At 43.9% G+C, this 72,089-nt stretch overlaps 3 protein-coding genes across 8 annotated transcripts in view; 1 reads left to right on the forward strand and 2 right to left on the reverse strand.

Moving 5' to 3' along the window:
- The window catches only part of katnb1 (katanin p80 (WD repeat containing) subunit B 1), a 70,784-nt gene extending 58,246 nt beyond the window's left edge, over positions 1-12,538 (reverse strand). For all 5 annotated transcript variants that reach the window (XR_011889232.1, XM_072279360.1, XM_072279362.1 and 2 more), the window contains exons 1-5: positions 12,356-12,538; positions 5,452-5,582; positions 3,361-3,478; positions 1,200-1,300; positions 69-110 (exon numbers count right to left, since the gene is read on the reverse strand). Coding sequence is in view for 4 of the 5 variants with exons in the window: in XM_072279360.1 (XP_072135461.1) it covers positions 69-110; positions 1,200-1,300; positions 3,361-3,478; positions 5,452-5,582; positions 12,356-12,530 (567 nt within the window). In the remaining variant the exon portion in view is untranslated. The remainder of the gene's footprint in view (positions 1-68; positions 111-1,199; positions 1,301-3,360; positions 3,479-5,451; positions 5,583-12,355) is intronic.
- Positions 12,539-18,060: 5,522 nt separating this feature from the next.
- On the reverse strand, positions 18,061-44,876 carry LOC140210235 (olfactomedin-4-like). Of its 2 annotated transcripts, none has more exons than XM_072279112.1 (5): positions 44,757-44,876; positions 43,567-43,731; positions 28,038-28,247; positions 22,808-22,940; positions 18,061-20,003 (listed from the first exon to the last, which is right to left on the reverse strand). In XM_072279112.1, the coding sequence occupies exons 1-5, from the start codon at positions 44,817-44,819 to the stop codon at positions 19,189-19,191; spliced, it is 1,386 nt and encodes a 461-aa protein (XP_072135213.1). In that variant the 5' UTR covers positions 44,820-44,876; the 3' UTR covers positions 18,061-19,188. The 2 variants fall into 2 exon arrangements, with proteins under 2 accessions (XP_072135213.1, XP_072135212.1); XM_072279111.1 differs by having other exon boundaries at positions 43,567-43,734.
- Positions 44,877-67,744: 22,868 nt separating this feature from the next.
- The window catches only part of LOC140210236 (olfactomedin-4-like), a 15,091-nt gene continuing 10,746 nt past the window's right edge, over positions 67,745-72,089 (forward strand). The window contains exons 1-2 of the mRNA XM_072279113.1: positions 67,745-67,824; positions 67,908-68,054. Of these exons, the coding sequence (XP_072135214.1) occupies positions 67,765-67,824; positions 67,908-68,054 (207 nt within the window). The 5' untranslated portion in view covers positions 67,745-67,764. The remainder of the gene's footprint in view (positions 67,825-67,907; positions 68,055-72,089) is intronic.

A 72,089-nucleotide genomic window follows, 5' to 3' on the forward strand; every position in this document is an offset into this window, starting at 1 on the left:
GGCAATTAGCTTTCCCAACAGCTGAAAGAAAATTTCCTTGCCATTCATATATTTGTTATTGCACTCACCTTGTATGTCATTACACATCCTTTCCTCCGAATGTCCCACAACTAGAAAAAGAAACAGAGCAAAATTAACAGTTGTCATGTATTTCAAATTTTTCTTTATAAATGATAAAACAAGGCATAAATGCCATGAAAATTTTCCTATTTTCTGAAGCACCACGATACATTACAAAAATGACAAATGTAAGTTAGCATAAGAAAAATTTAACACAAATTAAACAATTTACACAACAAAATATAATGATAGAGTGCAACTTGAGAGAGAGAAAAAGAAATATAGTCCAAGGTAGTGTTAGAGATTTTCCAGATTGGTTCAAAAACCCAACATCAATGGGCAAGCTGAAACTCGATGAATAGGTTTTCAAGCTCCTGTACCTCCTATATAACCATTTAACAATTACAGCACAGAAACAGGCCATCTCGGCCCTTCTAGTCCGTGCTGAACGCTTACTCTCACCTAGGCCCACCGACCTGCACTCAAACCATAACCCTCCATTCCTTTCCTGTCCATATAGCTATCCAATTTAACTTTAAATGACAACATCGTACCTGCCTCAACCACTTCTGCCGGAAGCTCGTTCCACACAGCTACCACTCTCTGAGTAAAGAAGCTCCCCCTCATGTTACCCCTAAACTTTTACCCTTTAACTCTCAACTCATGTCCTCTTGTTTGAATCTCCCCTACTCTCAATGGAGTAATGGCAATATTGAGAAGATAAAAAGCTTAAACAGCCCCAATGGTGGGCGTCCGTGATGATGGGGATGCCACCTTCCTGAGATATTGCATTTTGCAGATGTCCTCAAGGATGAGGAGCATTGTACCCATGGTGGAAACGGACAGGTGTCTACTTATCAGCATGGACATGAAAGATGCTTTATAATTACCATTATGACATATTGTGCTTTTACAGAAGAATGAATGAGTCTTGAAAACATTTTATCAGGCAACACCATCAAACAACAGAAATAAGTCAGGAGACAGTTGCATGTGTTTCTGGAGAAAGGTGATGACCTATATTTGAAATTGTTGTGGGCGGTATCCAGAGGCAGTCTTAAGTAGTCACTCTTTTTTAATTCCAAAAATCTTCTTTTAAAATTACAATTAACTTTTACTTGTTCTGTTTCATACAGCACCTTTACATTGGTATCCAGAGAACCAGAGGCCACAAACTCTCCAAAAGGATGAAAGTCTAAACTGCAAATATTGGCCTTGTGACCAGACAGTGTCCGAAGGACTTGGAAAGAAAACAAAATTAACAATGTTAATACATTATCACACCCATTGCCAAGTAATGAATTATCCATAAAGTTAATCATTTAAACATGATATCCTGATTAAAATAGTGACTTAGTTTCAAGAGTTGAATTGCAAACTTCTCAATTTGAATGTACAACTACAATTCCATACAACTTTGTACAGCTAACTTTTCAGTTGTGTTCTATTAATCGTTTTTAAAACTGCTGCAATTTTCCCTTGTCTCAATCTGGTCTTTTCACATTTTTAATTATCACGACTAAAAGATATTTCTTAGAAAAATTGTTTTACAAATGATGAGTAAAGAAAAGTGACATAATGCATTGCTACATTTTTCTTGCTCACCAGAAGTCAGAAGTTCATGTCAAGATGCTGTATAGCATTTGCTTTCTCCTTGCTGACAAACTATTCGACTTAAAATGCAGCATTTCTTAAAAATATTCCTAGAATATATTACTGGAACTTTCATGATATGAATCATTGAAAAGTGCTACTGTTTCCTTCAAAATTACTCTTTCTTAAACTTTTCAAACAATTGAACAAAGCTGAAAACATGTAATATCTTTATACTGGTACAAGAATTGGCCATTACTGGCCTTTGCAATCTTCATATGCTGCACCTAGGTATAAAGAGAAACCAATAAAACTGAACTAGACTAATTCAGAAGAGAAACTCACTTTTGTCATTACACCATTTAAAATGGTAGCAGACTTAAAAGAAGAAACTATACAGATCTGACAAAGCGATGTGTTGTTGAACTTCAAAAAGTTTAGAGTGTCCCTGAACATGTGCCAGACCAGATATGAGACATCCAAGCTGCTGAAACTTTTGAGAAAACAGAAAAATAAATTCTAATTATCTCTAAGCACAAAGTTGCTGGTGAACGCAGCAGGCCAGGCAGCATCTCCAGGAAGGGGTACAGTCGACGGTTCGGCCGAGACCCTTCGTCAGGAGTAACTGAAGGAAGAGCTAGTAAGAGATTTGGAAGTGGGAGGGGGAGGGGGAGATCCAAAATGATAGGAGAAGACAGGAGGGGGAGGGATGGAGCCAAGAGCTGGACAGCTGATTGGCAAAAGGGATATGAGAGGATCATGGGACAGGACGCCCAGGGAGAAGGATGGGGGGGGGGTACCCAGAGGATGGGCAAGGGGTATAGTCAGAGGGACAGAGGGAGAAAAAGGAGAGAGAGAGAAAGAATGTGTGTATATAAATAAATAACGGATGGGGTACGAGGGGGAGGTGGGGCATTAGTGGAAGTTAGAGAAGTCAATGTTCATGCCATCAGGTTGGAGGCTACCCAGACGGAATATAAGGTGTTGTTCCTCCAACCTGAGTGTGGCTTCATCTTTACAGTAGAGGAGGCCGTGGATAGACACATCAGAATGGGAATGGGATGTGGAGTTAAAATGTGTGGCCACTGGGAGATCCTGCTTTCTCTGGCAGACAGAGCGTAGGTGTTCAGCAAAATGATCTCCCAGTCTGCGTCGGGTCTCGCCAATATATAGAAGGCCACATCGGGAGCACCAGACGCAGTATATCACCACAGTCGACTCACAGGTGAAGTGTCGCCTCACCTGGAAGGACTGTCTGGGGCCCTGAATGGTGGTAAGGGAGGAAGTGTAAGGGCATGTGTAGCACTTGTTCCGCTTACCATGTGTAGCACTTACCTCTGTTTACAAAAAACAGTTAAGTGCATTGGACGAAGGGCAAATGGGAATTAAGAACACAGAATTTAGTTTAGTCGCAATGTTAAATACTTGGATAGATTTAAAGGCACACTCAAATTCATTCATTAATAAGTTTCCACAGTTTATCAGAAGACTACAAATGCTATCTTTATCTTCAAGTAAAACATGAAATTAGACATTTATTTTCTGACAATAGCTGTTCTCCTTATGTAATAGGAAATAGAGTAGCTGGCTAAACTTAGTGAAGATAATTTGAAATTTTGTTTGAAGGAGATTATATAAGAACTTTCGAGTGAAAAACTGTCTTTAAAAAATGGGCATTAAATTTTACAAGAATAAGCAGTAACTTACTCTTAGCTGCTTCCAAATCCCATATTCTCAGTGATCCAGACTGTGAGCCTGCAACAACCAACTCCTCAGAGTCTTTAAACTGAATGCATTCGACTGGTGTGCTGTGACCTGTAAGACTCTATAGTGAAATTTCTCTTTTAAACAGGCATTGTTATGCTGTACAAAAATAAGGCTACATTCATGCATGCTAATAGGAATGCAACATTTGAAACATATAGATAAAAGTCCAGGATTCCAGTTTAGAGGAACACACTAAATTATTATCATCATTTAAATACATGTAACAACTTTTAACAAATTTAGCAGTCAACCAAAAAATTATATTCCACAAAATTTCACAATAATATCAAATCTTTTTGTAGAAGTACAACTATTTATACTTTATACTTTATTGTCGCCAAACAATTGAGACTAGAACGTACAATCATCACAGCGATATTTGATTTCTGCGCTTCCTGCTCCCAGGATTACAAATTGATAGTAAATATTAAAAATTTAAATTATAAATCATAAATAAATAAATAGAAAAATGGAAAGTAAGGTAGTGCAAAAAAACTGAGAGGCAGGTCTGGATATTTGGAGGGTACAGCCCACATCCCGGTCAGGATCCGTTCAGCAGTCTTATTACAGTTGGAAAGAAGCTGTTCCCAAATCTGGCCGTACGAGTCTCCAAGTTCTTGAGCCCTCTCCCGGAGGGAAGAGGGATGAAAAGTGTGTTGGCTGAGTGGGTCGTGTCCTCGATTATCCTGGCAGTACTGCTCCGACTGCTCCGACAGCGTGTGGTGTAAAGTGAGTCCAAGAACAGAAGATTGGTTTGTGTGATGTGCTGCGCCGTGTTCACGATCTTCTGCAGCTTCTTCCAGTCTTGGACAGGACAACTTCCATACCAGGTTGTGATGCACTCTAGAAGAATGCTTTCTACGGTGCATCTATAAAACTTAGTGAGGGTTTTAGAGGACAGGCCAAATTTCTTTAGTTTTCTCAGGAAGTAAAGGCGCTGGTGGGCCTTCTTGGCAGTGGACTCTGCTTGGTTGGACCAAGTCAGGTCATTTGTGATATTGACCCCGAGGAACTTAAAGCTTTTGACCTGTTCCACTTGCGCACCACCAATGTAAATTGGGTCGTGCATCTGCTACTCCTTCTGAAGTCAACAATCAATTCCTTCGTCTTGCTGACGTTGAGGGATAGGTTATTGTCTTCGCACCATGCCACCAGGTTCTTAACTTCCTCTCTGTACTCAAACTCATCATTACCCAAGACATGGCCTACAATTGTTGTGTCATCAGCAAACTTATATATTGAGTTCGATGGAAACTTGGCTACACAATCATGGGTGTACAGTGAGTACAGCAGGGGGCTGAGTACACAGCCTTGTGGGGCACCGGTGCTCAAGAGTGATTGTAGAGGACAGCTTGTCCCCTATTTTTACAGCCTGGGTCCTGTCTGTGAGGAAGTTGAAGATTCAGCTGCAGATCTGAGTGCTAAGGCCCAGGTTCCAGAGCTTAGGAATCAGTTTATTTGGAATGATGGTATTAAAGTACCATGATGGTATTTGTCAGCAGTTCAAAAATAAACTTTATTCATTCAAACAAGACAGCAGTTCAGTGACTCCCTAGAACTCACGGGTGCATTCAAGAAAAAAAGTACTGGCTGGTACACAAAATACTTCAGCTGTTAAGCAGATTGCATTTTATTAATTTAAAAAAACATTTAAAATACAGATAAACAAAGCCAGTAATGTAAAAGTCATTTACAATTACAAAAATAAAGCAGACAATAAATTAACAATCTGCCTTTTGCAATGATGACCCTTTGAAATTATCAAAAATCTAAAGTTTATGCGCCACTTGGAACGTTGGATGAAAATACGACCCAATTTAAAAAATGCTAGTGCACCTTAACTACAATATCAGGGTCATTCACTGTTCGCCAGTAGAAATATTTACAAATCCTAGCCATGGATCAGTATGGCTTATGAAATTACTATGTGTAATTCTAGTTTGAGGGCAAAGTCATAAAGCAAAACTACACAATTTTATATAAATTCAGTGTTGGAAAATGTTACCACTATCCCAGCATCTATCAGCTTACCATAATACAGTTTGGTTTGCTGACTGACCACAAGTTGACGCGACAGTCTTCACCACCAGTGGCCAATAATCTGCCCGAATTTTTCCCCAACACCAGACAGGTTACATTTCCAGCGTGTGCAACAAACTCCTCTATATGGGAGAGGTAAAAGAATTTCAGTAATCAATTTGACATCTCGTAGCAATTTAGCCACTTTAACAATAAAACTCAAAAAGTTGGCAAACAGGCAGAAAGAAAAACAAGAGCCAAGCCAACAAATGTACATTTCCTAAACATCTTAGTCACCTAGTAATTCAATATAATCTGTAATTCATAAACAACCAAATCAATTTGTTCTCTGATCAAAATATATCAAGTATTATAATTCATATAATATCCATCAATAATCTATTCCATACATTGAAGCTCAACTTTAAAACCTCTCCTATAAATTCTCTTCTGAAAATACCACTTTCCCACACTATCCCACTCACAAATCTAGTTTTATCTCCTTGCTCACCAGTTTCCATTTAGTCCATGGCTTTGCTAATGCAAATCTATAACAAACATAAATAACCAAGGCTACTTCACACAAAATCTTACCGCTAGTTACAGACTCCAGTCAATAGACCGAAGGCCTATGACAAGTGATGTGCTTTATGGTTCGCTATTAGACCCATTACAGCTGGTCTTTAATTTCAATGATTCGGATAACAATATATAAGACATGCTTAGTAAGTTTGCAAAATACACTGAAATAGGTAGTGCCATAAACGGAGCGTAGAAGAATGAGGGGAGGTTTGATAGAGGTATATAAAATTATGATGGGTATAGATAGAGTGAATGCAAGCAGGCTTTTTCCACTGAGGCTAGGGGAGAAAAAAACCAGAGGACATGGGTTAAGGATGAAGGGGGAAAAGTTTAAAGGGAACATTGGGGGGGGGGGCTTCTTCACACAGAGAGTGGTGGGAGTGTGGAACGAGCTGCCAGATGAAGTGGTAAATGCGGGCTCACGTTTAACATTTAAGAAAAACTTAGACAGGTACATGGATGAGAGGTGTATGGAGGGTTATGGTCCAGGTGCAGGTCAGTGGGACTAGGCAGAAAAATGGTTCGGTACAGCCAAGAAGGGCCAAAAGGCCTGTTTCTGTACTGTAATGTTCTATGGTCTATAACCAAAGTTCAAAGTACATTTATTATCAAAGTATGTATTCATTACACCACTTTGAGATTACCACTTAATAAGTGCAGCCACGAAACAAAGAAACCCAATAGAACCCATAAAAAGACCAAACACCCAACGTGCCGAGAGAGAGAGAAAAAAAATCAAATTGTGCAGACAATAAAAGCAAGCAAGTAACATTCAGAACACAAGTGAAGAAAACAGAACAAAAGTGAAGAAAACAGACATGAAGCCTGAAGCAGCCCACAGCCTCAGTTTAGCGCAGAGCCAAACAAACATCACGGAACAGCGAGGAGCTGAGTTGAGATAGCAATCAGGAATTAGAGCACTTGATCAGCTGGGAAAGTGAGCATTAAAATGGCAAATGGAGTTTCATTTGGAGTTTAGTGTGAGGCATTACATTTTGGGAAAATAAGGGTAGGACTCTCACAGTGAACAGCAGCATCCTGGGAAGTTTGTAGAACAGAGCAACATAGGATTACAAGTACATGGATCTCTGAAAGTACCATTACAGGTAGGCAGAGTAGTCAGGAAGGCTTTTGGCACACAGATTCAATCAGATAGGTGAAGCCAGGTGGGTGGGAAAGGTAAAGGCTGGAGAGGAAAGAATCTGACATAAGAGACTGGGTCATAGGAGAGAGAGGAGGAGGGGCACCGGGGAGGTGATAGGCAGGTGAGAAGATGTAAGAGGTCAGAGTGGGGAATAGAAGAGGAGGGGAGGGGAAGGGATATTTTTTAAAAATCAGAAAGGGAAACTGATATTCCTGCCATCAGGTTGGAGGTTGCCTAGATGGAATACACGGTGTTGTTCCTCTACTCTGAGCATATTTGAAACACTGTGTTCATTTTAGGTTGCCTGTTATAGAATAGATGCTATTAGCTGGAAAGAGTACAGAGGAGATTTACACCAATGTTGCTGGTACATGAGGGGCTGATGTACGAAAAGAGGTTGAACAGGCTGTGACTCCAGTCATTGGAACATTGGAGATTGAGGGGTGATCTTACAGAGATGCATGAAATCATGAGGGGAGTAGATGGAACGAATGCATACAATGTTTCTCCCTGGAGTTAGGGAATCACGAGAGAGCTTACCTTTAGGATGGGTTGGGGTGGGGGGTTGATTTAATAGGAATTTTCATTCATTGCAGGATAGGTACCAGAAGACAGGAGGATAGCTAAAGAAAGGGCAATAGGGATAAGCCAGGAAACTACAGTCTTGCATCAATAGCAGGGAAATTATTGGGGGATAAAAACACTAAAGAGCAAGAATTAAGTTCACTTGGAAAGGTAGGAACCGATTAGAAGCACACGACATTTTATGCAAGGGAAATTCTATCTCACAAATCTGATGGCTTCGTTTTTGGGAGCCAACTAAGAAAATTGATGCAACACACATCAAAGTTGCTGGTGAACACAGCAGGCCAGGCAGCATCTCTAGGAAGAGGTACAGTCGACGTTTCAGGCCGAGACCCTTCGCCAGGACTAGAAAATTGATGAAGGCAGGATGGAGGACATGATTTGCATAGATTTTGGCAGAACCTTTAGCAAAGTCCTCTTTGGTGGGCTATTCCAGAAGATTATGGTACTGAAATGGTGACAAAATGCAGAGGATAGTAGTTAAGGGGTGTTTTTCTGACTGGATGTCTAAAATCAGTGGTGTACTGCAGGGAATCAGTGTTTGTCAAGTATGTAAATGACTTGGAAGAGAATGTAGATGAAGTGACCCATAACTTGGTGGAGTATTAGATAGTGAAGAAGGTTGTGAAAGGACATTAATCAGCTGAAAAGTTTGGTGGGATGGTGCCAGGCAGAATTTAAGAGTCAGAACACTACACCACAGAAACAAGCCTTTAAGCCCATCTAACCCAAGCTGAACTGTTATACTGCCTGGTCCCTCACCTTTACTATAGTCCTCCACACCCCTTCCCTCCCATTCACGCACTTTTATTAAATGTTGCAATCGAACCTACATCCACTAATTCCGCTTGCAGCTTGTTCCACAATGCACCACCCTCTGAGTGAAGAAGCTCCCAGGTTCCCCTTAAATATTTTACCTTTTACCCTTAACCTATGTCCTCTAGTTCTAGTCTTACCCAAGCTCAGTGGAAAAAGTCTGTTTGCATTTACTCTATCACTACACCTCATAATTTTGTATATCTTTATCAAATCTCCCCTCATTCTCCTATGTTCCAGGGAATAAAGTCCCAATTTATTCAACCTTTCCCTACAACTCAAAGCTGCTGCACAGGTTGACTCTGTGGTTAAGAAGGCATACAGTGCATTGGCTTTCATCAACCATGAGATTGAGTTTAAGAGCCGAGAGGTAATGTTACAGCTATATTGGACGCTGGTCAGACCCCATTTGGAGTACTGTGCTCAATTCTGGTTGTCTCACTACAGGAAGGACGTGGAAACCATAGAAAGGGTGCAGAAGAGATTCGCAAGGATGTTGCCTGGATTGGGGAGCGTGCCTTATGAGAATAGGTTGAGAGAACTCAGCCTTTTCTCCTTAGAGTGACAGAGGATGAAAGGTGACCTGATAGGGGTGTACAAGATAATGAGAGGCATTGATCGTGTGGATAGTCAGAGGCTTTTTCCCAGGGCTGAAATGGCTAGCATGAGAGGGCATAGTTTTAAGATGCTTGGAAGTAGGTACAGAGGAGATGCCAGGGGTAAGTTTTTTTTCATGCAGAGAGTGGTGAGTGCGTGGAATGGGCTGCCGGTGGCGGTGGTGGTGGAGGCGGAAACAATAGGGTCTTTTAAGAGACCCCTGGATAGGTGCATGGAGCTTAGAAAAATAGAGGGCTATGGGTAAGCCTAGGTAGTTCTCAGGTAAGGGCACGTTCGGCACAGCTTTGTGGGCCGAAGGGCCTGTATTGTGCTGTAGGTTTTCTATGTTTATGTACCTCAGGTTCTCAAGTCCTTGCAAATTCCTTATAGATTTTCTCTGTACTCTTTCAAACTCATTGATATCTTTCCCGTAGGTAGGTGACTAGAACCGCACACAATACTCCAAATTAGACCTCACCAATATCCTATTCAACTTGAACATAATAGCCAGACTCCTGTATTCAGTATTCTGATTTCTGAAGGCCAATGTGCTAAAAACTCTCTTTACGAACACATCTATCTGTGATACCAGTTTCCAGGAATTATGGATCTGAATACCCATACCCTTTTGTTCTACTATAGTACTCAGTGCTCTCCCGTTCACATATATATAGCCCATGATTGACTTCTCAAAGTGTAACATATTGCACTTGGCTGCATTAATACTTTCAGCCCATTTTTCCAGATTGTCCAGATCCTGCTGAAAAGTTTGATAGCTTTCCTTGCTGTCCACTACATCCCAATTTTGGTGTCATCTGCAAATTTGCTGATCCAGTTTACCACACTGTCATACAAATCATTATTTTACATGACAAATAACAACAGACCCAGCACCGATCCCTGCAACACACAAGTCACAAACCTCCAGACAGAGAGACAACCACTCTCTGCTGTCTTTCATTAAGCCAAAGTCGAATTCCATTGACTACTTCATCCTGAATGCCTAGCAATTGAATCATCTGGACCATTCCACCCGCCCCCATCCCCCACCCCCATGCAGGACTTTGTCAAAGGCTTGCTAAAGTCCATGTAGACAACCTACTGCCTTTCCTTCATAAACTTTTTGCTAGCCTCCTTGAAAAACTTTATAGGATTGGTTAGACACAACCTACCAAGTACAAAGCTCTGCTGACATCAGGTCCTATCCATCCAAATACTTGGAAATTCTGTCCCTTCATCCAGACAAGTGCAAGGTAATGCATTTTGGGACATCTAATCCTAACAGGATATGTGAAATAAATATAACTGATAACTAAAATCTTACTCCCAGTAAGATGGTAACATGCCGAGTACCTATGCTCCACCCGCCACAAACAGCGAGATGCCCCGACAGCCACCCATTTCAATTCTACTTCTCATTCCCATTCTAACTGCTGCGATGAGGCCACACTCAGGTTGGAGGACAACACCTTATATTCCTTCTGGGTAGCCTCCAACCTGATGGCATGAACATTGATTTCTTGAACTTCCAGTAATTGCCCACCCCCTCCCCTCCTTCACCACTCCCAATTCCTGTTTCTCTCTCTCAGCTTATCTCCTTTCTTGCCCATCACCTCCCTATGGTGCTCCTCCTTCCTCCATTTCTTACATGGTCTGTCCTCTCCTATCTCCAGCCCTTTATCTCTTTCACCAAACAACTTCCCAACTCTTTACTTCACTCCCTCTCTCAGTTTCAACTATCACCTACCACCTTGTACTACTTACTCCCCCCCTCCACCTTTTTACTCTCACTGCCCTTTCTTACCAGTCCCGATGAAGGGTCTCAGCCCGAAACGTTGACTGTACTCTTTTCTATAGATGCTGCCTGGCCTGCTGAGCTCCTCCAGCATTTTGTGTGTGTGTTGCTTAGGATTTTCAGCATCTGCAGGCTTTCTCATATTTGAAGCACTATACCTACTTGGTCACCATCCCCATAATTTACATAAATTCATTCATTCCACCGCAGATGCATCTTCACTGAAACTCATACTGTCTACAAGAAACACCACAGGAAGTTGCCAGACATTTTGAATGGCACCTCCAAACAATAACCTCAGCAACCCACAATGACACTAGTAGTGGTACACAAAGCTTTTTAAAAGACTGGAAGGTACCAGTGAATCATTCATCTTGAAGTCAGTGATGGGACTTGTGAAATCCAGATTTTTTTCGTACTCTTACATCCTGTCTCCACAGTTCTGCAAATTCTTTCCTTTCAGATAGCTTGCCTTTGAATAGAACAAGTTAATCCATATTTACAGCTATTCTGGACACTGTATAACCCCTCACCTCATTTTCAGTTCATTTCCAAATCACCTTCATTCTCTATCCCTCCTTTACAGAGGTGCTACTGTCCATGCTTTCACCTATTATAATTTTATAAACTGCCTTTTCTGCTCCAGGGAGAATAACCCTGGCTTCTCCAGTCTACCCATGTGACTAAAATGCATACAACAGGGCAGCACAGGAAGCCCAATGTTACATTGAACCAGCTAAAAAGCAAATCAAAAACATCCAGACACCAATCCCTCCTACCTACACAATGTCTATACCCTTCCATCCATGTGCTTATCCAAACATCTCTTTCAAGCCTCTAGAGGGAATCTATTTACCTCTACCACCATACCAAGCAATACATTCCAAGCATCCACCACTGAGTAAAAAACACATTCCCCCTTGAACCTGTTTAACCTGGATAACCTCGTTATCCCTCCACACCTTCGCTCCAAATGAAGACCTATTTTTCCAGTTCCAACATGTTTGCAGACTCAAAAATTGGCCTTCCCACATAGTGCCTGACTTGCTGAGTTTTTGTTTTACATAGCTTTTGTATTTTGTGCCTCTACTTAGAAAGCCCAAGATCCCCGTTTGCAATTATCTTCACAATCCTTCGCATAATCTATCTTATTTTTCCCCAGTTTTCATTTTTCTCCTGCTCCCTGACACTCCTCCCAGTTTCTATCTACCCCACCTCCCTTCCCTCTCTCTCTAGTCTGTTTCTTGCAGCTTTCTCACTATTCTGACTAAATCCCTCCACAGATGCTGCCTGACCCGTTGAAATCCTCTCTCCCAGCACTTTTGTGTGCGTTGATCTCCACCTACTCCCATCCTTTCCTTGTTTGCCTGGTCCCCTCCCGCTGCCTCTCGACTTACGGAGCTTCCAAGCGATTTTCGTCGGTCCCGAAACCGCCATCCTAGAACCGGGAAGAGGGGATGCAGGGGCCTGCCGCTGCCCAGCTCGATTTCGGGTGGTTGCCCGGGTTACAGCGCAAGGCCGGAGATCGGTACAAATCAAACCGCTTCCCCACGCATGTCGAGCACTGCGCATGCGCAGTCGTTCGGCCCGCGGCCGCGGCTTGAGCTGTGAAACTACGCAGGCGCGTTCTCGGCAGAGGTCGGGGGCTGGTTGCATCAACCGGTAACTGATTGGATAGACGGTACTCGGCTTGCAGCGCCAAACTGTCATATAAACGCACAATCAAAATGTCCTTCCGCTACTTTCTCACTTGATTCGTTTTATTCTTGTTCTATACCGATTATATTAAAACGGGAAGTCAATATGTTTCTTCGGTCGGACTAAATGAAGCGTCCTTTCGAACAGTTTACGTCCTCACGGTAACAAGATAGCCAATCAGAATAAGCGACATGAAAAGTTCTGCTCTGAAAGGAAGTAAGGGCGCATGCGCGGCATTCAACTTGTCTGGCTTCACAACTTTTCCTGAAGGGGTTCCTTCGGACCGAAACGTGGACTGTACTCTTTTTTTCCCCACGGATACTGCCTGGCCTGCTGAGTTTCTCCAGCATTTTGTGTGTGTTACTTGAATTTCCCTTATCTGCAGATTTCCTCGTGTTTTGACACATAAAACTGGCTTAGCGGGTGCTAATGTACCCAAGTGACCGTTGAATATCATTTCTGTTGTTAAAGTGCACTTGTGTATTCAACTTAGTGATGCTAAAATAGCTGCCTGTGTTAGTAAGAGAAAGCGGTGACGACATTTTGCACTAGTGGAGTAGAAAGAAAAGTTACCATGATCTAAAGAGAGCGACGTTCGAATGTGCGTCCTTCGCCCACACCTCAGCGAGTTCCGTGTTCACCATGATGCGGAACTCTTCTTCCGCCGTCTCCGAGCCTACTTCTTCGGCAAGGACTCTTCCACCCCCACTGATGACCCCTTCTCCCGTCTTCAACCCTCGTCTTCTTCATGGACACCCCGCTCTGGTCTTCTTCCTGCTGGATCTCTTTATTGCTAACTGCCGACGGGACATCAACCGCATCTTGTTCCCATTCCAACTCCTCTCCTTCCGAACGCTCTGCTCTCCACTCCCTCTGCACTAGTCCTAACCTTACTATTAAACCCACCGATAAGCGGGGTGCTGTTGTAGTCTGGCGTACTGACCTCTGCCTTGCCGAGGCACAGCGACAACTCGCGGATACCTCCTCTTATTTACCCCTCGATAGTGACCCCACTAGGGAGCACCAGGTCATTGTCTGCCACACCATCACCGACCTTATCCGCTCAGGGGATCTCCCATCCACTGCTACCAACCTTATAGTTCCCACACCTCGCACTTCCCGTTTCTACCTCCTACCCAAGATCCACAAACCTGCTTGTCCTGGCAGACCTATTGTCTCAGCTTACTCTTGCCCCACCGAACTCGTTTCTGCATACCTCGACATGGTTTTATCCCCCCCCCTGTTCAATCCCTTCCTACCTATGTTCATGACACTTCTCACGCTCTTAAACTTTTTGATGACTTTAAGTTCCCTGGCCCCCACCGCTTTATTTTCACCATGGATGTCCAGTCCCTATATACTTCCATCCCCCATCAGGAAGGTCTCAAAGCTCTCCGCTTCTTTTTGGATTCCAGACCTAATCAGTTCCCCTCTACCGCCACTCTGCTCCGTCTAGCGGAATTAGTCCTTACTCTTAATAATTTCTCCTTTGGCTCCTCCCACTTCCTCCAAACTAAAGGTGTAGCTATGGGCACCCGTATGGGTCCTAGCTATGCCTGCCTTTTTGTTGGCTTTGTGGAACAATCTATGTTCCGTACCTATTCTGGTATCTGTCCCCCACTTTTCGTTCGCTACACTGACGACTGCATTGGCGCTGCTTCCTGTACGCATGCTGAGCACATCTTTCCCTCCCCCCACCTCTGCTTTCCGCAGGGATCGCTCCCTACGCGACTCCCTTGTCCATTTGTTCCCCCCCTCCATCCCTCCCCACTGATCTCCCTCCTGGCACTTATCCTTGTAAGCGGAACAAGTGCTACACATGCCCTTACACTTCCTCCCTTACCACCATTCAGGGCCCCCGACAGTCCTTCCAGGTGAGACGACACTTCACCTGTGAGTCGGCTGGGGTGATATACTGCGTCCGGTGCTCCCGATGTGGCCTTCTATATATTGGCGAGACCCGCCGCCGACTGGGAGACTGCTTTGCTGAATACCTACGCTCTGTCCGCCAGAGAAAGCAGGATCTCCCAGTGGCCACACATTTTAATTCAACATCCCAATCCCATTCTGACATGTCTATCCACGGCCTGCTCTACTGTAAAGATGAAGCAACACTCAGGTTGGAGGAACAACACCTTATATCCCGTCTGGGTAGCCTCCAACCTGATGGCATGAACATCGACTTCTCTAACTTCCGCTAATGCCCCACCTCCCCCTCGCACCCCATCCGTTATTTATTTTTATACACACATTCTTTCTCTCACTCTCCTTTTTCTCCCTCTGTCCCTCTGAATATACCCCTTGCCCATCCTCTGGGTTCCTCCCCCCCCCCTTGTATTTCTCCCCGGGCCTCCTGTCCCATGATGCGCTCATATCCCTTTTGCCAATCACCTGTCCAGCTCTTGGCTCCATCCTTCCCCCTCCTGTCTTCTCCTATCATTTTGGATCTCCCCCTCCCCCTCCCCCTCCCCCTCCCCCTCCCACTCCCACTCCCACTCCCACTCCCACTTCCACTTTCAAATCTCTTACTAGCTCTTCCTTCAGTTAGTCCTGGCGAAGGGTCTCGGCCTGAAACGTCGACTGTACCCCTTCCTGGAGATGCTGCCTGGCCTGCTGCGTTCACCAGCAACTTTGATGTGTGTTGTTCGAATGTTTTCCCCAGGTTTGGGGGAGGAAGTAGCTGATAATATCCATGTAAATTCATTTACACTTGTTTGTCAATCTAGAATATCGGCAAATTGACATGTTTTACACGTGGATACTTTCGATTTTCGGGGGAAAGGTAGCGTGGTTGTATGAAGTTCCTTTTGGCCTAATAGGTTAGCCTTTCTAGTAATTTAACTACAAAGTAATATAGAGTAAAGTTTATTTTGGCTTGCTTTATTGTTTTATGACCGAATTTGAATGTAATGGAGTAATACATAGAACAGAATAGTACAGCACAGTACAGGTCCTTCGGCCCACAATGTTGTGCCGACCCTCAAACCCTGCCTCCCATATAACCCCCACCTTAAATTCCTCCTTATACCTGTCTAGTAGTCTCTTAAACTTCGCTCTTGTATCTGCCTCCACCACTGACTCAGGCAGTGCATTCCACGCACCAACCACTCTCTGAGTAAAAAACCTTCCTCTAATATCCCCCTTGAACTTCCCACCCCTTACCTTAAAGACATGTCCTCTTGTATTGAGCAATGGTGCCCTGGGGAAGAGGCGCTGGCTGTCCACTCTATCTATTCCTCTTATTATCTTGTACACCTCTATCATGTCTCCTCTCATCCTCCTTCTCTCCAAAGAGTAAAGCCCTAGCTCCCTTAATCTCTGATCATAATGCATTCTCTCTAAACCAGGCAGCATCTTGGTAAATCTCCTCTGTACCCTTTCCAATGCTTCCACATCTTTCCTGTAGTGCGGCGTGTACAATGTGAATGTGTTACTCTTCACGTAGTGTGAACGAGGAGAACTCGTTTCAAGGTCTAGCCTATACGTGTTTAGAAGTTGAGCACGTCTCTGCCAAAGTGAGTACAGTACAGTATATCTTCCAGTTAAGATTAGATATATTTATATTTTTGTGTATAGGGTACAGGGTTGGTGGGATTCTAATGCTTGTATTTTATAGAATTGCCAGTACAGTATTGGTTTTGTATATTAATGTATTTTCATACTGCATACGTAACAAGGGTGTGGTCCGAAATTAAGGTAGATTGTAACAGAAGGAACTGCTTTTTAATTCATTTAGTCATTTTTATTTTGCTACCCTCTTTCTGCATGAAAATGTCTAAAACAAATAAAGGAATTAAAGACCCGAGAAAAGTATTTGTTGTCCTGTGTGTTTTTCCCCAGGTTACAAAATTTGCTACCAGGTGTGGGGCAATTCCAAGTCAGTTTAGGGGTTTTTTGATCTTTTTATGCAGTACAATATATAGTACATTATACGGTAGTGGGGAAAGATAGGTCAGCCGTTCCCGTGGGTCGGAAGGAGAGCCTGTTACCGTGCGGGGACCGTGGTAGGGCCCTGAGACCGGCTGGGACAGCGGGACTGACAACAGGACGTCGAACTGTGATAGTGATTCAGAGCAACTGCGGCTGTGAAGTCGTCGTGTTTTCTGCCAGAGTCGTCAGCAGCCCCTTTCCCAAGCTCATTGTAGGGACTTTAAAGACTTAAGTTTTCATAATGTTACATCAAGGGTGGGCAAACTGAACCTGATGTGAATGAACAAATTAGGGAGTTCCATAATATGCAGGAGGAAGACCAGGCTGATGACTTGTTCACCTATCTCAGGGAAGCTTTTACTGACAACCATGGTACACCCCAGCTGTTGTACAGCTTCTATAGTTACAAACAGCGTGAGGATGAAGGCATAGGAGAGCTTTCACATGCCCTAGCCTGAGCTCTTAACTTGCTACTGAAGCAATTCCCTGATGCTGTGGTCAATAAGAGAGTGGCGCTCAGAGATCTTTCCCTTAGAGGGGAGCTCCACCAATTCGTGCAGAACAACCCCGAATCCCCAATGATAGAAGTGCGAGTGGAGGCTTGCCTGTGGTTTCTAGAAGAGTTCTTGGGAAGTAGACTGTAGAAACAAAGTGCAGCAGTAGCCAGGCACAGCTCTCAACTCTCAAAGCTCAGGAATATCAGTCTCACACTACACGATGTCCTGAAAGTAGTTGCAGGGAAAAGCCATTAGTGAGTTAACTCAAGCCTCAATGTGTATGCAATAATCCAGATGTGGCCTAACCAGAGTTCTTAAAAAGTTGAAACATAACCTCTTGACTTTTAAACTCAATACCTCAACTAATAAAAACAGGCAACACCTCGCACCTCTCTGGGCTAAGTTCCATCGCCATTTCTCTACCCATATTTGCAACTGATCTATATCGTACTGTATTCTTTGCCAGTCTGCTACACTATCCACAACTCTACCGATCTTGCTGTCGTCTACGAATGTACTAACCCGCCCATCTACAGTTTCATCCAAGTCATTTATCTTCTACTCCTCCTTCACCCATTCATTGCACATGTGTATCTTGCATCAAAAGTTTATGGTTTTTAGCCTCCCATCAGCAACTCCAGCACAAAATGAAAGTCAATGGTTCAGTATGGGATGTGGAGACTGATGCGCTTTCGGATGAGGGCCCTACGCATGCTCTCAGGTGGACTTGAGAATCAGACTTTTTCAAAGAGCAAAGGAGTTGTGCCAGATGGTATTCATCCAGAAACCAATAGCTCTTAAATGTTATTTTTAAACAATTTTATTACATGGACATTTGCTGCTGGATTCGAGAGCTATGCTTCTTCGGTATATAAAAGAAAAACATTAGGGCAATCTTAAATCTCTAAAACATAATGCGAATGCCTTGCCTGATTCATTATTACAATCAGTACTTAGTGCAATGTTGGCAGATACAATTGGATATAATAAAACATTTTATTTAGTCACAATAAAGCAAAGTATTCAAAGATGCAAGCCTCCGTTGGTATGTAACAGTGCGGATCATTTCAATGTACTGTGTTAACCATCTCATTAACAAATATAAATGCATGCTTGTTTCAAGAGGCACTATTTTAGAGATACAAATAGGCAAGACAATTATAATTATGCAAATACTTAATACATTCTGCTCCTTGAAATGTGACTTGTGTGGAACTTATCATTGCTGACATAACAAATTACATCTTGTAGATCAAATACTGTTGTTTACAGAGATAAATCATGTTCCCCTTCAACTTAGTTTAGGGTCGGTATTGAATTGTGACTTTCCCCTGCTGCTGCTTGTAATTTAGTCTGTTGAACTACCCTTTTCTCTCTAATGTCCAGCCCAATGCTCGCACATATGTGGTGTTAAATTGTAGCTGAAAATCTCTTAACATTATGGATTCAGTTCCTGTGCATAGACTCCAGTCTAAAATATGCTTCAGAACTTTTAACACTTGTGTATAAATGTAAAGGAAAGTTGCTCTCTCTGTTGCATTGCAAAAGTAAGTACATTCCAAAATGATTCCTTTATAATGTGGCTTGAGGCACTGTCTTAAGTGCAAGTGGTTTATTTCAGAATCCATCGCTACTGCAAAAGCTGGAGAATGCATTAAATCCAAAGAAGTCATCAATTTAAAACTCCTGATTTATTTTCCGCTCTCACATTTACCACAGTTATACCCATTATAAAAAGCAAATGGAAAATGCAAAAAAAAAAGCAAAAATAGAAAATGCTATAAATACTCAGGAGGTCAGACAGCATCAATACAGACAGAAGCAGAATTAAGTCATTCTGATTTACAGTTCATCCACCTGAAAAGTCAGTAATATCTTTCTCTCCATAAATGCTTCTTGACCTGCTGGGTATTAAGAGCATTTTCTATTTTTAGTATGAAATTTTAATATTCTGGCTCTTGGTTTGGTAACGAACTGTTATTTAAGCTTTCAGGTGACCTAGGGCATTTTAAAATTCTTAAGTGAAGTTATAGTAAATATATTTTAATGCCATAAAATCTTTGATCTAGTAAATACGCTGCAATAAAATTATTTACCTGCATTGCTTAGGAAAACAAGACACTATAGGCTATCATGTAGCCATCATTATAAAGGTAGAGCTTCCTATCTACTGGGTTGTAATGAAGGCTTGCCACATTTGGAGAGTATTTGACAAAACGGATATTAAGATTTTTGGCCTCTTGATTAGTGATGGTGTCAAACATGTAAAATATTTCCTCTTCAATTTCACTGATATATCGAGTGGCATAAAGCACCCCACAGATCATAAAGGCATTAGTTGTTGATTTCTTAAAGAGCTTTGTTTTCCAGGTCTGTAACACAGTCATATTGATGCTGCTTATTTTACTCAGTACAATGTTGCCATAATTCTCTTCAGTGGCATAAATAACCCAGATCCCATTTTCATCCACTGAGAAATCTATGTCTGTGTAGCCATAACAATTGTAATAACAGTACGGGAATTTGTTTGAATGGCCAGCATTAGGAAGGTTCACATTAGTTATAACCTTTGTGTTAAGGTCAAATTTGCACATTTGTCCAGATTTATAACAGTTGTAATACAAAGACCCATTATAAACCACAACACCTGGACCCTGGATCGAATTGGTCGTGGTAGACGATGATGTCACCGTAAAATCTATATGACTGGTTACCATGAGGAAGTCTCTGTAAGAAGAGTAAGTTCGTACTGTATTTCCATAAATATTGGAAGAAAATAGTGCCACAACCCAGTACAATGTTGGACTTCCAGGCATTGAATCCATGCCCCATGCTCCATAAGGGTATGATGAACCATATGGGTTGATTTGTGCTACTAAAGGTCTGCTGATATTACGTAAAATTCCTTTAGTACAATTACCTGTAAGGAAGATAATTAATTATAGTTCAATTTTCTTTCATTTGTTTTGATGACTTTTCTTTAATCAATAAAGAGAATAAACCCTTGTTGAACCCATCGACCTCACCCCATATCTATCAATCCAGCTTAATTGAATTATTTGATATCATTAACCTTTACATCATTCCCCCTAATCATGATCTGTTCCTTTGTAATTCCCTTTAGACTTAATTCACTACCATGGTCTTTCCTCAGATTCAAATGCACATCACTTCTCCCATTGTTCACAACCAAACTCTCATTCCCATCAGAATGTTTCATTCTCATCAGATTCATAGATTTCTGTTACAGCATATTTAAATGTATAAGTTCATATGTGTTCATTTAACCAAAGGTTAGCAGTTCTGAGCATCTCACTTGTGAATACAGACGTACTAAACATCTGGAAGGCTCAACCCACCTCTGTCACTATCCTGGCCCAACAGCATCTGCTTTTGGTTTAGACTACACCTGGGTATTTAGAGACTAAACTTTCAAATTTTCTAATTATTACAAATTTGGCAGTATGACAACCAATGAGAATTATGTCAATCAATTAAAACAGGATGCAGCAGAATAACAAATAAGTGGCTGATGGAATTTAATACAGAGAAGTATGAAGTGTAAGGGCATGAGCCAATCTTGACTTTGTGGCACTGCTGAACACTGTATACAAAAACAGGATCTAAGGGGATTATGTGCATGTATCTATGAAGCCAAAAGCATGTATTGAGAGAGTAGTCGTTGAAGCATTTGGGATCTTGGGTTTCATGAATAAGGTTATTCATGAAATAAGGTTATTCATAATGATACATTATGTAACAAACACATGATTAGACTACTGTTAGAGTATTGGTCCAGATCTGTAGTCCTTGAGAGGGTGTAGATGAGAGTTACCAGAATGGATTCAAGGGATGAATGATTTTAACCCCAATGTTTTGATGGCAGGGTTATTGCCCCTGGAACAAAGAAGATTGTGGAGAGATAGGATTAAGGTGTAGGTATATAAAGTATGCAACAAAAATCTGTCCCAATTGTACAAGGTCAGAAGGTACAGATTTAAAGTTATGCCAAGAACTACAGGGGATATGATGACATACTTTTCTAGTGTAATCAGTGGTAATAGCCACTGATTAGATTGCTTTACAGACAGCCAATGTGGACTCAGTGGACATTATGGCTGCCCTTTCTACAATAAGACACGAACTCTTGTCTTCTTTTTCCCTCTCCAAATATGTTACCTAACATTTGAATTCCTTTTGCAACCAGGCTAACCAATTCACTGGTATCTTCCTACAGCCAAGAACTTTCTAACTCACTTTCAATCACACTGTCATTTTGGCTTCATTGGTAGTCATCTTAATTATGACCTCCAAGTCATCTAATTTATACATATCATGAGAAGCAAGAGCACTGAGTCTTAGGCTTCAGGTTAACTGTTGCTTTTTGCTGCTGCGTTCCCTTGGATCCCATCAGGCTTTACCTTCTTTGGCAAACACCTTCTAAAGGTCAAATTCACAGTACTTATATGTCAGTACTTTGAGATTCATTTTATCGCAGAAAAATTTTCACAGGAAAATAAAGACAATAGATTTTATGAAAAAACATAAACAACTAATGCACAAAAGAAGACAAAACATGCGAATCTAAATAAATAAATAAATAAATATTACAGAGAACACGGGCTGCAGAGCCCTTGAAAGTGGGTCTGTGGAATCAGTTCAGAGTTAAGGAGAGTGAAGTTATCCACACTGGTTCAATCTCCCTGTAGAATGCATCAAATATTCTAATGTCAACCACTTCATATATTCTGTTTAATTAGTCAGAAGTCACCAACTGTTCTTGATTAATCTGCATCTCTGTACATGTGGATTTCATCCTTTAGAATTTTGCCAGACTGACCTTATTGTTTCTATTTTGGTTATTGTCTTTTTAAACAATTTTACTTCATCAGAAAACCTCCAGTTCACTTTTAGCTTACTTATAGTCAAGGCACAATGGAAGTTATAGCCAAAACCTCCCTTTCTTCTTTAAAGAGACTGACATGCATTTTATCTGGCCTGGTGAATTGCCCACCTTTAAAGATGCACATCAATATTGAGAAATTCCCAACAGTGCTTACAGAGCCAGGAAAAGGTAAGCCCAGTTCATTCGCCGTCTGTGGTATACACATCATGCATCAGAAATTAAGAGTACTCTTTAACGTGCATCCTCCAAAAGGACCATGAACTTGTCGTGGCTTGGAGGTTTGCGTGTCTCAACAACCAGGAGCGCTATGTTGGCTGGAGTCAGGACCTTGTGCTTTGGCTCTTGGTCAGGTGACCCATGCCAAACAGGTCAAAGGGTAGAGGCCAGACTAAAAGTGGTCCATTGGTCCTGCAGGTTCAGGGATTTAACACAGGGTTAATAAACCTGACTGGTAAAACTAAACTATTATGAAAACAGCAATGAAGAATCCTTCCAGGTCTGAATACGATGGTATCCCTGAGGCTCTACCCGGGATTTACATGACTGACAGTAGTGAGAACCAAGAGGAAGCTACTGCCATGGTGAAGGAAGCCCTAAACACCACGAGAGATGGAGGACCTTCATTGCTGACCCAAATGCCAGAGGCATAACGGGCAATAAGTAAGTAAGTTTGAAGTGCAAGAACTCTCTGTTACATCCAGATCTCAATGTAATAGAATTGAATGTAGTTTAAATCTAAGTGAATTTGCTTGGTATTACAGATTAATGTTGCTAAAGTAACAAATAAGGTATGCTAGTCAGTGAACATGTAATCTCACCAATTTTGAATTTCCCATAAACAGAAGAGCTTTCTAATTGGTTCTTCATTTTCTTCAAGAGGTCTTTCATGTTCAATAAATTCTGTTTGTCATACTGCTGTAACCTCAGCACACTGCGATGGGAATCATCCAGCTAGATCAGAAGTTACGTTCATTAGAATGTATGTTTAACATAATGTATGTTTACTATATATTTACATTAGTACTAGCAGTTGATCACTTACTGTTAGGGGTAATGAACAGTCCATTATTAGTGGTAATGCATTGTTCATCTTTTTTTAAAGTTTTATTTAGAGATACAGCATAGTAACAGGCCCACTGGCCAAACAAGCCCATACCACCCACTTAACCACAAGATAGATCAGTATAATTAGGCCATTCAGCCCAGCTTTGCTGATTTATTATCCTTCTCAGCCCTATTCCCCTGCCTTCTCCCTGTAACATTTGATGCACTTACAAATCAAGTACCTATCAACCTCTGCTTTAAATACACTCATGTGACCAGTTAACCTAGTGATCAGCAGGTCTTTGGAATATGACAGGGAACTGGAGCATCTGGAGTAAACCCATGTGTTCACAGGGAGAACATACAAACTCCTGACAGACAGCAGTGGAATTGACCTCCAGTTGCTGGCTCTATAACAGCCTTGCACTAACCACTATACTATGGAAATTATGAGTAGTCTGTAGTGAACAAGCTGCTTATTATCAGGGTTAATGAACTGTCTGTTTGTTATTAGTGTTAAAGAATGCATTTATTATGAAGTATGATAACAAACTACCTGCTATTAGGTATGATGAAACTTCAATGTACTTAATATTATTAAAGATAGTGATCAGTCCACTTATTCATATGGATAATCACTAGTTTATCTATTATTGGTTAGAAACAGATGGTCTTAGAACCTTTAGCTATTGCTTTCCGGGAATCTAATGATATCAGTGGTGTTTTAAGGAGGGGTATTACCCACAAAGTTCCACTTTATGCTGATGATCTTTTGCTCTACATTTCTAATGTGAAGTCTTCTTTACCTTCCCTACTTTCTTTACTCTCCTGCTTTAGTCAGTTTTCAGAATATAAACTTAACTTTCATAAGAGTGAACATTTTCCTTTAAATAATTTGGTATTAGTTAATACTAACCTTCCATTTAAAATTGTAAGAAATCAATTTACTCATTTGGGCGTAACAATTACTAGGAATTACAAATTCCTTTTTAAAGAAATTTTTTTTACACTTCTGAGTTATGTTAAGAAGGCACTATCAAATTGGTCAGCCCTCTCTTTATCGTTGATTGGCTGAATCAATTCTATGCATTCAGGCCATACCTGTTTTTATTCCTAAATCCTTTTTTGATTCTTTGGATTCTATTATATCTTATATATGGAAAAATAAAATTTCTCAATTAAATAAAGTTCATCTTCAAAAAGCTAAAAAGAATGGAGGTTTAGCCTTACCCAATTTGAGGTTTTATTACTGGGCAGTCAATATACGGAATCTTACGTTTTGGTTATATTATATTAATGGTGAAGACTGTCCAGTCTGGGTTTCTTTAGAAGATAACTCTGCTGATAAACTTTCTATCATTTCTCTTTTCAGATCCTCAATTCCTTTACCTTTAAGTAATTTAACTGATAATTTTGTAGTTAAACACACTTTGAGGATTTGGGCACAATTTAGAAACTATTTTAGTTTATTGAGTTTTTCACTTCCCAGCTGCATTTTTAATAACTTTTTTTAAAACCTTCTATGTCTGATGTAGATTTTAAAGAGTGGAATAGATTAGGTATTAAGTGTTTTCATGATTTGTTTGTTGGAGATAGTCTCTCTTCATTTGAACAACTGTCAGTTAAGTATAGCCTACCGAGAACTCACTTTTTTCAATATTTACAAATTAGGGACTTCTTGTGTTCTCAAGTACATCCATTTCCTAAAAGTCCAGATAAAAATTTACTTTATATAATTTTTAATTTGAAACCCTTCCAAAATGCATCTATATCTAATATTTATGGTATGTTGTTGGGAATGAGAAATATTCCTTTAGATAAAATTAAAAATCTTTGGGAACAAGATTTACCGATTTCAATTTCTGAGGACACTTGGAATGAAATTTTTAAATTGGTTAATACCTCATCGTTATGTGCCTGTCATTCCCTTCTACAATTTAAAATGGTTCATAGGGCCCACATGACTAAAGATAAGCTGTCTCGTTTTTATTCGGATATATCTCCCTGTTCTCCCTGGAGAAGTTTCACTAATCTGTATGTTTTGGACTTATCCGAGTCTTGAAAAATATTGGAAGGAAGTATTCCAAATTTTTTCGGTGCTTTTTAAAGTAAATTTTAAACCTAATCTTTTGACTGCCTTATTTGGTATTGTTGGAGGAAATGATATTATTTTGGAGACACATGATTTGCATATTTGCATATTTCTCTTACAGCCAGGAGGACATTGTTGCTTCAGTGGAAGGATGCCACTCCGCCTACTCAAGCTCAATGGTTAAATGATGTTACATCATGCTTAAATTTAGAGAAGATTCGCTGTTCAATTTCTGAACCTAGAGAAGACTTTTTTTTTAACATTGTGGGGACCTTTTTCGAATTATTTTCAAAATCTTTGATTTGCTATTAAGCACAGATGTTGGCTAATAATATGCTTTACTATATGTTAAAGATTTTTTCCTTTTTCAAAAACCAAACAGCTGTTTTTTTTTCTGGTAATGGGTTTAGATTTTTTGCATAATAAAATTATCTCTTTTCAATATTATGTTTAAATTTAATTTATATGGATATGGGGTAATTACACTTCATCTGTGATTTCAATATATTGTAATCGATATATAAGTATAGAGTATATATCCTACTATACTCTGTATTATTTTATGTAAGAAATTAATAAAAATATTGAAAAAGAAACAGACAACATCATCAGAGGCGATGGGCTCACTATTCATTATTCTGGGTAATGAACGATCAAGGAAATAACCAGTATTTATCATTAATGAAATGCAATATTTATTATCTGCTGCCATGTTCTCAGTTGCTTATTCCATTATTGTCACTTTTTTTTGCACTACTACAGATTGTGCTACTGCCTTGCACATGAAGCTGCCAAACAAAATTTGATTCCGTGGTATTGCAGGTAAGATACTAGCATGGATAGACTGACTGGTAAGAGGCAAAGAGTGGACTTTCCTGGCTGGCTGCCAATAACTAGTATTGTTGCATATGGGTCAGTGCTGGAACAGCTTCTTTTTACGTTGTACGCCAATGGCAGAATAGATGGCTTTGTGACCAAGTTGGTGAAGGGCAGGAAATGTTGAGAAAACAGGGACCCTGCAGAAGATTAGGAGAATGGGCAAAGAAGTGGCAGATGGAATACAATGTGGGAAATGTCCGGAGATGGACTTTGGGAGAAGGAATAAAGGTGTAGACTAATTTTCTACAGTCTACACTTCCTGTATAAGGGAGAAAAGTCAAAAATCAGGGATGCAAAGGGACTTGGGAGTCTTCGTGCTGGATTCTCTAAAGGTTAACTTGCAGGGTGAGTTGGTAGTAAGGAAGACAAATGCAATGCTAGCACTTATTTTGAGAGGACTAGAATATGGAAGCAAAGATGTAATGATGATGATTCATAGGACATTGGTCAGACTGCACTTGGAGTATTGTGAGCAGTTTTGGGCCCCATATCTAATAAAGCTGTGTTGCCATTGGAGAGGGTCCAGAGGACGTAAATGAGAATGATCCCAGGAATTAGAGGGTTAATATATGAGAAGTATTTGATGGGCTCTGGGCCAGTACTTGCTGGAGTTTAGAAGAATCGGGAGGGGGGGGGGGAATCTTATTGAAACTTACCGAATATTGAAAGGCCTAGATACAGTGGATGTGGAGAGGATGTTTCCTATAGTGTGGGATTCTAGGACCAGAGGGTGCAGCCTTAGAATGGAAGAACGTCCCTTTAGAACAGAGATAAGGAGGAATTTCTGTAGTTGGAGGGTGGTGAATCTGTTTTATTAGGGGTATTGGTCTAATCACAAACAAGAGTAAATCTGCAGATGCTGGAAATCCAAGCAACACACATAAAATGCTGAAGGAACTCAGCAGACCAGGCATCATCTATAGAAAAGAGTACAGTCAATGTTATGGGCGAAGACTCTTCATTAGCACTGGAGAGAAAAAAAATACCCTTCATCAGGACTCCTTCTCCAGCTTGTTTATTATTAGAGATATTGGAATGACATTCAGCATTCCGTTTACTATTTATGATAATTAGCATGATCTATTATTAAGGACAATGATTGCTCTTTTTTTAGGAAAGCTAATAGTATTCATATTTGCTTCTTGGACAGATGGACAGTCTTTCTTTTTAGACTGTAATATTTCACCTTTCAAAAGTTTTCCAGGCTTACTTTAACATGCTTGCGTTCAAAGTGTGAGTCATTGAACAGACAGAGTGTGTGTCTGTGAGCCACCCTGATACTAATTATAATAAGGTGCTGTCAGGACTGGAGTGAAGTGATCCAAAGACAGTAAATGGACTCAATTTATTCTTAATCTCCTCCAGACATTTCTTGCTAGGATAATGAAGTCTAAGCTCACAGCCTTTTTCAGAACTCATCTTCATTTTCAGGCACATGGATGATAGAAAAATGGAGGACTATTAGGAGGGAAGGGTTGGAATGATCCCAAGGTAAGTTATAAGGGCAGCACAACATTATGGAGTAGTATTATGCTGTAGCATTCTATAATCTATTGAGGCACAAAAAGTAAACAGCTGGAAGAACTCAGCAGACTGAGCACCTTCTTTGGAGGCAAAGGAGATGCAACAACCCTTCACGTCGAGAACCGGCACGGGGACTAATCTTGAACTGAAACAATGACATATCCATTTTGTCTCCACAGATGCTGCTTGACCTACTGAATAAGTCAAAGAGTAATACAGCATGGAAGCTACTCATCCATGCCAGTCAAGATGCCCAACTAAGCTGGTGCAATTGACCTGCATTTGGCCAATATCCCCTAAACCTTTCCCATCCATGAACTGTACCTGTCCATAGTTAATTTTGCTCCAGATTCCAGCATCTGCAGTACCTTGTTTCTCCCTTCTTCTTATCAATTAATATATGAAGGCCAACCATTTAAGTTTAGACATGGTTAAAGAGAAAGTTAAATCTGTTCACAATAGGCAAATACGGCCATTTAAAAAATATTAAAAAATCTGATTGATCTCACCTCAGAGGCGATGTTTTGAAGTGCCTTAGTATTTGGTGAAGTAATCTTCTCCAACTCTGACTGAAGGTCCTTCAATTCCCAACGAAGGGGCCAGAAGTTCAGTGGGTGGTAGAGGCTCTGTTTCTGCACTGTGTCAAACTGGTTAATTCGAACAGTCTCATTCCGTATTTCTTCAGTGAACGCTTGGATCTTGGACTCAATAAATGTTATCTTGAAATTTACAACAGAGTTCAAAGAAAATTGCAGAAGTTCAGATTAAGATACATGGGATCCGCAAAGAAACGGGTTATTTTGATCAGAATTTGCTTACACATAGAACAGAGGGTAGTGGTCAATGAGATTTAATCATGCCTCAGTCTGACCACCTGAGAGACCAAGAGTCCTCCAGGCTCTAACTATCAGTTGATTATTTTCACCTGTATCTTGTTTTAGTTATCAGTGCACCCATGCCTAATTTTGTCTGTCTATTTAAGTTCCCTCTGTTGTGTTTGTCTTTTCTCAGTTTTGAGTTTATCTATCCTGTGTGTTTTGATTTGGCATCCTAGCCTGTGTTCTTGACTAATAAATTCACAAGTAAAGATCCTTAGCTCAATTAGCACCCTTGTCTCTTCTGCACTTGGTTTCTTACCCAGCGTTCTCTGGCTTTCAAGATACAACCCATCAAGTTTCCATCCAACCACTGCAAAGGTGGCCTAAATCATCTCCTTCCTCTCTGGCAAAACTCTCACCTGGGCTACAGTGCTCTGGGCGAACTTTTCAGGTTATGTTGATGTATCCCTCTTCACCAGGGAGATGAAGAGGGTGTTTGACCAGCCAGTCAGTGGATGCAAGGCAGCCAACCAACTTCCAACTTCGTCAAGGTACCCAAAGCATGGTTGACTATGCAATCAAGTTCCACACTCTAACAGTTCCAAGTAGTTGGATCACTGAAGTTCCATGTTCTTCTGTGGGTTACTAGGTGAAATTTAAGGTGAATTGGCAGCCAGAGACCCAGTTGAGGATCTCGGGATCTCTTGATACCTCCATCCAGGTTGACAATTATCTCCAAAAAGGAGGACAGAATGCCACTGTGAATCTTCTAGGGTTTCCAATCTCCGAACCACTCCAGCCTCATCATCTTTGGTGCAGTCAAGCACACCCCTCAGCTCCCCTCATCTTCCTCCAGAGGAGCCAATAGAAATGGGCAGAACCAGACTTTCCCCAGCTCAGTGGGACTGAAGAATAAAGAGAAAGTGCTGCCTCTACTAAGCTGGGCCATTTCCACTCTGCCTGTCTTGAGTTGTCGAGAAACATCTTGACCCATCTAGGGAAGGGAGGTCTGTGACAGGTTTAACCTTTCCTCCCAGGTCTGCTACATCTGGGCTTGTGCTGTCTACTCCCATCTTCTGGAGCAGACAACAACATGCCCTTCAAGCCTTTGTGGATTCTAGCACAATCGGCAATTTCATGGACCTCAGGTTAGCAAGACACCTCTGAGCTGCCTTGGCCCATCCCAACCAACTGATCACAGCCATGGGAAAACCTCTGGGCCCTGGGAGGATCTGTCACTTCACTGCTCCCATGAATCTACATATGGAAAAGCATACCGTGACTATCTAGTTCCATCTTATTCATTTCCTTGAGTTCCCATTGATCTTTGGTCAGCCCTGGTTATCCCTCCACAATCCACAAATTAAGTGGTCCACTGGTGCACTTCATGGATGGTCTTCTGCCTCTGCTGAGCTGTCCCAAGGTCCTCCCAAGTATGCAGACCTGCTTGAGGTTTTTAGTAAGAAGCATAATCCTGCCTCAGCAAACCTATGGCTGTGCGACTGAATTGAATCTGTCTGCTCTGAAGAAGACTCTAGTCCCTGTCAGCTCCGGAAAGAGTGGCCTTGGGGGAGTACATCTGCGAAGCCCGAATGCCTAGTTTTATCTGACCTTCCATAGCCCCTATAAGTGTGTGAAAAGATAATGGACTCTGACAATGTATAGATTATCAAGGCTTCAATCAGATTACAGTGAAGAAGCAGTACCCTTTGCCCACAGCCTTCGAGTTATTGCAAGGGACAATTATTTTTATTAGATGGGACCTCCGAAATACATGCAACCTGATCTGCATGCAGGAGGGCCATGAATGGAAGACCACTACTACGAACATCTTGTGATGCCATTCAGTTTAGTCAACACTCCAGTCTTCCAAGCCCATTCTCTGAGCAATGCTACATCACTTTGCCGTTGTGTACCTGGATGACATACTCATCTTCTCCAAGATCTACCATGAACACGTCCAACATGTTCAGAGGGTCCTTCAATGTTAACTCCAGGACTAACTATTCATCAAGCTGGAGAAGAGTGAGTTCCACATCTCCATAGTCTCCTTCCTCGGGTTTATGATCTCAAACGGAAACCTGTAGATGCACCCTAGCCATCAGGGATTAGTTGCAACCCACCATAATGAAGCAGCTCCAGCGGTTTCTGGGACTCACAATTTTTTTTTGGAAATTCATCCGCAACTTCATTTCCATTGCAGCACACCTTTCTGTCTGACTAAAGGAATCTCTGTCACCTTTTGGAGAAGCCAAGTTGCCTTTTCAAGAATTGGTTTTAAAGCATTGGTTCATGACAGCTCCCATCCTTGTTCTCCCTGACTTAAATAGTAGCCTCAGATGTTGGGGTTAGAGCTGTTCTTTCACCATATCCCTGTTCCCCCCCCCCCCACCAATCTGACCAAAAACTACATCCATGTGCTTTCTTTTTTTGGTGGTTCTCTCCTGTGGAGAGGAATTATGACATAGGGAATGGAGAGCTGTTGACAGTCAAATTAGTCCTGAAGGAGCAGAGACATTGGATGGAGGGGGATAAACAACCACTTGTGGTCTGGACAGACCACAAGTTACCAACCTATATTCAAAAGGCAAAGTGGTTAAATTCTTCATTTTAATTTATATTACCTACCATCCAGGTTTGAAGAATCAGAAGCTGGATGTCTTCTCCAGGCAGTTTGAAACACCAGACCTGTTCACCATTCCAGAACCCATCCTCCCGAGATCTGGGCTGGTGGTACCAGTCCATTGGGAGGGTGAGACCATCGTCAGGAGAGCACAACAACAGGAGGTAGCCCCAGGTAGTGGCCCACCGGATCACCTTTTCACCCCTAATTCTGTCTTTTCAGATGTGTTACAGTTGAGTCACACTTCACAGGACACACAGGGACTGCTCTAATGGTGACTGGGCACGAATGAGGATATCAAATCACACACAGCAGTCTGTCACATCTGCGCCCAGAACAAGGAACCCAGATTACATCCATACATCCACTGCCCATCCCTTCCCACCCCTGGTCCTGTATCTCCATGGACTTCATTACCCATCTGCACCATCACGAGGTAACACCTTGATTATAGTGGACTGGTTCTCCAACGCCTGCCCTTTTGTACCCCACCCAAGCTTCCCTCAGCTCAGGAGATGGCCAACCTTGTGCTGAAATGCACGTTTAGAGTACATGACTTCCGCAGATTTCTGTTTCGAACTGAGCCCTTTAGTTTACCTCCTTGTCCAGGAAGGCCTTCTGTCAGCTCAGTGGAGCTATGGTCATCCCCAACCCAATGGGCAGACAAAGAAAACTAACCAGGACCCTGGAGAAGACCATCAGGTGCCTTGTGTCGGGCAACTCAGCCTTCTGCAGGGACCACCACAGGATGCACGTAACACTCCTTGCTACTCTCCTACGGGTATGTCTCCCTTCGAGTGTCAGTTTGGTTATCCATGCCCCTCAGTTTCCCGAACACGGGTCTGAAGTGGGGGTCCCGTGCGCTGAACACCTGATCCAACATTGCTGACAGGAATAGAGGAATCCTGGGGCATCCCTGCTGAAGGCCTCTCTGCACCAACAGCTTGCCTGTTGAGGTGGCTGAGGCCTTTGTTCCATCTTGGTCAAAGAGTCTGGCTCTTCAATAAAGACCTTCCTCTGTGGGTTGAGTCTCGGAAATTGGCGCCAGTCTACATCGGACTGTTCATGGTTCTCCGTCAGATCAACCCGGTTATTTACCGTCTCTAGTTGCCACAGATCATGCATATCAACCCCACCTTCCACGTCTCCCATCCAAAGCCCCTTCTGTGCAGTCCGCTGGTGCCAGCCCTGAGACTGCCCTCGGCTCCTCACATTGGCGACGGTGAGCCAGGGTGACCTGTCAGCTTCTGGAATCTTATTGAAACATATAAGATTATTAAGGGATTGGACACACTGGAGGCAGGAAGCATGTTCCCGCTGATGGGTGAGTCCAGAACCAGAGGCCACAGTTTAAGAATAAGGGGTAGGCCATTTAGAACGGAGTTGAGGAAAAACTTTTTCACCCAGAGAGTGGTGGATATATGGAATGCTCTGCCCCAGAAGGCTGTGGAGGCCAAGTCTCTGGATGCTTTCAAGAAAGAGATGGATAGAGCTCTTAAAGATAGCGGAATCAAAGGTTATGGGGATAAGGCAGGAACTGGATACTGATTGTGGATGATCAGCCATGATCACAGTGAATGGTGGTGCTAGCTCGAAGGGCCAAATGGCCTACTCCTGCACCTATTGTCTATTGTCTATTGACTCCTGTATGGTTCACGGCCGGCTCCAGTATTTAGTGGACTGAGAGGGTTACAGCCCAGAAGAAAGGCCGTGGGTTCTCTCCCGTGACATCCTGGACTCACACCTGATCAGAGGCTTCCAATGTCACCACTCAGATCACCCTGGGTCAGATCGTCAGCTGCTGGGTGCAGAAGGGCGGACTCCTGTCATGCCTCAGTCTGACCACTTGAGGGTGCCAGAGGCTTCCAGGCTCCACGCTCCTGGTCCACTGAGTCTGTCTACTTTTAGTTACAATGCACCTGTGCCTCGTTTTGTCTATTTAAGTTCCCTCTATTTTGTTTATCTGCTCAGTCTTGGGTTTATCTACCCTGTGTGTAGTGATTCTCGACTCTTAGCCTCTGTTCTCTACTAACCAATCCACAAGAAATGATGTTTTGTTCAATTCCATCGTCGTCTATAGTCTCCTCTGCACTTGGGTTCCCCTGGTCTAAATCTCTCCTGGCAGTCCACCGGTTAAAGATATGGAACTTCATTAAACAAACCTGGTTCAAACCCAGCCTATTAACCACTCCTGTTACAGATTTATTCTGTCTAGAAGTCTGTGACTAGTTGTTTTCCCCATGGATCCATACTGAGGCCTCAGCTGTTTGTTTTATTTATGTTGACCTAGATGAAGATGTAGACATGCGGCTCAGTGAATATGATACAATACAAAGGTTGTTGGTTTGTGGATTTCGCAGAAGATTGACAAAGGATCCAGCAGGATGTAGATCAGTTGCAGATATGGACAGAGAAATGGCAGGCGGAGTTTAATGCACCCAAATGTGAAGTGTTGGACAGATGTAAAGAGAACCTTAACAGTGTTACCTGCAGAGGAACTTGAGGTTCAAGTCCATAGTTCCATGAAAATGGTTACACAGGTTGGTAAGGTGGTAAGGAAGGCATATGGCATGCTTGTCTTTATTAGTCAAGGAATTGTGTTCAGGAATCAGGAAGTTATGTTGCTGCTTTACAAAACTCCAGTTAGACCACATCTAGAGTATTGCCTTTATTTCTGGACATCCCTATTATAGGAAGGATACTGATGCTTTGGAGAAGGTGCAGAAGATGTTTACCAGTACTGCTGCCTGGATTCGAGGGCACGTGCTAATAAGGAGAGGCTAGACAAACTTGAGTTGTTTTCTTTGGGGCAGCAGAAACTGAGGCGAGCTCTGATAGACTTTTGGAAGAATGGGAGGCATAGATCTGGCTAACAGCTAGCATCTTTATTGCCAGAGTTGAAATGTATAATACCAGAGGGCATGTGTTTAAGGTGAGAGGAAGTTTTATTACACATATAGTGGGTTCCTGGAACGTGCTGCCCGGGGTGGTGCAGCAAGCAAATATGATAGTGGTGTTCAAAAGGCTTCTTAAGGTACTGCACATATAAAATGGAAATATGTGGAGGCAGAAGGGAATAGTTTAGTCGAGCATTTGATCATTAATTTAATTAGTTCAGCACAACACAGTGGGCTGAAAAGCCTGTTCTGTGCTGTACTGTTCTATGTATGTTTTTAGGCACAAGGAAGACCTCAGGTCATGGGGAAGGGAGATGGGTTGAAGCACAACATCTGGGCTCAATGGCAAATCTCATTGGAAATCTCAAGTTGCAAGAATCAGAAAGGGAAGAAACTTCTAATGAGGCAGAGAGTACATTCAGTTAACAAGCCAGGGTCAACCATTTACAGTTCGTAGTTTAGAAGTATACCTAAAGAGGAAGGTCGGTTGACAATCAATAAAATGAAAATTACTGAACACCATTCAACTGATGGATCAGTAGCTCAGATTGTCCTCATTTTCCAGTGACTGATGAGTTACAAAGTAAATCAGCACCTGTTACTCCCGTCCAATGGTTCCTCTAATTTATAATGACCAGTGTGCAAAAAAATTTAGTGCTGTGCAATTTCTTGCACAATGGCAACAACATGTGCGCACTGAATAATCTCTTCAATAAAAACAGCATAAACAAGCCAGTTCTAATGTCTGCAGACAAATCATTGCGAATTCCACGTTGTCAACACTGTCCACATCAGAAACCGGAGAAGGAAATGTGATTATGCACGATCATGAAATATACTTAACATGCCAATGAGGTGGAGGGCAACAACCTTTTGTGCACAGTTTAAATTCTTTTGCTCGCTAGTAGGAAATGAAATGTGTGTGTGCACACCTTCGAGGGAAGAGCCCCATGGTCTTTTTTTGGAGCCTCACTGATATGGAATCTCTTTGCTCTATTGCTGGGATCACTCTGAAGTGGAGACCTATGGTCCTATTTCCAGGGTCTTATTGTCAGATTCCTTTCCTTTGTTGCTGGGATTTTGTTGTGCATGAGTCCTGTCCCACTTTACCACAAAGTTACTAACAGGAAGTCCCTTTGCAACTCCCTGATTCACTCTTCGTCTCAACTACATTGTCACTTGATTTTCCCAGGCCACCAACTCTTTTGCCTCATCCCTACCTACCATTCAGCAAACTAAACAGTCCTTCCTGGAAATGCAAACTCCTTCTTGTATATGAAGACCTCACTTCACCTGCCCTATTTAAATTTTAGGATGCTTGTATCTGCATCTTATCGTTTGGAATGGTGGACTTCTGCACCTCAGTTTTGATTAAGGTTATTTTACCTGAAATTTTAATTGTTTTTCTTTTCACAGATGCTAACTGACCTGCTGAGCTCTTCCAGCACTTTGTTGTTATTTTGGATTTCTAGCATCAGCAATTTTGTTTTAATATTCCTGTGTTTTGCTGTCTGGCTGAAGGAGTAATGTAATCTACACTATGTACATTCTTGATTAATGATTGGGTGTCAGTGACTTTCTGTTTGGGTGAATGCATCTTAACATCTGAGTGCTGTTTTCCTGGTAAATGGGTGATGGTGTATGTCTCACTGTCTGGGTGAGTGGGTGATGCTCTCTGTCTCTCACTGTCTGGGTGAATGGATGACATTCTGTCTCACTGTCTGGGTGTGTGGGTGATGCTCTGTCTCTCACTGGGTGTGTGAGTGACATTCTGTGTCTCACTGTCTGGGTGTGTGAGTGATGCTCTCTGTCTCTCACTGTCTGGGTGTGTGGGTGATGCTCTCTGTCTCTCACTGTCTGGGTGAGTGGGTGACGCTCTGTGTCTCACTGTCTGGGTGTGTGGGTGACGTTCTGTCTCTCACTGGGTGTGTGAGTGACGTACTGTGTCTCACTGTCTGGGTGTGTGGGTGATGCCTCTGTCTCTCACTGTCTGGGTGTGTAGGTGACGTTCTGTCTCTCACTGTCTAGGTGTGTGAGTGACATTCTGTGTCTCACTGTCTGAGTGTGTGGGTGACGTTCTGTCTCTCACTGTCTGGGTGTCTGGGTGATGCTCTCTGTCTCTCACTGTCTGGGTGACGCTCTGTCTCTCACTGTCTGGGTGTGTGGGTGATGCTCTCTGTGTCTCACTGTCTGGGTGTGTGGGTGATGCTCTCTGTCTCTCACTGTCTGGGTGTGTGGGTGATGCTCTCTGTCTCTCACTATCTGGGTGATTGGGTGACGCTTTCTGTGTTTCACTGTCTGGATGCGTGGGTGACGCTCTGTGCCTCACTGTCTGGGTGTGTGGGTGACGTTCCGTCTCTCACTGTCTGGGTGTGTGGGTGATGCTCTCTGTCTCTCACTGTCTGGGTGTGTGGGTGACGCTCTGTGTCTCACTGTCTGGGTGTGTGAGTGATGCTCTCTGTCTCTCACTGTCTGGGTGTGTGAGTGATGCCTCTGTCTCTCACTGTCTGGGTGTGTGGGTGACGTTCTGTCTCTCACTGTCTGTGTGTGTGGGTGATGCTCTCTGTCTCTCACTGTCTGGGTGTGTGGGTGACGTCCCGTCTCTCACTGTCTGGGTGTGTGGGTGACGCTCTGTGTCTCACTGTCTGGGTGTGTGAGTGATGCTCTCTGTCTCTCACTGTCTGGGTGTGTGAGTGATGCCTCTGTCTCTCACTGTCTGGGTGTGTGGGTGACGTTCTGTCTCTCACTGTCTGTGTGTGTGGGTGATGCTCTCTGTCTCTCACTGTCTGGGTGTGTGGGTGACGTTCTGTCTCTCACTGTCTGGGTGTGTGGGTGACACTCTGTCTCTCACTGTCTGGGTATGTGGGTGATGCCTCTGTCTCTCACTGTCTGGGTCTGTGGGTGACGTTCTGTCTCTCACTGTCTGTGTGTGTGGGTGATGCTCTCTGTCTCTCACTGTCTGAGTGTGTGGGTGACGTTCTGTGTCTCACTGTCTGGGTGAGTGGGTGACGCTCTGTGTCTTACTGTCTGGGTGTGTGGGTGATGCTCTCTGTGTCTCACTGTCTGGGTCTGTGGGTGACGCTCTGTCTCACTGCCTGGGTGTGTGGGTGACGTTCTGTCTCTCACTGTCTGGGTGTGTGGGTGATGCTCTCTGTCTCTCACTGTCTGGGTGTGTGGGTGATGCTCTGTGTCTCACTGTCTGGGTGTGTGGGTGATGCTCTCTGTCTCTCACTGTTTGAGTGTGTGGGTGATGCTCTGTGTCTCATTGTCTGGGTGTGTGGGTGATGCCTCTGTCTCTCACTGTCTGGGTGTGTGGGTGATGCTCTGTGTCTCACTGTCTGGGTGTGTGGGTGATTCTCTCTGTCTCTCACTGTCTGAGTGTGTGGGTGATGCTCTCTGTGTCTCACTGTCTGGGTGTGTGGGTGTCGCTCTGTGTCTCACTGCCTGAGTGTGTGGGTGATGCTCTCTGTCTCTCACTGTTTGAGTGTGTGGGTGATGCTCTGTGTCTCACTGTCTGGGTGTGTGGGTGATTCTCTCTGTCTCTCACTGTCTGAGTGCGTGGGTGATGCTCTCTGTCTCTCACTGTCTGGGTGTGTGGGTGACGTTCTGTCTCTCACTGTCTGAGTGTGTGGGTGATGTTCTCTGTCTCTCACTGTCTGGGTGTGTGGGTGACGTTCTGTCTCTCACTGTCTGGGTGAGTGGGTGATGCTCTCTGTCTCTCACTGTCTGGGTGTGTGGGTGACGTTCTGTCTCTCACTGTCTGAGTGTGTGGGTGATGTTCTCTGTCTCTCACTGTCTGAGTGTGTGGGTGATGTTCTCTGTCTCTCACTGTCTGAGTGTGTGGGTGACGTTCTGTCTCTCACTGTCTGAGTGTGTGGGTGATGTTCTCTGTCTCTCACTGTCTGGGTGAGTGGGTGACATTCTGTCTCTCACTGTCTGGGTGAGTGGGTGATTCTCTCTGTCTCTCACTGTCTGAGTGTGTGGGTGACGTTCTGTCTCTCACTGTCTGAGTGCGTGGGTGATGCTCTCTGTCTCTCACTGTCTGAGTGCGTGGGTGATGTTCTCTGTCTCTCACTGTCTGGGTGAGTGGGTGATGCTCTCTGTCTCTCACTGTCTGGGTGTGTGGGTGATGTTCTCTGTCTCTCACTGTCTGGGTGAGTGGGTGACGTTCTGTCTCTCACTGTCTGGGTGAGTGGGTGACGTTCTGTCTCTCACTGTCTGGGTGTGTGGGTGACGTTCTGTCTCCACTGTCTGGGTGAGTGGGTGATGCTCTCTGTCTCTCACTGTCTGAGTGTGTGGGTGATGTTCTCTGTCTCTCACTGTCTGGGTGAGTGGGTGATGCTCTCTGTCTCTCACTGTCTGAGTGTGTGGGTGATGTTCTCTGTCTCTCACTGTCTGGGTGTGTGGGTGATGTTCTCTGTCTCTCACTGTCTGGGTGTGTGGGTGTCGCTCTGTGTCTCACTGCCTGAGTGTGTGGGTGATGCTCTCTGTCTCTCACTGTTTGAGTGTGTGGGTGATGCTCTGTGTCTCACTGTCTGGGTGTGTGGGTGATTCTCTCTGTCTCTCACTGTCTGAGTGCGTGGGTGATGCTCTCTGTCTCTCACTGTCTGGGTGTGTGGGTGACGTTCTGTCTCTCACTGTCTGAGTGAGTGGGTGATGTTCTCTGTCTCTCACTGTCTGGGTGTGTGGGTGACGTTCTGTCTCTCACTGTCTGGGTGTGTGGGTGATGCTCGGGGCACACCACCATCTGGGTGAGTTCCATCTGTTAATCTGCTCAGTTTGGTACTCAGCAGAGTGAAAGGCCACTCCCGTTCCATTAAATTGTCCATATATTACTTGCAGTTTAGATGTAAATTACTGATATAATCAATGAAAATTTTAAAAATCTGTAATAAAAACAGACAATGCTGGAAACATTTAGTTGGGCAGGCAACAACTGTAGAGAGAGAAATGGTTAACACTGTACGTATAAGATTTCCAATCAGACAATCTACTGTAGGCATACAGTGGTTCTGGGTGGAATTGTCAACAACTGGGTCCAAACTCTGCATCAGGACCACTTGCCTCCAGCAGGTTGTTTGTTACTCCAGATTCACCATTGATCAGATCTTCATGACCGTCTTTGATCGGAAACATTAACTCTGTTTCTCGTTCCACAAATGCTGCCTGACCTGCCAAGCGTTTCCCGAAGGTTCTGTTTTTTTCCCATATAAGCAAAATATTATCTGGTTTTTGCAACATTTGACTTTTGGATTTTTGCAAATTCCACAAGATTGGTTAGGCAATGGACAATTTGTTGTAACTGCAGATCTTCAGTAAAATTTGTTTCTAGTTATGAAATGAGGGGCTTTGTCAGTGTAAGGCTCCGGTAGTTATTTCATTTAGAATGCACCATGACCAAGAAAGGAAGGAAGGCATGCAGAGGAAGATAACCTGCTAATGGGGAAGATAAATGGAGAATGAAGAAGAGAACATCTCTCTCTCTGCCATACTCCAGGGTTAGTGTTAGTGAGGCGTTGGCATGCTATGTTGGCACTGGAAACATGGCAACACTTGCGGGCTGCCCCCGGCACATCCTTGGACTGTGTTGGTTGTTGAACAAGCGATGCATTTCGTTGTCTGTTTCGATGTTTCAATTTACATGTGACAAATAAAGCTAATCTTTTTTTAATCATTAAATTGCTCCAGCAACAGATTCTTCTCTGTTGGTGCTTGAGGTATTATATTCAAATATGGTAAGTCCGTTGTCCGTTGGTGCACAAGGGAGATTACAGATATATAGTGAAAAAAGGTAATGTAATGTTCATGGACTGTTTAGAAATCCTATGGCAGAGGGAAAGAGGCTGTTTCTAAAACGTTTATGTGAGTTTTCAGGCTCCTGTACCTCCTTACTGATAATAGTAATGAGAAGACAATTGCAGAGGGAGATATGGAGGCCCTGGGTTTGAAGCTTATTGATTAGTACTGAAGGAATGGTAGTATTGAATGCTAACTTTCGTCAATAACCAGCAGCCTGACTGAGGTATTTCTGTCGTCCAGCTGGTCCAAGGCCAAGAGGAGAGCCAGTGAGATTGCATCCACTGTAGGCCTATTGTGTCTGCAGGTTAGTAGCTTGGTATTCGGCCACTATGAGTTGCCCACTATCAAGGTCAGTGGTAGAATCCGGGGAGACTTGAGGAGAATGTGCGGAGAATAAAATGGGATTAGCATAAGCGGATGCATGGTGGTTGTTTGGCATATGATCGGTTGTGTGAAGTTGACTTCACCAGAATGACAAAGGGTACCAATAGTTGATCCCTTGGTGCTTTGATAATGCTGCATAACAGCTCAGGGAAGCAGTTGAAAGGGATTTTGTCCCTGCACATCCACCTGATTGTTGGACTGCGATCTTGTGGAATCCACGGTGACAGTGTCACCTGATTTCCCATGCAAAATCAAAATGGCTGTTTCATACCTTGGCCTATGTCATGATCTGACGGCTCCTGATTTCAGTGTTCAACCACCATATATTTATTTTTAAATCTAAAGATACAGTGCAACAGAACCTTCCGGCCCTTTGAGCCATGTCAGCCAGCAAGCTGGAGAAGAATTCTGCAGTAGTCAGCCCAGTAGGCCTCAAGAAATTCTGTGAGTCTGCTGTATGCTATACCACTTCTCTATGGTAAAATCACAGTCGATCAGTGAGCAGATGCAGAGGAGGAAGCACCGTGACAGTGTGATCTTTGTGTGACCAAATATCCAACTGTGGAATAGGCATATCAACAAAACCTCTACCCCCATGTTTCCTTCTCTCTGTTGCTGACCACCACAAAATCTGTTGACATCAGTGCAAAAATTAAAAGCAGCACATAAGTACTAAAATCCAAGACAATTTTTACATATCAAAACATATCTTGCAAATTTCAACTAATCACCCTTATCAATTCCTTCAATTTTTCTCTTTCTTTGCCCTTACCTCCCCATACCCTGCCATACACTGAGATTGCAAAGGGAGCTGAAAAAGGCGTAGGTAATGACGTAATTGTAATGGGGGCCTTCAATATGTAAGAGGATTGGGAAAATCAGGTTGGTATCAGATCGTAAGAGAGGGAATTTGTTGAATGCCTACAAGATGGTTTTTTAGAGCAGCTTGTGCTTGAGCCGAAGGTTATCTTAGATTGGGTGTTGTGTAATAACCCGGATCTTATTAGGGAGTTTAATGTAAAGGAACCCTTAGGAGGCAGTGATCATAATATGATTGAATTCAATCTGCAGTTTGAGAGGGAGAAGCATAAACTCACATGTATTTAAATCGCAATGGAGTAAAGGGAATTACACAGGCATGTGAGAGAAGGTGGATTGGAAGAGGATACTGGTGGGGATGATGGCAGAGCAGAGGTGGCTGCAGTTTCTGGGAATAGTTCACAAAACGCAGGATAGATATGTCCCACAAGGAAGAAGTTCTCAAATGGCAGGGGTAGGCAACTGTGGCTGACAAGGTAAGTTAAAGTGAGTGGGAAGTTGGATGATTGGGAAGCTTTTAAAATCCAACAGAAGGTAACTAAAAACACTATCAGAAGGGAAGAGATGAAATGTGAGGGCAGACTAGCCAATAATATAAAGCAGGATAACAAAAGGTTTTTTTCAATTATATAAAGAGTAAAAGAGAGGTAAGAGTTGATATTGGACCACTGGAAAAAGATGCTGGTGAGGCTGTAATGGGGGACAAAGAAATGGCAGATGAACTTAATGTGTACTTTGCATCTATCTTCCCTGTGGAGGACACTAACATTGTGCCAGTGGTCCGTGAGTGTCGAGGAACAGGAGTGAGTGCCATTGCAATTACAAAGGAAAATGTGCTAGGCAAACTGAAAGGTCTTAAGGTGAATAAGTCAGCTAGGCCAGATGGACTATATCCCAGAATCCTGAGAGAGGTTGCTGAAGAGATAACGGATGCAATGGTCATGATCTTTCACTTAATTCTGGCACAGTCGCAGATGACTGGAAGATTGCAAATGTCACTCCACTCTTTAAGAAGGGAGGAAGATAAAAAAATTATAGACCAGTTAGCCTAACCTCAGTGGTTGGGAAAGTGTTGGAGTCTATTATTAAGGATGAGGTTTCAAGGTACTTGGAGACTAATGACAAAATAAGACAAAGTCAGTATGGTTTCTGTAAAGGGAAATCTTGCCTGACAGATCCATTAGAGTGCTTAAAGGAAGCAACAAGTAGTGTGGATGAAAGAGAGGCAGTGGGTGTCATGTACTTGGATTTTCAGAAGGCATTTGATAAAGTGGCACACATGAGGCTGCTTAACATGATTAAATCCTATGGCATTACAGGAAAGATTCTGGTGTGGATAGTGGAATGGCTAACAGGAGGCAGTGAGTAGGAATAAAGGGGGCCTTTTCTGGTTGGCTGCCAGTGACTAGTGGTGTTCCTCGGGGGTCAGTATTGAGACCGCTGCTTGTCAATGACTTAGATAATGGAATTAATGACTTTTTGCAAAGTTTGCGGGATGATACAAAGTTAGGTATAGGGGTAGGTAGTGCTGAGGAAGCAATGCGATTGCAGCAGGACTTAGACAAATTGGAAGAATGGGCTAAAAAGCGGCAGATGTTGGGAAATGTATGATAATGCATTTTGATAAAAGGAACAATAGTGTGGACTATCATCTAAAGGGGAAAAGGTTCAAACATCAGAGATTCAGGGGGACTTAGGAGTCCTCCTACAAGACTCCCAGAAGGTTAATTTACAGGTTGAGTCTGTGGTAAAGAAGGCAAATGCAATGTTAGCATTTATTTTAAGGGAAATAGAATATAAAAACAAGGAGATAATCTGAGGCTTTTTATAAGACACTAGTCAGGCCACACTTAGATTATTGTAAACAGTTTTAGGCACCATATCTTAGAAAGGATGTGTTGCCAGAGGAAGTTCGCGAGGATGATTCCGGGAATGAAGGGGTTAACATATGAAGAGCGTTTGGCAGTTTGGGGCCTGTGCTCACTGAAATTTAAAAGAATGTGGGCGGATCTCATTGTAACCAACCTAATGTTGAAAGGACTAGAGAGGGTGGATATGGAGAGGATGCTTCCTATGGTGGGGGTATCCAGAACTGGAGGGCACAGCCTCAAAATTGAGGGGTGACCCTTTAGAACAGAGGTAAGGAGGAATTTTTTATCCAAGAGGTAGTAAGTCTAGGGAATGCTCTGCCACAGGCTGCGGTGGAGACCAGGTCCGTCCACATATTTAAGGCAGAAGTTGATTGTTTCTTGATTGGTCAGGGCAGCAAAGGATAAGGCGAGAAGGCAGGAATATGGAATTGGGTAGGATCCGGGATCAGCCATGATGAAATGGCAGAGTAGACTCAATGGGCTGAATGGCCTAATTTTGCTCCTGTATCTTATGGTCTATTCTGCTGGTTGGTGGAAGGCTGCTAACAAAATGCTTTTCTCTCAGTTATGGCGGACTCTCTTCCACCCTCTGAACCAATAGGAACAAAAGGAAGATTGGAAGAGTGTGGGGTTACCCTTGTTACGCCATGCCCACTTGGACAAGTTGCTTTGTTTCCTGCACTGACTCAACAAGTTACGAAACGGAGATTTATAAAACATCAATGCCTCATTTAAAGCAGTGTTGGCTAGCTTCACCTAATAGTAATTACGCCCAAAAATAGATGCCCCGTGCTGGTGCATGCATCTTCTTACTGGCATTTATTCACCTCTGATAACCTCTCTTGCATTAAGCTGGAACAGTTCTGTGAAAGGTCTTGCAGCTTATTGAATCTTTCAACTGGAAACTCCCAGTCAGAAAATTCCACTTTGCAGACACACTGATTCCCGTTCTTGAGCACGCCGTGAACCCGCTGGTTTTCCCTTCCTGAGACCTGCTAAACACAATATTTAATTGCTTAATAATGTGCTTCCCACTACAGTGTCCCCATACAGGAATATTGCCATACAGAACTACATTGTGGCCAATTTATTAGGTACAGATGCTTTCAGCCAGACGTGGCTGGCCTGCTGAGTTCCTCCAGCATTTTGTGTCTGTTGCTCCCTTAACATTTTCTAATGAGCGCAGTGGTATCTCTCTGTCTTGACTAATACTGTACTCCTTTCACATCTTCCTATCAATGAGCAGGGTTCAATTCGCATTATAGAAGACCGCTCCTTGTCACAAAAACTGGCCGACAGAACAACCAAGCTGTCCAGGGCGACAGTCCGACCGCACAATTTAATGAAGCACCCAAAGGACCAAGACTTCCGTGAGAATAGTGACTAGTTCAATCCCCACCTTGGCTCTTGCCGAGGTGAGCCATTCGCCGCCGCTTGGTTATTAAAAAAAAACCCTGACCACGAGGCACGGTGCCAAGGAACGGGGATCCTGTAAGCACACAAACAAAATGCTGGGAAGAACTGTCTCGGACCGAAACGTCGACTGTTTACTCTTTTCCATAGATGCTGCCTGGCCTGCTGAGTTCCTCCAGCATTTTGTGTGTGTTGCTTGGATTTCCAGCATCTGCAGACTTTCTCTTGTTGGCGATCTTATAATCACACTCCCGGCTGGAGTTTTTACGGCGGAAAAAATGAAAGGCGAGGCAAACCGAATGGCGCCACAGTTGGTAGAGCGGACAAGGCAGGGTGGTTACGAGGAGTAAACTAGAGGAAGGGTGGTGGGGCGGGGGGGACGTGAACTGAATTTTTAAAGGGGGCTGCCAGGGTTGTAAAGGTAAGGAGAAGAGAAGAGAGAGAAACAAACTACTTGAGGCACTCAGCAGATCAGGAAGCATCGGTGCAAGGGAATGGACAATTGATGTTCGGGTCGAGACCCTTCAAGGTAAATCCAGCTTACAGATAGTTATCGTGTTTACAAGAAGTGAGTAAATTTGGGTAAACCATTAGTGCTACTCACGGCAGAAGTAACGACTACGTCAGGCACTAGGAGAGAAGCAATCGTCAGGTATAAGACAACCATCCTGAGATGTCCACCGCAGCCCGCACTGGCTTTCACTTGTACACAAAATGCCAGAGAGGCGGGGACAAAGAAGAGGATGAATTGTGGGAGGAACTACAGCGGCGAGCGGTGGTGAGGGGAGGGAGTACATGGGGAGAGATGTAGTGGGGAGATGGTGAGGGGAGGGAATACATGGGGGAGAGATCCAGTGGGGAGGTGGTGAGGGGAGGAAGTACATGGGGAGAGATGTGGGGACATGGAGAGGGGAGGAAGTACATGGGGAGAGCTGCAGTGGGGAGATGGTGAGGGGAGGAAGTACATGGGGGAGGGATGCAGTGGGGAGCTGGTGAAGGGAGGAAGTACATGGGGGAACGGATGCAGTGGGGAGATGGTGAAGGGAGGAAGTACATGGGGAGAGTTGCAGTGGGGAGATGGTGAGGGGAGGAAGTACATGGGGAGATGGTGAGGGGAGGAAGTACATGGGGAGAGATGCAGTGGGGAGATGGTGAGGGGAGGAAGTACATGAGGAGTGATGCAGTGGGGAGATGGTGAGGGGAGGAAGTACATGGGGGAGAGATGCAGTGGGGAGACATTGAGGAGATGTCCAAGTCAAGTCCCAGTCCAAGTCAAGTCCAAGTCCAAGTCCAGGTGCTGTCTCCAAGTCACGTCCGAGTCCAGGGTCAGTGTCCAAGTCCAGGTCCAAGTCCAGGTTCCGCGTCCGAGTCCAAGTCCAACTCCAGGTTCCACGTCCGAGTCCAAGTCCAGGTTCTGCGCCCGAGTCCAAGTCCAGGTTCTGCGTCCGAGTCCAAGTGCAGTTTCTGTGTCCAAGTCCAGGCTCTGTGGCCAAGACCAAGTCCAGGTTCCTCCGGTTTGTTGTCCAATGTTTACATCCATGTAAGCATCTAATCCTTGCTCTCCGGCCTTCCTGGCAGCTATTAATAAAATTCACTTCTGTTAATGTTACCTCCATGCCTGTGTCCTGCACTTGGGTCCACTCCCCAACACTCCTTGTAACAGTCTGTAAAGAGGAAAGCTTGAGTGAGCTAAGGCTTTCCTCTTTGGAATGAATAAGAATGAGAGGTGACTTGATAGAGTATGTAAGATTATAAGAGGCACACATAGAGTGAATGAACCATACTGTGTTGTACTAAAACTTTCAGATTGGCTAAACTAAAGCAGGTAGGCAGGATGTGTAGAGAAGAAAAGGAACTAAATGGAGGTGATAAACTGCAAGGTGATGACCCCTGTAGCCAATTATGCTGATCCACGGAGACAATATAGGTATAAGTCAAGACAGTGGGCAATGCTGGACGGTCCCAACAAAATTCTCTCCACTTCTCCATAGTTATCCCTTGCAATCTTCTACAAATGATTCTGCATCAAAGGCAACAAGCTGACCTTGGCTTATTCATTGTCCCATTCTTGGTTCGTTCGTCATTATTCATTTTCTTTTCCATATTTCACCTCCCCCAGCCTTAGCAAGAATGAATCCAACCGCCCAATTTCTCCAGAAACTTTGCCCCCTGACATTTGATCGTATGCCTTTCCCCAACTGCACCTTCCAGAAGCAAATAACAAAATCCGACATTGGTGTTCCATAGAATTCTAGGCTCAGTTTTAAAATTACATCTGACACATCCCCAAGCCCACCCATAACTATCCCTGTTATCATCCACCCTGCTTCTGGAAACATCATGGGCATCTCCCTCAGCCCCCAACTTGACCTTTATAATGATTCAACAGCCTCAAATCCATTTTGGAATGAGTACAAAATCCACTGTATTCAACCAGAGCCCTCGCTTCATTTTCTCTGTAGTATTTTATGTATTTATGAGTCACCTCATTCCTTTCCTAATTTCACATTTTCATCTTCAATTATAACTTCAGTGCTTATGGTCTTGCCAACTGAAGGTACAGGTTTCATTCACGTGAAATAAAAAGAACAGTGTACTGAATGGGTTTTAAAGGGAGTCATGTGGATAGATAGGAGATCATAGAGTTGAAGAAGGTGACATTGATAGAAGCATTGGTAATGTCAGCTTTAAAATCAGTTACCTTCCCTCAATCTCTCAGGCTGATCAATGCCTTCACCCATTAACCCACCACCATCCCCCCCCCCCAATATCACTACATACACAGCACCCAGTGTTACTTTGTATAAATACAATCAGTCTATGTATGTGACAGTTACTTGTATATAGCGTTTTATAGAATGGCTTTTATTTATATTTATTGTGATTTTTTTTTTGGTTTTTATTGTCTGGTCAGCTCCATCTTGGGCACTAGCCTACAAAGCACCCAGGACATCTTCAGGGAGCGGTGTCTCAGAAAGGCAGTGTCCATTATTAAGGACCTCCAGCGCCCAGGGCATGCACTTTTCTTACTGTTACCATCAGGTAGGAGATACAGAAACCTGAAGGCACACACTCAGCAATTCAGGAACAGCTTCTTCTCCTCTGCCATCCGATTCCTAAAAGGACATTGAAGCTTTGGACACTACCTCACTCTTTTTAATATACAGTATCTCTGTTTTTACACATTTTAGATTAGATTAGGTTATGAGAACACTCAGTCCTCTTTTATTGTCATTTAGAAATGCATACATGCATTAAGAAATGATACAATGTTTCTCCGAAGTGATATCACAGAAAACAGGACAGGCCAAAGACTAACACTGACAGAACCACATTATTATAACATATAGTTACATCAGTGCAAAGCAATACCATAATTTGATGAAGAACAGACCATGGGCACAGTAAAAAAAAAAGTCTCAAAGTCCCGAGTCGATACACGCGAGTCCGCGATAGCAGGCGGCAAAAGGGAGAAACTCCCTGCCATAAACCTCCAGGCACCGCCAACTTGCCGATACCTGGGAAGCGGCCGACCACAGCCGGCACTGAGTCGATCCATCCGAAAACTTCGAGCTTCCGACCAGCCTCTCCGATGCAGCCTCCCGAGCACCATCCTCTGCTGAGCGCCTTCGACCTCGCCCCGGCCACTGAAACACGCAAAACCGAGGATTTCGGGGCCTTCAGCTCTGGAGATTCCGGTTACCACACAGTAGCAGCGGCAGTGAAGCAGACATTTCAGAAGTTTTCCAGATGTTCCTCTGTGCTCTCACGTCTGTCTCCATCAAATCAGAATTGTACATTAAAAAATTTATTCAATATATGTAATTGATTTACTTGTTTATTTCTTATAATGTTTTATTTTATGTATTATTATTATTTTCTCTCTCTAATAGATTATGTATTGCATTGAACTGCTGCAGCTAAGATAACAAATTGCACATCACGCTCTGGTGATGATGAACCTGATTCTGATTCTGACTCCGTTCTTTAAGCATATTGTGCTTTTTTTTCATTCTGAAGCAGATTTGAGTAACAATCATTTATTCCTGATTCACTCCGAGCCTAATCACAGGACAATTTACAATGACAAATTAACCTACCAACCGGTACTTCTTTGGACTATAGGAGGAAACCGGGTGCCCCTAGAAACTCCGTAGAAACTCTTTATGGGCAGCAGCAGGAATTAAACCCAGGTCACCAGTACTGTAAATTGTTGTGCTAACCACTACACTACCATGCCACCCCATAAGAAAGAATTTTCTTTGATTCTTATGTGAACAAACTCTTGTCAGTGTTTTCTACTCATGTCTCCAGTTACTCCACGTTTGGGTTCACTAGCCTGAGCTCATTGTTACAATTACCGTACTCCTTATTCTCATTCCAATATGTTAGCGTATCACCTGTTCTGCTGTCATGATCAAGTTGGAGGCACGAACATTGCGCTCTATAACTACTGTTAACTTCCTCCCCTTCCCCTTCTCTCTTTATCCATTCCCATACTGGCCCCCCTCTTACATCTTCTCTCCTCACCCGCCTATCGCTTTCTTCAGAAGCCCTTTCTCCCCTCGTCTACTCTTCTCTCTTATCAGATTGCTTCATCTTCAGCCCTTTATCTTTTCCACATATCAACTTCCACCTTCTCACTTCACCCCTCTCCTCCAGCTACCCACCTTCCCCCTCACCTGGCTTCACCTACCACCTGCCGGATTGTACACCTTTCTCTCCTCATTAATTGGGCATGAATTGGGTCCTTAAATGGAGCCACCAAGAGTAGAAAAGTAAGCAACAGAGAGAAAAAAAAGCTACTGGGGGCACTCAGCAGATCAAGAAGCATCCGTGCAGGGAAGTGGACAATCCGTGTTCAGGTCGAGGCCCTTCAATCTGGAGAGGTAAGTCCAAATTATTGTTAGTTATTGTGTTTGCAAAATGTGACTGAGTTACGGCAAGTCATTATGGAGTGCTAATCATGGCAGCAGTAAAGGCTACATCAGGCTCAGGAGTGAAGCATCATCAGATAAATGACATCCATCATGAGATCTCCATGGCAACTCATGCAGGCTTTTTTTATACACAAAGTGCCAGAGAGGAGGGAAGATACAGAAGAGGGGAACTACAGTGGGAGATCTGCAGTGGGGAGATGGTGAAGGGAGATGATTATCTGTGAAGAGGAACATCACAACCAAAAACAGATTGGTAAATTAAGAGATGGGGGCTTTGGATGAGACAGAAGAAAAGAAACGAGCAGTAGGCGGTAAGGAAGGAGTAGAGTGACAAAGAGTGAAAGGGAAAGAGAAGTGGTGTCGATACCAAAACCATAGAGAGGTAGATAGCAGAGAAGAAATGAATGCAGAATCTGTAGAGAGAAGAAGTCTGCTTGAGAGGAGAACTAGAGAAATTATGAAGAACATTAAAGATTTATGAAAACGTGGATTGGGAAAGGGAAGATGTATAATTGAGTGGGAATACAGGAAGATGATAAAGGATCAAAGGTAGAAAGCTTGAGTGAGCTAAGGCTTTCCTCTTTGGAATGAATAGATATGAGAGATGACTTGATGGAGTATGTAAGATTGTAAGAGGCACAGATAGAGTGAACGAACCATACTGTGTTGTACTACAACAGGGAGGAAAGGTATGTAGGGAAGAAAAGAATCTAAATGAGGTGACAACCTCTGTATTCAAATATGCTAATCCACTGAGACAACGTAGGTATAAATCAGGACAGTGGTGAAATCCTGGACAGTCCTGACAAAATTCTCTCCGCTTCTCTGTAGTTATTCCTTGAGATCTTCTACCAATGGTTCTGCATCAAAGGAAACATGCTGACCTAACCTTATTCCCATTCCTGGCTCGTTTGTCACTATTCTTCCGAAAGAGCTTCATTTTCTTTTACATATTTCACCAAGGAAAGCCTTATGAAGAGTGAATACAACTGCCCAATTTCTTCAGAAACTTGATTTGATTCTATGCCTTTCCCCAACTGCTCCCTCCATGTACAACTGACAAAGCTCAACATTGATGTTCCATGTAATTCTGAGCTCCGTTTTTAAATTACACCAGACGCATCCCCAAGCCACCCGTCACTATCCTCATTAACATCCACTCTGCTGCTGGAAACATCACTCACAGCTCCAGACTTGAATCTTCCAATGATTCAACAGCCTCAAATCCATTTTTGAATCAGTATGAAATCCACTGTATTCAAAGGTTTTTATAGGTATTTAATCTTGAATTATGACAAAATGGGACCTGTATATTCCCAGAGTGCTTTGCTATATGCTCAGTGTGTATGTGGTAGGAGGCATGTAATGTTCCGATCGTTGTTCATTGTGTAACTAAGGCAAGGTCAGTACACGGTGCAGCTGCTAAACAGAGAAGCCCACCCACAGAACAGATGACAGACAAAGAATAGCCTGAAAACTTGTACAAAAAACAAACTTTGTAAGTTGTAAAACAGAAGCCTCCCGCCATCCATTCTGAGGAGTAGAGGTGGTCTTCTGCTTGCAAGTAATAAATATGCATTTCAACAGATCAACTGTTTTTTTGGTTCCTTGTTATAAGATCTAGTGAAAGGTGCACAACACAGCCCCGTCTTACTTTCTCTGTAGTATTTTACATATTTGTGAGTCACCTCGTTCCTTTCCTATTTTACATTTTCATCTTCAATTATAATTTCAGTATGGGTACCATTCATGTGAGATAAAAAACCGAAGCACTCCAGTGGTTTTAAAGGGAGTCACGTGGATAGATAGGAGATTATATAGTTGAAGATGGTGACATTCATAGGAACATTGTGGATGCCAGCTTTAAAATCAGTTACTTTTCCCCAATCCGTCAGGCTGATCAATGCCTTCACCGATTAACCCACCACAATCTCTACCTACTGCTACATACACAGCGCCCAGTGTTACTTTATATAAATACAATCAGTCTATGTATGTAACAGTTACTTGTACATTCTGTTTTATAGAATGGCTTTTATATTTATATTCATTGTGATTTTTTTTTGGTTTTTATTGTGTTCTTTATGCTTTTTGTGTTTTTTCATTCTGAAGCAGATCTGAGTAACAATCATTTCATTCTCCTTTACACTCATGAACTGAAGAAAGACAATAAACTATTTCAAATCTTGAATAAATTACATGTGCTCGTTACTATTTCCCATTCCCACTTTCAGAATATCTTTATGCCATATTTACTATCCTCCATCCTCTTTAAATTCTGGTCAATTGCATACTGACCTCTACTTCCACCAGCATTAACAGTTGTACAGCTTTTGCATTCTGAACCCTTTTACAAAGGTTTATATGTTTCATGCCTTTGTAAGCTGTCTCAAATGTACTAAGCTTTATTCACACAGTGTAGCAGGTTGCTGGCCTGACAATTAATACACCAGCTTCACAGTACTGGGAACCTTGATTTGTTCCTAACTTCGAGTGTTATCTATGTAAAGCCTACACTTTTTACCATGATTGTTGGGCTCCCTGTTTCCTCCTACATCCCAAAAAAATGCTGGTAGTCTCATTGACCACATGCTGTAGAGAGTGGATGTGTGTGAAAGAGAATGATTTGCAAGAGGACAAGGAATGAGGAGGGGAGGAAATAGGTTCAGGTCAATGACCTCTTTAATGGTGTCAAGTAAGGCAAAAATGGAGCACAGAAATGCAAAGCATGATATGCACAGAAGAGAGGGGAACTTATTGATGAAGATGGATATCAAAGACAACAAAGAAGAAGGGTGAGAAATATTAAGATGTTCAGTAAAGGATAAACTAATACAAAGAATGATGACAAAAGAAGGAAGGAATGGAGAGGAAAGAGAAAAAGTTGAAGCTCTAGAGGGGGTAACTTTCAGTGCAAGGGAAGGCTTGCAATACCAAAAGGAGAAAAGTGTACAGAAGATGAAGATTCATTGAAAGGAATTGAGGGAGAAGAAGTTAAATTTGAGAAAATGTGTAAAATCCAAATAGTAAGTGCTTGGGTAGGCATTGCCTTTAATAAATCAGAGATTATTTCTTGTGGGATAAATTACTAAGCAAGATTGGGAAGTGTGTTCCAGAAATTGTCAAAGTTCCTCTACATCACCAGAAAATGTACTTAATCAGCTGTAAAATACTTTGGTACATCCTGTTTTCTAAATGTTAGGTCTTTTCAATGCCTTGAAGTTCCTCTGTTTTATCACAGTTTCAGGACTGTAATGAATAGTTCTGCAGTCTCAGCATGTGTCTGTTGGTTCCATGTGAGTTTTCAAAGAACGTGGGTACCATGGATTGGTATTTAATGGAGAAATCATGAACACACTTTAGCAGATGGGGCTCCATTTACTAAATTATTTCTGACGCTATACACCAGTGAATATTGATTGAATCTTTCAGTGTGTTTGATCTGTGGTGTAGATCTGAGAAGCCCACATGCCCATCAGTTTACCAGCTAAAATCCTTAGGTGAGGGCTGTCAGAAAGACTCAAAGAGTCCTTTTGATTTAAAACATAGAACATAGAAAACCTACAGCGCAAGACAGGCCCTTCAGCCCACAATGCTGTGCCGAAATTTACAGCTCATTCCACACACTAACCTCTCTCTGTGTAAAAAAACTTACCTCTGGCATCTCCTCTGCACGTACTTCAAAGCACCTTAAAACTCTGCCCTCTCGTGTTAGCCATTTCAGCCCTGGGGAAAAGCCTCTGACTATCCTCACAATCAATGACTCTCATCACCTCATACACCTCTATCAGGTCACCTCTCATCCTACGCAGCTCCAAGGAGAAAAGGCCGAGTTCACTCAACCTATTCTCATAAGGCATGCTACGCAATCCAGGCAACATCCTTGTAAATCTCCTCTGCACCCTTTCTATAGTTTCCACATCCTTCTTGTAGGAGGTGACCAGAACTGAGCACAGTACTCCAAGTGGGGTACCAGGGTCCTATATAGTTGCAAAATTACCTCTCAGCTCTTAAACTCAATCCCACATTTGATGAAGACCGATGCATCGTATGCCTTCTTAACCATAGTTAACCTGCACAGTAGATTTGAGTGTCCTGTGGACTCGGACTCCAAGATCCCTCTGATCCTCCACATTGCCAAGAGTCTTACCATTAATACTATATTCTGCCATCATATTTGACCTACCAAAATGAACCACTTCACACTTAACTGGATTGAACTCCATCTGCCACTTCTCAGCCCAATTTTGCATCCTATCGATGTCCCTCTGTAACCTCTGTCAGCCCTCCACACTATCCAGAACACCCCCAACCTTTGTGTCATCAGCAAATTTACTAACCCATCCCTCCACTTCCTCATCCAGGTGATCTATAAAAATCATGAAGAGAAGGGGTCCTAGAACAAATCCCTGAGGCACACCACTGGTCACTGATCTCCATATGACTCGTCTACAACCACTTTTTGCCTTCTGTGAGCAAGACAATTCTGGATCTACAAAGCAAGGTCCCCTTGGATCCCATGCCTCCTTACTTTCTCAATAAGCCTGGCATGGGGTACCTTATCAAATGCCTTGCAGAAATCCATATACACTACATCTACTGCTCTACCTTTATCAATGTGTTTAGTCACATCCTCAAAAAATTCAGTCAGGCTTGTAAGGCACAATCTGCCTTTGACAAAGCCATGCTGACTATTCCTAATCATTATGCCTCTCCAAATGTTCATAAATCCTGCCTCTCAGGATCTTTTCCATCAACTTACAAACCCATTGAAGTAAGACTCACTGGTCTATAATTTTCTGGGCTATCTCTACTCCCTTTCTTGAATAAGGAACAACATCTGCAACCCTCCAATCCTCCAGAACCTCTCCCATCCCCATTGATTTTTGTCCATCACGTCAGTTATTGGTTAAGTAAAGGAAAATAAGTCTTCATGACAGCTGCACTCTGCTACTGTTCCTCATTTCACCATGGTCATTGACTGTTATCAATGCCTGGACAAGTAATGGCTTGATTTTAAGGCTGACATCCACAATGCTCCTCTCTATCAATGTAAACTGCTTCAATTCTAACGCCTCTTCTGTACCTGTGTGGCTCCCATTGAGCACCACTGATTTTGAATTGCACATGATTGATGCCTATACCCTTCAGTTGGCAAAGCAATCAGCGCTGGAATTTATATAGGCATCCGTTAGTCTCATGAGACCATGGATTTGCGCCTTGGAAGGTTTCCAGGGTGCAAGCCTGGGCAAGGTTGTATGGAAGACTGGCAGTTGCCCATGCTGCAAGCATCCCCTCTCCACGCCACCGATGTTGTCCAAGGGAAGGCATTAGGACCCATACAGCTTGGCACTGGTGTCGTCGCAGAGCAATGTGTGGTTAAGTGCCTTGCTCAAGGACACAACACGCTGCCTCAGCCAGGGCTTGAACTAGCAACCTTCAAATCACTAGATGAATGCCTTAACCACTTGGCCACGCGCCAACAAAGCACTGAAATTTACTCCATAAGTATCTCTATCCATCTCTTTGTCAGTGCACCTTAATTCCTAACTTCTTGTTTACCTGCTTTTACCTCTTGAGTGAATTGGTGACAATTTTTGTTTAGAAATATTCCCATGAAAGGGGTTTGGAAATTTTTAAGATGTTAACACACTGTTAATACCTTTGATGCCATGGGTAATAGTCAGACTTGCTCTTGTTGAATGTAGTCATTTTGCTGGTGCATGTGGTATCACTGTTATTTGTCATTTACCACCCAACACCAGAATGTTGTCTATATCCCTCTGTTTACCAACACGGAATTGAAAATGAATCTAACATTGTGCAACCATCAGCAAACATCCTCATTTCAAGATCCAGTTACTGATGTCGGGGCTCAGGTCACTGCAATGTGTATGCCCTTTTATGATTGCGACATCAGTCTTCCGTATAGGTATACCTTCAGCCAGTGGAGGAATTTCATCCTATTCCTACTGAAATGAAATTTACAATGCCATCTTGATGAGGACTCCAAGTCATCATGAACTTGGGGGTGAAAGATTGGGCAGCCAGAGTGAGGGTGAAGTTAAAGCTCTTCTGCCCTGTTGGCTATCCCACCACTTGCCAGCTGTGCCCATCAAGACTCAGACATGAGAACCGCTCTTCTTGTAGTGAGTTCTGTGATTGAAGTTCACTGTCGGAGTCATGATGTAAGTGGTGTTTTCACACTTTTCAGGGAATACTGAGGACAGGCTGCCTTCTTGTACCCCGCCACCCATTTTCTGAGAAGCTACTTGGAGACACTCACACTTCATCTCAGATCTTCCCTTCTTTTGTCCCTGTTTGGGTCAAAGAGGCTTCAGAGGGAAGCAACCTTGTTAGGATGGCATCAGCAAGCAAGACATCGGAGAGTATGTGTTACTTCATAGCAGTGTCTAGAGAAATCACATTGCTTTGCTAGTCTTTGCAAGTAGGCTGGCAGGGTAGGGTAGTGCTTGGCTGGGTTGACTTGTTCATGCCTTTTGTGGAAAAGGTTTGCCTGATAAAGGTTCCATTTTGTCATGCTGTGCTAGACCTCAGATTACTCCCCATTCCCATTCCAAAATGTTGGTCTGACCTCCTCTACCATCACGATGAGGCCTCTTTCAAGTTGGAGGAACAACACCTCATATTCCATCTGGGTAGCCTCCAACCTGACAGCATGAAGAATGATTTCTATAACCTATGTTAATTCTTCCCCCTTCCTCTTCTCTCTTCATCCATTCTTATTCTGACTCCCCTCTTATCTCTTCCCTTCTACTCGCCTGCCTATCACCTTCTTCTGATGCGCCTCCTCCTTCCTTTTCTCCCATGGTCCTCTCTCCTCTCCCATCAGATTCCTTTTTCTTCAGCCCTTTATCTTTTCTACAAAACACCTTACCCCTCTCCTCCACCCACCCATTTCCGCCTCACCTGGCTTCACCTATCACCTGCCAGATTGTACGCCTTTCTCTTCTCCTACCTTCTTATTCTGTCGTCTTCACCCTTCCTTCCCAGTTCTGTTGAAGGGTCCTGGTCCGAAACTGCAACTGTTTATTCCTCTCCATGGATGCTGCCTAACTGCTAAGTTCCAGCAGCATTTTAGAAACGTAGAAAACCTACAGCACAATACAGGCCCTTTGGCCCGCAAAGCTGTGCCAAACATGCCCTACCTTAGAACTAGCTAGGCTTTACCCATAGCCCTCTATTTTTCTAAGCTCCATGTACCTATCCAGTAGTCTCTTAAAAGACCCTATCGTATCCGCCTCCACCAACGCCACCGGCAGCCCATTCTGCACATTCACAACTTTCTGCGTAAAAAACTTACCCCTGACATCTCCTCTGTACCTACTTCCAAGCACCTTAAAACTATGCCCTCTCTGCTAGCCATTTCAGCCCTGGGGAAAAGCCTCTGACTATCCACGCGATCAATGCCTCTCATTATCTTGTACACCTCTGTCAGGTCACCTCTCATCCTCTGTTGCTCCAAGGAGAAAAGGCCAAGTTCACTCAACCTATTCTCATAAAGCATGCTCCCCAATCCAGACAACATCCTTGTGAATCTCTTCTGCACCATTTCTATGGTTTCCACATCCTTCCTATAGTGAGGGACTAAAACTGAGCACAGTACTCCAAGCTCCATTTTGTATGTGTGCTCTGTACTGGAGCTCTTTGGATAGAGAAGTGGCCTGTGCTGGAGCACAGATCTTCTGCATTGCAACTGGGATGTTATCAGGTCCCTGATCTTAGCTGGATGTGTTCTGTTTGATGATTTTGTGGTGTTACATGGAATAAATCAAATCAGATCGGTGCTAGCATCCGTGATGATGGGAACATCTTTGCTGAAGGTGATCAGGAAGCTGTTCTGTTCTGTATTCATCTGTTGGATCCTGTGATCATTGAGGTTAAGAACGTCATGGAATCTTGGTCCCACTTTGGTCATCTAATTGTACACAACCGTTGATAACATGATGAGTGAAGCCTGCATTTTCTGCCTTCACCTGGACATGCTGCTTCTACTGTTTAGCATGTTTACGCTACAAGTTCAGCACATTAACACTGTCCCCAACATTCTCCTCTGGAGTCCTTATCATGGAGGGGACTCCTCGTTGACAGGGTTTTGACTAGTCAGGGCATCAAAGGTTACAGGGAGAAGGCACGAGAATGAGCTTGAGAGAGATAATAAATCAGACATCATTGAATAGCAGAGCAGACTTGATGGGCCAAATGGCCTAATTCCATCCCTATATCTTTTGGTCTTATGGGCATAAATAGTTTGCAGGTAGTGTTCAAGAAAAACATTATGCCAGCCCATGGGATTAATGAATTGACTGGAATTCAACTAGAGTGCAAACGGGAATGCTGCCGGGTTCACTTAGTCTTGTTTGCACTGATAGCAGTTTGATACAACTGAATGATGCACATAGGGCTAATTGAACCTTTAGCCACAAACTTCAGTGCTATCCTGCTCATTGTTACTGGTTCCAGATTTTTAGATTCCAGTTTGTTTTGTTAAATCTTTGTCTCCCAACTTCTCCTATCAGCACTAAGGGCCACTCTCACTCTGTCCTGCTGCAAGAGGCTACTGTTCCTTCAAATGCCCCTGTAAAACCACTCTTTAGAACCTGGAAGGACAGAGGGGAGAGTTACATGGGAACCCAGATCACACACCACCCTGACTTGCCAATGAGTCCACAATACTCATGTGTTGACACTCAATGTGACGGACGTGGCGGGATTGTTGTAGTATTTTTACCTCACGCGGCTTTATTTCAAGAATGCAGGTGCCTTCCAACTTCTCAAGGGTATTTGTGAATGATAATTATTTATTGATCATCCATTCATATCCACAGACTATCAATAGAATTTAAATATAGCTAAAGAAAAACCTACTAACCCTTTTTCCTTTCTGTCATGTTGATCACTTCAGCATTAGCTTGATCTCAATGGATTCAATAAGATCCAAACACATCATTATTTCAGACAATGTGTAAACATACCAGCAAGACCAAATCCATGTAACTGTCAACTAATTCGAGATTCATGTTTATTTATCACCCGTACATTGAGTGAAATGCATTGTTTATTAACGAAGGGTCTCGGCCTGAAACGTCAACTGTGCCTCTTCCTAGAGATGTTGCCTGGCCTGCTGTGTTCACCAGCTACTTTGATGTGTGTTGCTATCTGAGGATACTGGTAAGACTGGTAAAATATCTGGAGTGTTACAGTATATGCAGGTCTCTCTCTCCCCCTGCTTAAGGAGGAATACACTTGCAACAAAGGCAGTTCAATGAAGGCTCATGAGATCAATTCTGGGATAGTTCTCTGACCTATGAGGGGGGATTAAACATATTTGCTTTCTACTCTCTACTCTTTAGAAGAATGAGAGGTGATCTCATTGATGCCACGTAAAACCCAGGACATTACCATACAGTACAGGCCCCTGTTAACCTACTCTGAAATCAATCTAATCTTTCCCTCCCACATGGCCCTCAATTTTTCTGTCACCCAGGTCCCTGTCTAAGAGTTTGTTAAATGCCCCAGCTCTACAACAACACCTGGAAGTATCATCCACACAGTTACCACTTTCTGTGTAAAAAGCTGTCTGACATCCCCCCCCCCCCGCCCCCAGACTTTCCTCCAATCACCTTAAAATTATGTCCTCTCTTATTTGCCATTTCCGCCCTGGGAAAATGTCTGGCTCTCCATTTGATCTATGTCTCTTATCATCTTGTACACCTTTATCAAGTCACCTCTCACCCCCCCCCCCCGACTCCAAAGAGAAAAGCCCTATCCTCATGACACATGCTCTCTAGTCCAGGCAGCCTCCCAGTATATCTCCTCTGCTTCTGATCCTTCATATAATTAGGCAACCAGAGCTGAAGGCTGTATTCCAAGAATGGTCTAACCAGGGATTTATAAACCTGCTGCTCTTGAACTCAATCGCCTCACAAATGAAGGCCAAAGCACCATACCCTTCTGAACCACCCTATCAACTTGTGCAGCAACTTTGTGAGATCTATGGATGTGCACTCCTAGATCTCTCTGTTCCACCACGCTGCCAAAACTCCTATGGAGTTTGACAGGTTAGCTGAAGGATTGATATCTTCCCTCATTAGGGTATCTGGAACAAGTGATCACACTCTCAAAGTAAGGGACTGGCCATTCAGGAATGGGATGAAAATAAACTTCTTTACCCAGGAAACTTTGGAATTTTCTATCTAAGAAGGCTATGGAGTCTCAGCCACTGACTGAGGTTGATAGATATTTGGATATCAAAGGAATCAGAGATGATGAGATTAGTGGAAGAAAGTGGAACTGAAACAGAAGATAAGTTGTGTGTGCATGTGTATGTGTGAAAGTTGGGCAAGGTTGTCAACTGACCTCCATTGTTTCTATAAACTGAAGAGCTCCAGTCCACTCCATCTCATCACTAATGGCAGCAATATGGGTCCTTTGGTCACGAGGCAATAGATATAGCTTCAGCAGATGACGGAATGTGAATGAAATGAAATATGAATGATGAGAGGTAGCTTGTGTTCTGTGAAGCCTCTGCCATGACACGGGGAGCACCGCTGAACTCCTACTATCCCCAACGTTTTGATTGATAAAGTAATGCACACAGAATGCTGGAGGAACTCAGCAGGTTAGACAGCATCTATGGAGACTGTGAGTCCACTGGAGGCTGCTCGAAGACAGCCTGTGCTGAGGCTGGAGCCTTATGTGTGTGAGTAAGTGGAAAGGAGGAAAGGGGCTTGGTTTGCTGTTGTCTTGTTGCTGCTGCATGTGTTATTCTGTTGACTACTGTGGACAGGCTATGTTGCCGCTGACACTTGTGGGCTGCACCCAGTGCACCTTTAGGTTGTGTTGGTTGTTAATGCAAATGATGCATTTTGCTGTATGCTTCAATGTACGTGTGATAAATACAGGAATCTGAATCTGAATCTAATACAGAATGGAGGATGGGGGATGGTGGGGGGGGTGTTGATTATTGACACGTACTCAGTGGATAGAGGGCACGGTATGGCTCTTTGACTCTCCTTTTATATATATAGGCATCCGTTAGTCTCGTGAGACTGTGGATTTGTGCCTTGGAAGGTCTCCAGGGAACAGGCCTGGGCAAGGTTGTATGGAAGACTGGCAGTTGCCCATGCTACAAGTCTCCCCACTCCACGCCAACGACGTTGTTCAAGGGAAGGGCATTAGGACCCCTGGTGTCGTCGCAGAGCAATGTGTGGTTAAGTGCCTTGCTCAAGGTCACACACGCTGCCTCAGCCAAGGCTCGAACTAGCGACCTTCAGATCACTAGACGAATGCCTTAACCACTTGGCCACGTGCCAACACTCTCCTGCCTGTCAATATATTCAAGCCCCAACAACACGGATGTTGTAAAGTTATCCAAAAGCCCTTTATGTTTCTTTTGCCAATCATGTTTCTATCCCACAGCCAATGAGAAACATTTCTCTCAATCTACTCCATTTGTACTCTTATAATTTTAAATTTCTCTTTCAAATTGCTTCTGTTCCAGAATGACCTCAGTCTTTCTCGTCCATTCAAATAAAACTCCTAATCCCTGGAATCTTGTTTACACTGCCTTCAAAGCCTTCGTCCTTTTTTCTAACGTGTTGCTCAGGAACTGAACTCAATTTCTTTGCTCTTTGCCTCTGTTAATCAAACTCAGCATTTGCTATGTCTTTTAATCACCCCTGCAACGTCTCCAGTCGCGTTCAACAAGCTCTGTACAAATATTTCCAGATCTGTGTCAAATTCTGCCTTCTGGTATAACTCTATGTTCTCAATCATCTGACCAAAATGTAGCCCTTCCCATTGAACAAGAACACTACAGCACAGTGCAGGCCCTGCAGCACATGGTGTTGTACTGACCTTATGACTTACTTTAATATCAGTCTACTCTTCCCTCCCACCTAGCCCTCCATTTTGCTATCATCCATGTGCCTCAGCATTAATTAAGTGTCCCTCATTAAATTACTTCTTTCACCTATCTGCTCATCTTACCAGTCTGTAAGTCTATTTGAAGTCTATTTCTATCTTCTCACTGTTGTTTACATCTCCAACTTTCTTTGTTATCTGCAAACTTGGAATTTGTGCCCTGTGCATCAAAACTATAAATACACAGTATATAAAGGACAAAGTTGTCCGAGGGCTGATTCTTGGGTATGAACATTGCTCCAACCTTCCCTTATCATTTTCTGTTTATCGCTACTATCCCAGGTTATAGAACCGCCTTAATCGATGACCATGATTATCCTGGGTAAATACTTCAATAGTGACATTGAGCTGCAGCACGAATTTTGCACACATAACCGTACCAGATCAGACGGGCACGGAAGGGCTAGTTGCTCAGAGCTGTCCCAACATTCACCACCACTGTTGTCATCAGAGAATCTTGCAGTTGATACCCGAGATCGAAGCCCAAAGGTCAGTCGGAAGTCTACAAGTTTGCAGAAGCCCGGCTCTGCGAGTCTTTGCAAGTCTGCCAGGGAAAGTTGAAGCCCAATATCCTGGAATCCACGAGTCCATTTAAGGCCAAAGGCAGCCTGTCCTGGGGTTGAAGGACTGCGTATGTACATGAGAGGGTGGATGGGAGGGGGGAACGGGGCTTGTTTTACTGTTCAGTCCTGCCAAAGGGTCTCGGCGTGAAACATCGACTGTACTCTTTTCCTAGTTGCTGCCTGGCCTGCTGAGTTCCTCCAGCATTTTGTGTGTGTTGCTTTGGATTTCCAGCATCTGCATAACCTCTACAAAAACAACAGGAATTCTGCAGATGCTGGAAATTCAAGCAACACACATTAAAGTTGCTGGTGAACGCAGCAGGCCAGGCAGCATCTGTAGGAAGAGGCGCAGTCGACGTTTCAGGCCGAGACCCTTCGTCAGGACTAACTGAAGGAAGAGTTAGTAAGAGATTTGAAAGTTGGAGGGGGAGGAGGAGATCCAAAATGATAGGAGAAGACAGGAGGGGGAGGGATAGAGCCAAGATCTGGACAGGTGATAGGCAAAAGGGATACGAGAGGATCATGGGACAGGAGGTCCGGGAAGAAAGACGGTGGGGGGGGGGACCCAGAGGATGGGCAAGAGGTATATTCAGAGGGACAGAGGGAGAAAAAGGAGAGTGAGAGAGAGAATGTGTGCATAAAAATAAGTAACAGATGGGGTACGAGGGGGAGGTGGGGCCTTAGCGGAAGTTAGAGAAGTCGATGTTCATGCCATCAGGTTGGAGGCTACCCAGACGGAATATAAGGTGTTGCTCCTCCAACCTGAGTGTGGCTTCATCTTTACAGTAGAGGAGGCCGTGGATAGACATGTCAGAATGGGAATGGGATGTAGAATTAAAATGTGTGGCCACTGGGAGATCCTGCTTTCTCTGGCGGACAGAGCGTAGATATTCAGCAAAGTGGTCTCCCAGTCTGCGTCGGGTCTCGCCAATATATAAAAGGCCACATTGGGAGCACCGGACGCAGTATATCACCCCAGCCGACCACAGGTGAAGTGTTGCCTCACCTGGAAGAACTGTTTGGGGCCCTGAATGGTGGTAAGGGAGGAAGTGTAAGCGCATGTGTAGCACTTGTTCCGCTTACACGGATAAGTGCCAGGAGGGAGATCAGTGGGGAGGGATGGGGGGGACGAATGGACAAGGGCGTTGCGTAGGGAGCGATCCCTGCGGAATGCGGGGGGGGGGAGGGAAAGATGTGCTTAGTGGTGGGATCCCGTTGGAGGTGGCGGAAGTTACGGAGAATAATATGTTAGACCCGGAGGCTGGTGGGGTGGTAGGTGAGGACCAGGGGAACCCTATTCCTAGTGGGGTGGCGGGAGAATGGAGTGAGAGCAGATGTACGTGAAATGGGGGAGATGCGTTTAAGAGCAGAGTTGATAGTGGAGGAAGGGAAGCCCCTTTCTTTAAAAAAGGAAGACATCTCCCTCGCCCTAGAATGAAAAGCCTCATCCTGAGAGCAGATGCGGCAGAGACGGAGGAATTGCGAGAAGGGGATGGCGTTTTTGCAAGAGACAGGGTGAGAAGAGGAATAGTCCAGATAGCTGTGGACAAGGTGAGAAGAGGAATAGTCCAGATAGCTGTGGACAGGGTGAGAAGAGGAATAGTCCAGATACTAGTATAAGCCTACTGACTCTCACAGCTATCTGGACTATTCCTCTTCTCACCCTGTCTCTTGCAAAAACGCCATCCCCTTCTCGCAATTCCTCCGTCTCCGCCGCATCTGCTCTCAGGATGAATCGTGCAAACAGTAAAAGTAAGCAAATAACATCGTGAATCTACAGACTGGAAGCTGGTCACAGCCGATCCAGGAGCCCACTGGTTGCAGGCCAATCAACGCAGAGACGAGTAAACCTCGTATTTGTTAAATAGGGTACCGTGCACAATCCTGATTTGATGGAGACAGACCTGAGAAGGCATAGAGGAACATCTGGAAACTTCTGAAATGCCCGGTTCGCTGCCGCTGCTACTGTGCGATCGAGAATCTCCGGAGGGTAGGCCCCAAAATCCATGGCTTTGCCTGCTGCTGGCGACTGAGGCTGAGGTCGAAGCGTTCGGCAGAGATGGTGCTCGGTACTCGGTGTCGGAGAGCTCGAAGTTTTCGGATGACTCAGAGTCGAACCATGTTCGGGCATGGCAGGGAGAGTTTTCTTCCTTCCCCTGTCTGCGTGAGATGTGGGACTTCCGAGAGACTTGGAATTTTTTTACTGTGCCATGGCCTGTTCTTCATCAAGTTATAGTATTGTTGCACTGTTGTAACTATATGTTATAATTATGTGGTTTTTGTTAGTTTTTTCAGTCTTGGTCTGTCCTGTGTTTCTGTGATATCACACCGGAGGAATATTGTATCATTTCTTAATGCATGCATTACTAAATGACAATAAAAGAGGACTGCGTGTCCTCATAATCTAATCTAACCTCACTGAGCAGCAAGCTGAACACCAACCCGTCCCTCTCTCTCTTGACCATCTCAAGCCTCAGGTCATTCCTCGCTCTTGGACCTGGGTGCTGAGGCTCTGATATGCTCTCGGGCCTGGGACTTGCTGTCTCAATTCTGCCTGTACCCAATCTATCCAATCTGGCTCAGCACTTAAATCAATCAAATGTTGTTATAACAAAGTCTAAATACCCATTTATAATGATAGTTGTCATTTGGGAATATTGAAAAAATACAGCATCTCTACCTCCAGCTGATACATGCTTTCTGGGTTCAATAGGTTTAGGGAATTCACTTTGAATAACTTCAACTATTCTGTTAGCTGTCTCTTAGTTGCTTCAAATACCCGAGTGTTTTACTACTTCCTTCCAAGATTGTTTTGACAGAGACCACATATTGCACAAAAAGAGGAACAATAGGTAAAAATAAATTTAAATAAATATGGACTATCCGAATTGCCCGCCTTACGGTTGTCATTGATCATAGCCACATCCTGCACAAACTGTTGACTAGCACATTTAATTTCTCCAAATTGTTAAGTAAGCAGCGATTCTGCATTATTTTTGTTCTATGTTTTGTGCAAAATCAGCTTGAACCCCAGTGTTGCAACACCAGTGCTTAATGTGGTATCCACAGTTCTGTTGGCTCACTAGCTAGAAACTCAGCATATTTTCAAAAACATTTTATTTTACCAAGTTGATCAGATTTTCTGAAGCCACTGTGGTAGTGGATGGTAGATGCCCTCCTGATGTTTTTAGGAGTTGAAATAGGCTATCCAATCATAGTTAATCTTCACATCAGTATATATAGGACATAGCAGCAGAAACAGGCTATTCAATCATGGCTAATTCTCACATCAGCATATAGAAACAGAGAAAACCTACAGCACAATACAGACCCTTTGGCCCACAAAGCTGTGCCGAACATGCCCCTAACTTAGAACTATCTAACCCATTGCCTGACGAAGGGTCTCGGCCTGAAACGTCGACTGCACCTCTTCCTAGAGATGCTGCCTGGCCTGCTGCGTTCACCAGCAACTTTGATGTGTGTTGCTAACCCATTGCCTTCTATTTTTCTAAGATCCATGTACTTATCCAGGAGTCTCTTAAAAGACCCTATCATTTCTGCCTCCACCGCCGCCGTCGGCAGCCCATTCCATGCACTCACCACTCTCTGCATAAAAAACTTACCCCTGACATCTCCTCTGTACTTACATTCAAGCACCTTAAAACTATGCCCTCTCATGCTAGCCATTTCAACCCTGGGAAAAATCCTCTGACTATCCACACGATCAATGCCTCTCATTACCTTGTACACCTCTATCAGGTCACCTCCATCACTCCAAGGAGAAAAGGCCAAGTTCACTCAACCTATTCTCATAAGGCCTGCACCCCAATCCAGGCAACATGCTTGTAAATCTCCTCTATACCCTTTCTATGGTTTCCATGTCCTTCCTGTAGTGAGGCGAGCAGAATTGAGCACAGTACTCCAAGTGGGATCTGACCAGGGTCCTATATAGCTGCAACATTACCCCTTAGCTCTTATATAGGACATAGGAGCGGAAATAGGCTATTCAATCATGGTTAATTTATTTCTCTCTCAACCCATTTGTCACAACCAAGGTGTTTTTTTTTAAAGGTTTTCTTCAGTTAGTATGTGGATTATATGCTCTCGGTGTAACCTTGTGGGTGTACAGTGTCCCTTGGATTGTTTAACTTTTCTGTCTAAATTTTTTGTCTTTGTACTAGCTCTAGGTTTTACACTTTATGTTGCAGGTGTCACATTTGGTACCATGAGGATTGTTAAACTCTCTTTGAATTTATCATTTTATTCAATTTAGGGTAATTAAATCAGCACGGGGTTTTCAATGAATTGCATTGTAGTTATTGCCTTTGGGGGTTATTTCTTCGTCTGGACTCCAGGGCTGTCTGACTGGTCCGGAATTCCTACAGGCTCCGGGATGTATTACAGGCGAGCGTGCTAACCCCTCTTTGCTTGGTCACTGTAAATCCTTGTCTGATAAAACTCTGGCCGAGTTCTTCTGTGTATCATGAGCGATTTCAGTTCTTCAGTATTTTGGATAGTTTGCCCTGGTTTTGCTGGTTAATTTCTGTAATAACTCTTTTGCTTTGTTTGAATTGCTGAAGTCTCAGTGATTCAGTCCACTAGTTGACCCTGATACCATTCTTCTACCTCCTCCCCAGAACCTTGGAAGCCCTTACTGATTAAGTACCTATCATCCTCCACTCTAAATGACTGTGGTAATGAATTCCACAGATTCACCACCCTCTGGCTAAAGAAATTCCTCCTCATCTCTGTTCTAAAGGGATGTCCTTGTATTCTGAAGCAGTGCCCTCTGGTCCTGGACCCTCCCACTGCTAGAAACATCCTCTGCATGTCCACTTTATCTTGGATTCTCTTCGGTAGGTTTCAGTGAGATCGCCTGTCATTCTTCTAAACTCCAGCATTACATCTTTGTTTTTATATTCTGGTGCTTCTGAAATGAATGCTAACATTGCATTTGCTTTCCTCACTGCTGGCTCACCCTTCAAATTAACCTTTAGGGAATCCTTCACTAGAACTCCCAAGTCCCTTTGCGTTTCTAATTTCTGAATATGCTCCCCATTTAGAAAATAGTCCATCCATGTATTCCTTCTACCAAAATGCACGACCATACACCTCCCTACACTATATTCCGTCTGCCAGCAGGAATCAATGGAGGTAAAACATAGAAGATAGAACGTCACAGTACAGGCCCCTGAATCACTGAGACTTCAGCAATTCAAACAAAGCAAAAGATTTATTACAGAAATTAACCAGCAAAACCCAGCACCTTACATCACAGTAACGTGCTGACATTTTAACCTACTCTAAGATAAATCTAACCTTTACTTTCTCCATAACCCTCCATTTTTAGAAACATAGAAACACAAAAAACCTACAGCACAATACAGGCCCTTTGGCCCACAAAGCTGTACCAAACATGCCCTTACCTTACAAATTACCTAGGCTTACCCATAGCCCTCTATTTTCCTGAGCTCCATGTACCTATCCAGGATTCTCTTAAAAGACCCTATCTTACCCGCCTCCACCACCGCCTCTGGCAGCCCATTCCACGCATTCACCACTCTCTGCATAAAAAACTTACCCCTGACATCTCTGTACCTACTTCCAAGCACCTTAAAACTGTGCCCTCTGGTGCTAGTCCATTTCAGCCCTGGGAGAAAGCCTCTGCCTATCCACACGATCAATGCCTTTCATTGTCTTGTACACTTTTCTATTATCCATGTACATATCTAAGAGTTCCTTAAATACTCCGAAGATATCAGCCTCTAACACCATCCGTGGAAGAGTGTTCCACGCACTCAACCACACTCTGTGTTTAAATAACTATCCTCTGGCGTTACTCCTATACTTTCCTCCAGTCACCCTAAAATTATGCCCCTTCATAGGAGCCGTTTCTGCCCTGGTAAAATGTCTCTGGCTATCCACTGACTTTATGCCTTCTTATCATCTTGTATGTCTCTGTCAGGTAACTTCTCATCCTCCTTCGTTCCAGAGAGAAAATCCTTAGGTCGCTCAATGCATCCTCATTAGACATGCTCTCTAGTCCAGCTTCGAGAGAGAGAGAGAGGGGGTTGCCGAAATGCGAGGTGTCCGTGGTCAATCTCCGCCCCCTTTGCTTAAGTACGGTACTGGGAACTTTAGCTTTGGCGGCGCGGCTTGCACCATGGATCTGCGCGCACTGGTTCGGACATTCGGCTTCATTTTACTGAGCACCCCTTTTCCCGTAAGTCGCGTATTTCCCATTCCTTCGAACCGTCCACTCCAAGAAGCATTTACACAGGGTTCTGACTTGTCATCGTTCAACAGGTGGACGCCGATGTTCCGACCGGGGCTCGGGTGGCCGAGAGGTGTTACTGCGAGCTGGAGATGTCAGACGGGCCATTCCCATGGCGGGGCTTTGAGCAACTATTTTCACTCAGCGATAACTGTAGCCGGAGCCTGAATGGCGAGCAGGTGAGCCTCGGCTGCCCGTCCACACTCTGGTACAGCCAGTGCCGGTGTCCGGTTAAAACTCCCAACATGATTGACCCCGTAGTGTAACGGTTCCTCGGCAGGATGGACGCGATCCGCTCCGGAGGGGGACGGAATCGACTGTGGTACATTACTAATGGGGCAGATCTGTCAATATATATCACCCGGTTCCAGTACTGGTCAGTCACTGTAAATTCAGAATCACTGGCATATGTCGTGAATTTTGTTGTTTTGCGGCAGCTGTACATTGCAGTACAGAACAATAAAAACTGTAAATTACAATAAGAAATATGCTGAAAAAATAAATCAATTAAGTCGTGCAGAAAGAGTAAAATATTTCGGTATATTACTACTGGGGACAGATCTGTTAATGTAAATGACTGTGTTTTAGTACTGGTGGGGACCGGTCTGTCACTGGAACACTGGTACACTCCTGGGGGAGACAGGTCTGTCACTGGAACACTGGTACACTCCTGGGGGAGACAGGTCTGTCACTGGAACACTGGTACACTCCTGGGGGAGACAGGTCTGTCACTGGAACACTGGTACACTCCTGGGGGAGACAGGTCTGTCACTGGAACACTGGTACACTCCTGGGGGAGACAGGTCTGTCACTGGAACACTGGTACACTCCTGGGGGAGACAGGTCTGTCACTGGAACACTGGTACACTCCTGGTGAGGACAGGTCTGTCACTGGAACACTGGTACACTCCTGGGGGAGACAGGTCTGTCACTGGAACACTGGTACACTCCTGGGGGAGACAGGTCTGTCACTGGAACACTGGTACACTCCTGGTGAGGACAGGTCTGTCACTGGAACACTGGTACACTCCTGGGGGAGACAGGTCTGTCACTGGAACACTGGTATGCTCCTGGTGGGGACAGGTCTGTCACTGGAACACTGGTACACTCCTGGTGAGGACAGGTCTGTCACTGGAACACTGGTACACTCCTGGGGGAGACAGGTCTGTCACTGGAACACTGGTACACTCCTGGGGGAGACAGGTCTGTCACTGGAACACTGGTACACTCCTGGTGAGGACAGGTCTGTCACTGGAACACTGGTACACTCCTGGGGGAGACAGGTCTGTCACTGGAACACTGGTACACTCCTGGGGGAGACAGGTCTGTCACTGGAACACTGGTACACTCCTGGGGGAGACAGGTCTGTCACTGGAACACTGGTACACTCCTGGGGGAGACAGGTCTGTCACTGGAACACTGGTACACTCCTGGGGGAGACAGGTCTGTCACTGGAACACTGGTACACTCCTGGGGGAGACAGGTCTGTCACTGGAACACTGGTACACTCCTGGGGGAGACAGGTCTGTCACTGGAACACTGGTACACTCCTGGGGGAGACAGGTCTGTCACTGGAACACTGGTACACTCCTGGTGAGGACAGGTCTGTCACTGGAACACTGGTACACTCCTGGTGGGGACAAGTCTGTCACTGGAACACTGGTACACTCCTGGGGGAGACAGGTCTGTCACTGGAACACTGGGATACAGTATTGATAGGTTTAGAGCTGTGACATCAATCTGCTGTATAGTAATGGTGGGGACAGGACAGGTCTGTCACTGGAACCTGTAACACAGCAGCACACTTTAGATTGTCAATTTTTTACCTGTGTTCCAGCACTCATGATGCGGTTCCATCACTGTTGAACAGTGGGGCAAAGTGTGCACAGTGATACTTTAGAGAGCGAGTACAGTTGTGACGCACTGCAAGATTCAAAACTCTTTCTACCAGATATTCTGGGTGTTGTGAGCAACCGTTGTACCTGAACCTGAGCAAACTGGTTCAGCCAGTCAGTGTGGAAATGTGACCATTATCCTGCCCAATGGTGGGGGGAATCGTTCCACCTGAGAGCAAAAAAGGAAACCACCAATTTAGAGTGTCACATTTAGAGTCTGCCTACACCTCAAGGGGTTCACAAGGTACTGCTCACTGTTGCTTTGATGGGGTGATTGAAATAAAAATCTATTCTTCTCTCTCAGCGATCAGAGAAAGAGTCAGGTGCTTTTAAAATATCCTGGGGTTGGAAGCCCGGCATCGACAAGTCCGGCAGTAGGGTTGTCCCAGCCTCGCGGGGGATAGTAAGGTTTCTTCTGTCACTGTTGTGTTGGCTGTGGTGGTGTTCTGCTGAATAATGTGGGCATGCGATGTTGGTGCCAGAAATATGGTGAAATTTGCACGCTGCCCCCAACACGTCTTTGGACTGCATTGTTTGTTATGCAAACGATGAATTTCATTGCCTGTTTCAATGCTGATGTGACTGATGAATCCAGGTGGACATGGCAGATGATGAAGGCGGTATATTGCAGATGGTGGAAGTTTGAAATGAAACAGTGAATTTTGGAAATACCCAGCAGGTCAGGCAGCAGCTATGGAGCGAGGAACAGATAACATATTCAGTCAGTGTCTATGCAGTTACCAAGAGGGCATGCTGGCAGCTGTATTTTGTTAGGAATTTGAAATGAATTGGTCACCAAAGACTGAAGTACTGTGAAGAGCACCCTAACTGGTGGCATCTCTGTCTGGTATGGGGTAGCCACTACACAGGATCGAGGACATCTTCAGAAGACGATGCCTCAGAAAGACATCGTCCATCATTAAAGACCTCAACCACCCTCTTCTCATTACAACCATCACAGAGGAGGTGCAGGAGCCTGAGAGCACACACTAAATGATGTGGAAACAGCTGCTTCCCCTCTGCCAACAGATTCTGAATGGACAATAAACCCATGAACACTGTCTCACTTTTGCCTCTCTTTTTCAACTCCTGAATTAATTATCTGATATATTTCTTATTGTAGTTGATAGTAGATTTTCAGTATTGCACTGTACCGCTGCCACAAACAATAAATTCCATGGCAAATGCCAGTGATAATAAATCTGATTCTCATTCTTTCAATTCGTACATTTGAAACAATCTTGTGATTTCAGGATAATGTGAGTCTGTGACTGGAGTAGAGGGGGCCCTGTGGGCATTTGGTGAAGAAAATTGGTCAGTAAGAGGAGTAGTGAGAGGAGGGCACAGGACAGTGAGAGAGAGGCACAGAGCAGTGAGAGGGAGGCACAGGGCAGTGAGAGAGAGGCACAGGACAGTGAGAGGGAGGCACAGGACAGTGAGGGAGAGGCACAGGACAGTGAGAGGGAGGCACAGGGCAGTGAGAGGGAGGCACAGGACAGTGAGAGAGAGGCACAGGGCAGTGAGAGGGAGGCACAGGGCAGTGAGAGAGAGGCACAGGGCAGTGAGGGAGAGGCACGGGACAGTGAGACAGAGGCATGGGACAGTGAGAGAGAGGCACAGGACAGTGAGAGGGAGGCACAGGACAGTGAGAGAGAGGCACAGAGCAGTGAGACAGAGGCACAGGTCAGCAAGAGAGAGGCACAGGACAGTGAGAGAGAGGCACAGGACAGTGAGACAGAGGCACAGGGCAGTGAGAGGGAGGCACAGGACAGTGAGAGGGAGGCACAGGGCAGTGAGAGAGAGGCACAGGACAGTGAGAGGGAGGCACAGGGCAGTGAGAGGAGGGCACGGGACAGTGAGACAGAGGCACAGGACAGTGAGAGAGAGGCACAGGACAGTGAGAGGGAGGCACAGGACAGTGAGAGAGAGGCACAGAGCAGTGAGACAGAGGCACAGGTCAGCAAGAGAGAGGCACAGGACAGTGAGAGAGAGGCACAGGGCAGTGAGACAGAGGCACAGGACAGTGAGAGAGAGGCACAGGGCAGTGAGAGGGAGGCACAGGACAGTGAGAGGGAGGCACAGGGCAGTGAGAGAGAGGCACAGGACAGTGAGAGGGAGGCACAGGGCAGTGAGACAGAGGCACAGGACAGTGAGAGAGAGGCACAGGGCAGTGAGGGGAGGGCACAGGACAGTGAGGGAGAGGCACAGGGCTGTGAGAGAGAGGCACAGGGCAGTGAGACAGAGGCACAGGACAGTGAGAGGAGGGCACAAGGCAGTGAGAGGGAGGCACAGGACAGTGAGAGAGAGGCACAGGGCAGT

The sequence above is a fragment of the Mobula birostris genome, chromosome 15, assembly GCF_030028105.1.
Source record: "Mobula birostris isolate sMobBir1 chromosome 15, sMobBir1.hap1, whole genome shotgun sequence".
NCBI lineage: Eukaryota > Metazoa > Chordata > Chondrichthyes > Myliobatiformes > Myliobatidae > Mobula > Mobula birostris.

Coding starts and splice junctions, on each gene's coding strand:
- LOC140210235 (XM_072279111.1), bottom strand. CDS start 44,819: ATGGTTGTCTTATACCTGACGATTGCTTCTCTCCTAGTGCCTGACGTA. Junction 22,941..28,037: donor TTCAAAACATCGCCTCTGAG/GTGAGATCAATC, acceptor CTTCTGATCTAG/CTGGATGATTCCCATCGCAG. Junction 20,004..22,807: donor TTATGGGAAATTCAAAATTG/GTGAGATTACAT, acceptor TCTTCCTTACAG/GTAATTGTACTAAAGGAATT.